At 48.7% G+C, this 70,265-nt stretch overlaps 3 protein-coding genes and 1 pseudogene across 8 annotated transcripts in view; 2 read left to right on the forward strand and 2 right to left on the reverse strand.

Moving 5' to 3' along the window:
- Positions 1 to 13,283: 13,283 nt before the first annotated feature.
- On the reverse strand, positions 13,284 to 13,665 carry LOC112632655 (annotated as a pseudogene).
- Positions 13,666 to 24,858: 11,193 nt separating this feature from the next.
- AHCY (adenosylhomocysteinase) lies at positions 24,859 to 56,073 on the forward strand. 6 transcript variants are annotated; one of them, XM_025398456.1, is made up of 11 exons: positions 33,612 to 33,820; positions 40,726 to 40,916; positions 42,162 to 42,237; positions 44,193 to 44,342; positions 45,177 to 45,289; positions 45,772 to 45,979; positions 46,072 to 46,159; positions 46,258 to 46,375; positions 50,405 to 50,599; positions 55,201 to 55,339; positions 55,716 to 56,073. In XM_025398456.1, the coding sequence occupies exons 1-10, from the start codon at positions 33,793 to 33,795 to the stop codon at positions 55,330 to 55,332; spliced, it is 1,299 nt and encodes a 432-aa protein (XP_025254241.1). In that variant the 5' UTR covers positions 33,612 to 33,792; the 3' UTR covers positions 55,333 to 55,339; positions 55,716 to 56,073. The 6 variants fall into 6 exon arrangements, with proteins under 6 accessions (XP_025254245.1, XP_025254241.1, XP_025254240.1 ...); XM_025398458.1 differs by lacking the exon at positions 33,612 to 33,820 and adding exons at positions 35,271 to 35,298; positions 39,712 to 39,717 and having other exon boundaries at positions 55,201 to 56,073; XM_025398460.1 differs by lacking the exon at positions 33,612 to 33,820 and adding an exon at positions 24,859 to 25,178 and having other exon boundaries at positions 55,201 to 56,073.
- On the forward strand, positions 33,885 to 34,787 carry LOC112632653. The gene has a single exon (XM_025398475.1). It carries the CDS (start codon positions 34,032 to 34,034, stop codon positions 34,398 to 34,400), a length of 369 nt encoding a protein of 122 aa, XP_025254260.1. The 5' UTR covers positions 33,885 to 34,031; the 3' UTR covers positions 34,401 to 34,787.
- Positions 56,074 to 66,577: 10,504 nt separating the features above from the next.
- Positions 66,578 to 70,265, reverse strand: part of ASIP (agouti signaling protein) — an 80,788-nt gene continuing 77,100 nt past the window's right edge. Inside the window, exon 4 of the mRNA XM_025398473.1 lies at positions 66,578 to 66,933. Coding sequence (XP_025254258.1) covers positions 66,757 to 66,933 — 177 coding nt within the window. The 3' untranslated portion in view covers positions 66,578 to 66,756. The remainder of the gene's footprint in view (positions 66,934 to 70,265) is intronic.

Raw genomic sequence — 70,265 nt, forward strand, 5'->3', positions numbered from 1 at the left:
GTATTACAATGATGGATCTTAAATTTGATGAACTATGATAATTAGTTTCTGTTCTTAGATTCTAGGTTTCCGGATCTTGGACGGCCCCCTCCACCCCAACCCAGGCTTTTCCACCACTTACAGGCTTGTCTTTATCCTAGCGTCATTGTCTTATCCCTCTGTCTCCAATATAATCCTTTGCACTTTTTTTTTTTTTTTTTAACTCAAAAATCTTTTTACAGAAACTCTTACAAGTGAGGGGAGGCCCACTCTGGAGCTAGGGGCGCTGCTCAGCCATAGCCACGTTCAGTGTGGGCTGGGTATGGTGGCTGCTTCCCTGCACAGGGCATGATTTCCTTATTTACTTTTGACCTTTACATTGTTTTTTTGTTTGTTTGTTTGTTTTTTACAGCTTTTCCTCAGCATAAGACCCTGAAGGAATGGTGAGGGGAGACTCTCCCCAACTTCTGATCAAGACAGAGATTGTTATTATTATTTTGAGACAGAGTTTTGCTCTTTTTGCCCAGGCTGGAGTGCAATGGCGCGATCTTGGCTCACCGCAACCCCCGCCTCCTGGGTTCAAGCGATTCTTCTGCCTCAGCCTCCTGAATAGCTGGGATTACAGGCATGTGCCACCACCCTGGCTAATTTTGTATTGTTAGTAGAGACAGGGTTTCTCCATGTTGGTCAGGCTGGTCTTGAACTCCTGACCTCAGGTGATCCACCCGCCTCGGCCTCCCAAAGTGCTGGGATTACAGGTGTGAGCCACCGTGCCTGGCAAGACAGAGATTATTTGGTACCATGAAAAGTCACAGAAGACTGAAAAGAAATTTAATTCCAAAACTGTAGCAGGCACTACTATTCATGTTTTATGTAGGTTAATTCACTTAATCCTTACAACCATATATCAAGTAACTACGAGTGTGTTCCTGTTTTACAGATGGGGAGCCTGAGGCACAGGGTGCTACCATCTTCTCAAGATCACATAGCTGGTTAGTGGCCAGAGTCCAGGGGGAAAACAGCAACATTTCTCTTTTGGCTTTTCTGCCAATTCTTTTTTTTTTTTTAAGACTGGGTCTTGCTCTGTCACCCACGCTGGAGTGCAGTAGCCCAATCTTGGCTCACTGAAGCCTCAATTTACCAGGGCTCAAGCAATCCTCCCATCTCAGCCTCCCAAGCCTCCCAAGTAGCTGGGACTACAGCTGTGTGCCACCACACCTGGCTAATTTTGTTTATTTTTTTGTAGAGACGAGGTCTCACTATGTTGCCCAGGGGAGTCTCAAACTCCTGAGCTCAAGCAATCCTCCTGCCTCAGTCTGCCAGAGTGCTAGTATTACAGGTGTGAGCCACCACACCCAGCCCCTTTCTGCCAATCCTTGCCCCAGAGATAACAGGTCATAAATGTGGTTTATATCCTTCTGATGCAGGATTTTTCTCAGCCTTTTTTTTTTTTTTCCTGGACTCACAGCAGGGACGCCCTATCTACTTGGCCTGCGGCACTCAGCCCCTTACAGAAGGGAGCACGTGGGTGAGTGCGGACTCTGGCCAGCCACTCCAAGCACTGACACAGGAGCAAGCTCCATGCGGGACCTGTGGACACACCAGGTGTATTGCCTCAAAGGGAACATGGCGGCGCCCAGGCAAGGATGCCGCAACCCTGAAGCCCTAGAGGGGGTATTAATGTGCTATTTAGCTCTTTTAGTTCCACTGTTCACAGCTCCCTGGATGGTCGGGGTGTTAGCAGCTCAGTCGGCCCGTGGCCCTGTCACGTGGGTTAGCTGCCCTCCTAGAAGGGCAGAGGGCCAGTGTGACAGCCTTTCTGGGTACTCGCACTTGGTTGGCCCTGAGCTCTTGTCCAGCGTTCAAGAAGAATGAGGTCGCGTGGAGGACTGAAGGGTGATGAGGGCAGAGAATTTTACGGAGCGACAGAACAGCTCACAGGGGAGAGGGGATGCGGGGGTGGGGGTGGTTTCTCTCTCCTTGTGGCTGGGTCTGGGGCTTTTTATGGACTCAGAATGGGGACTACATGCTGATTGTGAGTATGCAAAAAAGCTTAAAGCGAAGACATCACTCAAAGGTGGGCATGGACAGTGTAAAAAACCAATTAGGAAAGGGTAAGTAAATGTAAACTAGGTGAAGGGTGGGGATCAATCAGAGGAAAGCGCACCAAATAGGAAGACAGGTTCTCAGTCTCATCGTGGATTTGACTTGTAGCTTGACTTTCAGGCTTCAAGCTGTCCTTGGCTTGGAGGTGAAGTTTCACTGGGACCTGCCCCTGTCTGCCTAGGCGTTTGTCTGCCTCCTGCCGCTATCACTTCCAAATCTTATTTTTATGGATTTGTGGCATAAACATGTAGAAATACATAATTTGGCTCTACATGGGGACCATGTTGTTCTGCAACTGGCTTTTTCTACTTAACCCCATGACTAAGAGATTTCTTTTTTCTCTCTCTTTCTCCTTTTTCTTATTTAATTAATTAATTAATTAATTAATTTTAAGAGACGGGGTCTCACTCTGTCACCCACACTGGAGTGCAGTGGCATGATCTTGGCTTGCTGCAGCCTAGAGCTCCTGGGCTCAAGTGATCCTCCTGCCTTAGCTACCCAGTAGCCGGGACTACTACAGGCGAGTGCCACCACACCCAGCTACTTTTTTTGTTTGGTATTTTTCTATAGAGATGGAATTTTGCCATGTTCCCCAAGCTGGTCTTGAACTCCTGAGCTCAGGCAATCCTCCCACCTCAGCCTCCCAAAGTGTTGGGATTACAGGCATGAGCCACCATGCCTGGCTTCCCTCTCTTTTTTCTTTTTTTTAAACAGAGACAGGGTCTTGTTATGTTTTAGCAGACTGGTCTCAAACTCCTGGCCTCAAGTGACCCTTCTTTTTTTTTTTTTTTTTTTTTTGAGATGGAGTCCCGCTGTGTCGCCCAGGGTGGAGTGCAGTGGCCGGATCTCAGCTCACTGCAAGCTCCGCCTCCCGGGTTTTTACGCCATTCTCCTGCCTCAGCCTCCCGAGTAGCTGGGACTACAGGCGCCCGCCACCTCGCCCGGCTAGTTTTCTGTATTTTTTAGTAGAGACGGGGTTTCACCGTGTTAGCCAGGATGGTCTCGAACTCCTGACCTCGTGATCCGCCCGTCTCGGCCTCCCAAAGTGCTGGGATTACAGGCTTGAGCCACCGCGCCCGGCTCAAGTGACCCTTCTACTTCCACCCCTCAAAGGGCTGGGATTACATATATGTGAGCCACTGTGCCTGGCTGAGGTTTCTTTTCTATGTAGATGCATATAGAGTTACTACTTTTTGTTTGTTTGTTTGTTTGTTTAGATGGAGTTTCGCTCTTTCGCTCAGGCTGGAGTGAAGTGGCGCAATCTCAGCTCGCTGCAACCTCTGCCCTCTGGATTCAAGCGATTCTCCTGCCTCAGCCTTTTAAGTAGTTGAGATTACAGGCGCATGTCACCACGCCTGGCTAATTGTTGTATTTTTAGTAGAGATGGAGTTTCACCAAGTTGACCAGGCTGGTCCTGAACTCTTGATCTCAGGTGATCCACCCGCATCAGCCTCCCAAAGTGCTAGGATTACAGATGTGAGATACTGTGCCCAGTCGAATTACTAGTTCTTTATAACATCTGCACAGTATTCCTTAGTATGTATATTATGAAGATACACTTAAGGAGGCTGGATGTAGTGGCTCACGCCTGTAAACCCAGCACTTTGGGAGGTTGCGGGGACGGGGGTGGATCATGAGGTCAGGAGTTCGAGACCAGCCTGGCCAACATAGTGAAACCCTGTCTCTACTAGAAATGCAAAAATTAGCCAGGCATGGTGGCACGTGCCTGTAGTCCCAGCTACTCGGGAGGCAGAGGCAGGAGAATCTCTTGAACCCAGGAGGTGGAGGTTGTAGTGAGCAAAGATTATGCCACTGCACTCCAGCCTGGACAACACAGCAAGACTCCGTCTCAAAAAAAAAAAAAAGAAATAAAGAAAAAAAGCATCATTATGTAGGCATGATTGATAAATCACTGGCCATTGGTGATTAACTTCACTTTGAGCCCCTCCCTGGAGGTTGGGGTTGGGGCTGAAACTTCCAACCCTCTGACCAAATGGTTGGATCCTCTGGAAGCCAGCCCCCCAGCCCTGTGGTTATCTTGGAACTTTCCCCAAATCTTCTCATTAACATAAACTCAAGTGTGTTTGAAAAGGGGTTGTTATAAATAACAATCTTTTTATCTTTCACCTTCGGGCACAGGAGGCGGAGATTGCAGTGAGCAGAGATCACGCCACTGCACTTCCGCCTGGGTGACAGAGCGAGACTCCGTCACAACAACAACAACAAAAAAAAAAAAAAAAGAAAAGAAAAGAAAATACAACCAAGAGCCTATGTGGTACCAGCCTCCATCCTCCATCCTCTGTGCTTCACATGTTGCATTTCCACCTTTCTGCTTCACAGTCTGTGCTCATAGCATTTTTCCTTTTTTTTTTTTTTTTTTGAGACAGGGTTTTTATCTGTCACCCAGACTGGAGTATAGTACAGTGGTAGGATCATAGATCACTGCAGTCCTGAACCCCCAAGCTCAAACGTCCCAAGTAGCTGAGACCACAGGTGTGTGACCACCACACTCCACTAATTTTTAAATTTTTTGTAGAGATGGGGTCTCCCTGGGAAACTAGTCTTGAACTCCTGGGCTCAAGCTATCCTCCCTCCTCAGCCTTCCAAAATGTGCTGGGATTACAGGCCTGAGCCATTGTGCTTGGCCCTATCTCTCTCTTTTTAGATTTAAAATTTCAATCTCCAGATTCTACCTTCTTGTCTTTCAAATAAGGATAATAATCTCAACTTCGTAGGGAATTGTGAGAATTAGAGGGAATGTTGTTAAGGTGCCTGGCATTCAGAAAGTGCTTAATAAACAGTGCTTAATAAATGATGCCAGTAAACAGTTCTGATTTCATTATGAGATATTAAACGGGAACACTCTTGGCACCTCACTCAGAGAGGCTGATCACATGTTACTCATGGAAGAATACATTCCTTGAGACCACAAACACTAGGAAAAGGCCAAGAGAATCACAGAAACACTGGCCGTAACACTGTTAAGCCAGTAAAATAGCCGGGCGCAGTGGCTCAAGCCTGTAATCCCAGCACTCTGGGAGGCCGAGATGGGCGGATCACGAGGTCAGGAGATCGAGACCATCCTGGCTAACACAGTGAAACCCCGTCTCTACTAAAAAATACAAAAAAAACTAGCCGGGCAAGGTGGCGGGCGCCTGTAGTCCCAGCTACTCGGGAGGCCGAGGCAGGAGAATGGCGTGAACCCAGGAGGCGGAGCTTGCAGTGAGCTGAGATCCAGCCACTGCACTCCAGCCTGGGCGACAGAGCGAGACTCCGCCTCAAAAAAAAACCCAAAAAACCAAAACACTGTTAAGCCAGTAAAATAACATGAGCAGCTCCTGGGCTGGAGTGCAGTGGCACCATCATCGCTCACTGCAGCCTCGACTTCCCTGGTCTCAGATGATCCTCCCATCTCAGCCTCCCAAGTGGCTGGGACTACAGGCATGTGCCCCCGTGCCCAGGTAATTTTTTTTTCGTGAAGGGCATGATAGTTTATTTTTAAAAATTGTACCACACTGATCATGATGACCACATACACATGATAATGGCTTTTCTCTTGGGTTTAGCATTGCAGTATTTTTGCATACTGCAATGTTTCAATAGGACTAAGAATGTTAGAGGATAAAGATCTTAGATGAAAATGAACACTAATAATTCTAGTGTTCTCCCGCATAGAATTAATGTAAACCCCTTATGAATCAGTGGCGTTATAATGTTATATGGTTATGATGAATGAAAGTTCTCAGGAGGCTGAGGCAGGAGAATGGCGTAAACCCAGGAGTCGGAGCTTGCAGTGAGCTGAGATCCGGCCACTGCACTCCAGCCTGGGCAACAGAGCGAGACTCTGCCTCAAAAAAAAAAAAAAAAAAAAAAAAGTTCTCTTAGAAGTAGGCAGCATGAATTTATACCTGCATAATTTATACTTATACTTCCTTATACTTTCATCTTTAGTTTTTATAATTTAAGCTATGTCCACCCTGGCTAAAGTACAATCATACAATACACCTCAGATAATTTCCATGCTACCATTGCACAAGTTTAGTTATTTTACTATTAAAAAAAATCAATTTTTTTTTTTGAGACAGTCTTCCACTGTCGCCCAGGCTGGAGTGCAGTGGTATGATCTTGGCTTACTGCAAGCTCCGCCTCCCAGGTTCATGCCATTCTCCTCCCTTAGCCTCCCGACTAGCTGGGATTATCAGCCTCCTAACTAGCTGGGATTATAGGCGCCCACCACCACGCCCGGCTACTTTTTTGTATTTTTAGTAGAGATGGGGTTTCACCGTGTTAACCAGGATGGTCTCGATCTCCTGACCTCATGATCCACCCACCTCGGCCTCCCAAAGTGCTGGGATTACAGGCGTGAGCCACCACTCCTGGCTTTTTTTTTTTGAGACGGAATCTTGCTCTGTCACCCAGGCTGGAGGGCAGTGGTATGATCTTAGCTTCACTGCAGCCTCTGCCTCCTGGGTTCAAGCGATTCTCCCATCTCAGCCTCCTGAGTAGCTAGGATCACAGGTACATGCCACCAAGCCCAGCCAATTTTTTTTAAAAATTATACTGTAAGTTCTAGGGTACATGCGCACAATGTGCAGGTTTGATATGTAGGTATATGTGTGCCATGTTTGGTTTGCTGCACCCATCAACTCATCATTTTCATTAGGTATTTCTCCTAATGCTATCCCTCCCCCAGCCCCCCAACCCCCAACAGGCCCTGGTGTGTGATGTTCCCCACCCTGTGTCCAAGTGATCTCATTGTTCAATTCCCACAGATGTGTGACCACATGCGGTGTATGGTTTTCTGTCGTTGTGATATTTTGCTGAGAATGATGGTTTCCAGCTTCATCCATGTCCCTGCAAAGGACATGAACTCATCTTTTTTTATGGCTGCATAGTATTCCATGGTGTATATGTGCCACATTTTCTTAATCCTGCCTATCATTGATGGACATTTGGATTGGTTCCAAGTCTTTGCTATTGTGAATAGTGCCGCAACAAACATACATATGCACGTGTCTTTATAGTAGCATGATTTATAATCCTTTGGGTATATACCCAATAATGGGATTGCTGGGTCAAATGGTAATTCTAGTTCTAGATCCTTGAGGAATCGCCACACTGTCTTCCACAATGGTTGAACTAATTTACACTCCCACCAACAGTGTAAAAGTGTTCCTATTTCTCCACACCCTCTCCAGCATCTGTTGTTTCCTAACTTTTTAATGATTGTCATTCTAACTGTCATGAGATGGTATCTCATTGTGATTTTGATTGGCATTTCTCTGATGACTAGTGATGATGAGCATTTTTTCATGTGTCTGTTGGCTGTATGAGTGTCTTCTTTTGAGAAGTGTCTGTTCATATCCTTTGCCCACTTTTTGATGGTTTTTTTTTTTTTTCTAGTACATTTGTTTGGGTTCTTTGTAGATTCTGGATATTAGCCCTTTGTCAGATGGGTAGATTGCAAAAATTTTCTCCTATTCTGTAGGTTGCCTGTTCACTCTGATGGTAGTTTCTTTTGCCATGCAGAAGCTCTTTAGTTTAATTAGATCCCATTTGTCTATTTTGGCTTTTGTTGCCATTGTTTTTGGTGTTTTAGTCATGAAGTCCTTGCCCATGCCTATGTCCTGAATGGTATTGCCTAGGTTTTCTTCTAGGGTTCTTATGGTTTTAGGTCTAACATTGAAGTCTTTAATCCATCTTGAATTAATTGTTGTATAAGGTGTAAGTTAGGGATCCAGTTTCAGCTTTCTACATATGGCTAGCCAGTTTTCCCAGCACTGTTTATTAAATAGGGAATCCTTTTCCTGTTTCTTGTTTTTGTCAGGTTTGTCAAAGATCAGATGGTTGTAGATGTGTGGTGTTATTTCTGAGGCCTCTGTACTGTTTCATTGGTCTATATATCTGTTTTGGTAGCAGTACCATGCTGTTTTGGTTACTGTAGCCTTGTAGTATAGTTTGAAGTCAGGTAGCGTGATGCTTCCAGCTTTGTTATTTTTGCTTAGGATTATCTTGGCAATGTGACACCCAGCCAATTTTTATATTTTTAGTAGAGATGAGGTTTCACCATGTTGGCCAGGCTGGTCTCAAAAGCCTGACCTCTAGCCGTGGTCTCCCAAAGTGCTGGGATTACAGGTGTGAGCCACTGCTCCTGGCCCCTGGCCCCTGGCTAATGTTTTGGGATTTTTTGTAGAAACAGGGTTTCACCACATTGCCCAGGCTGGTCCTGAAGTCCTGGGCTCAAGTGATCCTCTGGCCTCTGCATCCCAAAGTGCTTGATTATAGGGGTGAGCCACCATGCCTGGCCTAAGCTTCTGGATTTTTGATGAAACCATGAAGCTGCCATACCAGTCCTGGACAGCCTATCCCCAGGCCAACCTCCAACTGCTTTGTCCATGACAAATGTTTCTTTTTTTTTTTTTTGTTGAGATGGAGTCTTGCTCTGTTGCCCAGGCTGGAGTGCAGTGGCACGGTCTCGGCTCACTGAAACCTCCGCCTCCAAGTTCAAGTGATCCTCCTGCCTCAGCCCCCTAGTAGCTGGGATTACAGGCACGCGCCACCATGCCCGGCTAATTTTTGCATTTTTAGTAGAGACGGGGTTTCACCATGTTGGCTAGGCTGGTCTCGAACTCCTAACCTCAGGTGATCCACCTGCCTCGGCCTCCCAAAATGCTGGGATTACAGGCATGAACCATTGCACCCAGCGCCGTTTCTTTTTTGATACACTTTTATTTTTTCCTTTCTGTTTTATGCAGCTGAATCTAATATTTGTTGACACGACATTTAGTTTAGGCAAGGTTAGGCGATGCAATTCTGGTCACTAGGGAAGTTTATTGACCAGTGGTGGGAGTAGGAGGAGAAGGAGAGCATATCTGGAAAAGTTTTCCCATCTTCTGCCTCTGGCCATTTTTATAAAGGGATGATATTTGCGTCTGGAGTAGCCATCTTGTGAACATGTGGGGAGCCAGTTTGATGACACAGTCAGTACCTGAGGGCAGGAGAATAGAATGACAGCAAGAACCTGGGACCTTGATGAAGTCCACAGAGCTGTCACTGAATTAATACACCTTGAGCCACCTAGCCTCCAGATTCTTATTACGTGGGATAATAGCATCCCCTCTGTTGTTAAACCCACTTTGAGTTGGGTTTATGTTATTTGTAGCCAAAATTCTGATTAGAGCCAGCAGTATGATATGGTCCAAGGTATGGCCATTGCAGTGGGTGGCAGAGACAAAGCGGAGGCCAGGGCCAAAGTGTATGATGGGTCAACCTCATGGGATGTGAAATCTTCAGAGGAGATGGCAGGCTTGGGAGGAAAGGAAGAGTTTGGGGCAGGGGCTGAAGTCCTCAGCAAACAGAGAGCGGGAGGATGGCAGGAACTGCTTTTGTCTCTCTTGACTGGAGCAGGGGAAGAAAAAAAAAAAACTGGGCGGGTACAGTGGCTCATGCCTGTAATCCCAGCACTTTGGGAGGCCAAGGCAGGTGCATCATTTGAGGTCAGGAGTTCAAGACCAGCCTGGCCAACATGGTGAAACCCTGTCTCTATTAAAAATACAAAAATTAGCCAGTCATGGTGGCACCTGTAGTCCCAGCTACTCAGGAGGCCAAGGCAAGGGAATTGCTTGAATCCGGGAGGTGGAGGTTGCAGTGAGCCCTGATCGCACCACTGAACTCCAACCTGGGTGACAGAGCAAGATTCTGTCTCAAAAAAAAACAACAAAAAAAAAACAAAAAATAAAACTGCTTTTCTTCTTCTTCTTTTTTTTTTTTTTTGTGGGTTTTCTTGAGACAGGGTCTCACTCTGTCTCCCATACTGGAGTGCAGTGGCACCATCAGGGCTCACTGCAGGCTCTACCTCCCAGGCTCAAGCAATCCTTGCACCTCCTTTGGAGTAGCTGGCACTATAGGCGCCTGCCACCACACCTGCCTAATGTTTTACTTTTATTGTAGAGTGAGGGTCTCTCGCCCTGTCACAAGAGCAGAGGTTTTGATGTGAAGAGGAAGAATGTGTCAAGCAAGATCGAATTGATTGTAAGAAACAGAGAATAATCCTGCCCCCTAGAGATCCTAGTTCGTGAAAAGACTGTTCAAGTCATCTGCCCAGTCTTTCTTCCTTTCTTCTTTTAATGGGATTTGTCTTTTTCTCATTGACATATGGGGATCCTGGTGTGAAGAAGGAAAAGGAAAGGAAGGGGCGTCATCCTCCCTGCATGAGCTCACAGACCTCTGTCCCCTGGCAGCTTCATGACCTAATTTCCTGCCCTCTTCCCTCAGCTCCCTTCACTGCTGGTTCAGCAACCTCCTTGCTACTCCTGGAATGTGCCAGACACATTCTCACCTAAAAGTCTTTGTCCTTGCTGTTTCCTTTGCATAAAATGTCTTTCTCCAAACACTTACTTTGACTCTCAGTTCTCTGCCCTGCAGAGAGGCCTCCCAACACCCTTCCCCACAGTGTCTCCCACCTTCTGGTCACTCCCATCTCTTTTAGTTTTCTTCATAGCACTCACTGCCACTTGACATTACATGGTTCATTATATATTTAGTTTTTTGTTTTTTTAGAGACAATGTTTCACTCTGTCACCCAGGCTGGAGTGCAGTAGCACAATCGTAGCTCACTGTAACCTTGAACTCCTGGGCTCAAGCTATCCTCCCACATCAGCCTTCCAAGTAGGTAGAAGTACAGGCGTGCACCACCATGCCCGGCTAGTTTTTACAATTTTTTGTAGAGACAAATCTTGCTGTGTTCCCAGGCTGGTTTTGAACCCCTGGCCTCAAGCGATCCTCCCACCTTGGCCTCCCAAAGTGCTGGGATTACAGGCATGAGCCACTGAGTTCCACCATATTTGTGTATGAATATACACAAATATGTATATCTTTATGTGTGTGTAGATAGATATGTTTTTATACATATTTATTATATATGTAATGTTTATACATGTGTAGTATAACTATGTAATGTTTATATATGTGTAGCATAACTATGTAATGTTCATTTTTATATATATATATATGTATATATATATATATATATATATATATATATATATCTCCCCCCTCTAGGACATTAGCTTCTCAAGGACAGGGCTTCACTCACTGCTGTAGCACAGTGCCTGGCCCAGCTAAGAAAAACTAGCTGAATTAAATGTAAAAGAGTTTAACTGAGTGAAGAATGGGCAGCCTCCCAAGCCAGTGTAGGCTCAGAGACTCCCATGCAGCTGTCACTGGGAAGGGGTCCTGATCTAGACTCCAAGGGAGGGTTCTTGGACCTCACGCAAGAAAGAATTCAGGGCAAGTCCGTAAAGTGAAAACAAATTTATTAAGAAAGTAAAGGAATAGGGCCGGGCGTGGTGGCTCACACCTGTAATCCCAGCACTTTGGGAGGCTGAGGCAGGCGGATCAAGAGGTCAGAAGATCGAGACCATCCTGGCTAACACAGGGAAAGCCTATCTCTACTAAAAATACAAAAAATTAGCCGGGCGTGGTGGCGGGCGCCTGTAATCCCAGTTACTCGGGAGGTTGAGGCAGGAGAATTGCTTGAACCTGGGAGGCGGAGGTTGCGGTGAGCCGAGATCACGCCACTGCACTCCAGCCTGGGTGACAGAGTGAGACTCTGTCTCAAAAAAAAAAAAAAAAAAAGAAAGTAAAGGAATAAAAGAGTGGCTACTCCATAGGCAGAGCAGCAGCATGGGCTGCTCAACTGATTATACTTCTCATTATTTCTTGACCATATGCTAAACAAAGGGTGGATTATTCATGAGTTTCCTGGGAAAGGGTTGGGCAATTCCTGGAAGTGAAGCTTCCTTCCCTTCTAGGGTAACTTCCAGCTGTTGCCATGCATCTGTAAACTGTCATGGCACTGGCGAGAGTGTTTCTTAGCATACTAATGCATTATAATTAGGATATAATGAGCAGTGAGGGTGACCAGAGGTCATTTGCATCATCATATTGGTTTTGGTAGGCTTTGGCTGGTTTCTTTACTGCATCCTGTTTTATCAGCAAGGTCTGTGTAACCTGTATTTTGTGCTGACCTCCTATCTCATCCTGTGACTTAGAATGCCTAAATTCCTGGAATGCAGCCCAGCAGGGTCTCAGCCTTATTTTACCCAGCCCCTATTCAAGATGGTGTTACTGTGCCTTGACCTATGACTGTAGCCTATGGCACAGCCACGTGGTGGAAGATTTATGAACAGAAAAAGGAAAGTGATGTACGGAAACAACCAGATTGGTTATAGCTTGGCGTTTTTGCCTTATTTCAACACGGTTTGAATGGCTGGCCACATCTGATTGGCCAAAACTCGGTGATTGGCACAAGAGTAGGCTACAGTCTGTTTACAATTCCATTTAGGTTATAGTTCACAATGTACAGAGTAACCTTTAGGCTGAACTTCAAAATATGTAAGGAGGCAGGTTTAGGCTAAACTTCACTTAAAAGTTGGTACTGAGTAAATGTTTGTTGTATGAATGAACAAATTAACCACTAATAATGATTGGGATGAGGAGGAAGAAGGCCCAGATGTGCAGCTGTCATCTAAAGAGGCAACTGTGTGTAGGAGGCACTTGACCCTAATAGGGTCCCTGGCTCCTTGCCCGAGTGAGATTAGAAACTTCAGAAAAGCCTTTCTCCACACCCCTCCACCTGGCTCACCTCATCTTCCCACGTGGTCACAGTCCCCAGAGGTTCATTTGCTTCAAACATCTCTGCAAAGCTCTGAAAGTGTTCTTTGTTTCGACATTTTCTCATTTTTTGCAAGTGTCAGGCATGGACAAGCACCATCTGGAAAACACATAACACTCATGCACACATACACACTCAATCTAACACACATGCTTGGCCATATCTCATACTCTTGTAACCCTCACCAGCTAACTTACCCACACACAGTCCTAATTATTCACACATGCTTACACTTGACCTTAAGACGGTCTCACTCCTCTATCCCACACACCCACAAACATCCATAGTGTTACAGGAAAGGGGTCCCGATCCAAACCCCAAAAGAGGGTTCTTTGATCTCACACGAGAAAGAATTCAGGGCAAACCCGTAAAGTGAAAACAAGTTTATTAGGAAAGTAAAGGAATAAAAGAATGACTACTCCATAGGCAGAGCAGCCCCAATGGCTGCTGGTTGCCCATTTTTATGGTTATTTCTTTTTTTTTCTATTTTATGACTTTATTTGATGTATTTGACCATCAACAATTAGTTCTCATCCACATTGACTGTCTGTAGATTTTTGAAAGTGGTAACAGGTACATAGGTAACCAAAGTATTAGAGCTTATTTGGTGAATCTTCATCCTCATTACGTTTTCTGGACAGCCGCACATGGATCCGGTATGGGACATTCCTTGTTCCTTTGGCCCAGACAGCTTTGTTGAGCCTGGTATCAATGCGCACATCTGGAGTTCCCATCTCCTTCATGGCAAATTTCCGAATCTCTTTGAGTGCCTGAGGGGCACGCTTCTTGAAGCCCACTCCATGGATGCGCTTGTCAATGTTGATGGTGTATTCTCGGGTCACCACCTCATTGATGGCAGAACGGTCCTTTTTCTTCTCGCCACCCTTCTTTGCGGGAGCCATTCTGCCGGGTCCAAGTTGGAAAGCGGTTATTTCTTGATTATATGCTAAAGGAGGGGTGGATTATTCATCCCCTCCCTTTTAGACCTTGTAGGATAACCTCCTAACATTGCAAAGGCATTTGTAAACTGTCATGGCTCTGGTGGGAATGTAGCAGTGAGGATGACCAGAGGTCACTCTCGTGGCCTTGATGGCTTTGGTGGGTTTTGGTCGGCTTCCTTACTGCAATCTGTTTTGTCAACAAGATATTTATGACCTGTATTTTGTGCCGATCTCCTATCTTATCCTGTGATTTAGAATGCCTTAAACCTGCCAGGCATGGTGGCTCACACCTGTAATCCCAGCACTTTGGGAGGCCAAAGCAGGCGGATCATCTGAGGTCAGGAGTTCGAGACCAGGCTGGCCAACATGGTGAGACCCCTGTCTCTACTAAAAGTACAAAAAATTAGCCAAGCGTGATGGTGCACGCCTGTAATTGCAGCTACTTGGGAGGCTGAGGCAGAAGAATTGCTTGAACCTGGGAGGTGGAGGTTGTAGTAAGCCGAGATCACGCCATTGCAGTCCAGCCTGGGTGACAAAAGCAAAACTCCACCTCAAAAAAAAAAAAAAAAAAAAAGAGAGAATGCCTTAAACCATCTGGGAATGCAGCCCAGTAGGTCTCAGCCTCTCATTTTACCTATCTCCTCTTTAAGATGGAGTCCCTCTGGTTCACACGTCTCTGACAATCTGACAATAGCACTGCATGTGCCTTCATGTATGCAAACCCCTGCCCAAGTTTCCACTTATACACCCACTCACAATGACAAACACACACACATTCATTCCCTCAAGCTCAGCTCCTATGGCATGTGCACATGGACCCATTCTAACACTTGTCTTTGAACACCTCTCCAGCTTTCATCACACACATGCAAACAGGCAATGGTCTGGGGCAGTGAACCACACTGGTCAGAGCTGAGTATGATGACCGGTTCCAACAACAGTGATACCCACTGAACATCAGTCATGGGCTAGATATCCTGTACTTTGGATCTTTATCTTATTCTTTTTTTTTTTTTTTTTGAGATGGAGTCTTGCTCTGTCGCCCAGGCTGGAGTGCAGTGGCACAATCTCGGCTCACTGCAAGCTCTGCCTCCCGGGTTCACACCATTCTCCTGCCTCAGCCTCCCGAGTAGCTGGGACTACAGGTGCCCGCCACTGCGCCCTGCTAATTTTTTCTATTTTTAGTAGAGACGGGGTTTCACCATGGTCTCGATCTCCTGACCTTGTGATCCGCCCGCCTCGGCCTCCCAAAGTGCTGGGATTACAGGCGTGAGCCACCGCGCCCGGCCATGGATCTTTATCTTATTCAATTCTCACAATAATCCCCTGAAAGCAGTGCTACTATCAGTCCCATTTCATAGATGAGGAAACGGAGACTCATAGGCATTAAATGGCAAAGCTAGGATTCTAATCCAAGCATCTGACTCCAGAGCTCACCCCCTTATCTGGTGCGGGAAAGTATATTTTTCAAAAATGGTCACAACATCTCCCATCCCTCATGCTCTTTGTGAAAGCAAAATCTTGGGACCCCAGACTCACTAAACCAAAGGGAAAAGTCACGCTTGAGAACTGGGTCATGCAAACCCATCTCCCATCTCCCATTTGGTTCCTAAATCAGAAAGCTACTAAGATAAAAGCGACATACCTCTCTCACAATTTGCCCATCTTTACCCTAAAACAGTTCTGTTGAATTTCACTGTGGCAATGTAAATTGATCATTATATTCACAGGCTTTGGACAAAGGACAGACAGAACTCAAAGTCAGCCCTCTGCCCACCTGAGACAAACGCATATCTGATTGCTTCCTCTGTCCTGCTGTTTACATTATCTTATGTAAAAATGCAGATTCATTGAGCCAGACAGAGACATAAGTTACTATTTCTCAACCCCCCTCTCACATGTAAATTGTGTATTCAGTGAAAGGCTGATCAAAGACTAAAAAAGATATAACAATTTGTCTCTTATCTAGCCACATCTTTAAAAAATTTCTTCTTCTCCCCCAGCATCCACCCCTTCCCCTATAAATATTGAAGTCCTCAAAATCATCTTTGGAGAAAGGCATGAACCTGCCTCCTTGGTACACATCCTTAACTTTGGCAAAGAAACCTCCTAAAACGATTGAGACTTGGCTTGGTTATTTTCATTGATTTACTTTTTTTTTTTTTAGACGGAGTCTCACTCTGTCACCCAGGCTGGAGTGCAGTGACACAATCTCAGCTGACTGCAACCTCTGCCTCAAGTTCAAGTGATTCTCCTGCCTCAGCCTCCCGAGTAGCTGGGATTACAGGCACTCGCCACCACACCCAGCTAATTTTTGTATTTTTAGTAGAGATGGGCTTTCACCATGTTGGCCAGACTTGTCTCGAACTCCCGACCTCAGGTGATCCACCCACCTCAACCTCCCAAAGTGTTGGTATTACAGGCGTCAGCCACTGCATCTTTTTTTTTTTTTTTTTTTGAGATAGGGTCTTATTCTGTCTCCCAGGCTGGAGTTCAGTGGCATGATCACAGCTCACTGCAACCTTGACCTCCTGGGCTCAGGTGATCCTCCTACTTCAAATATCTTTTTTTTTTTTTTTTTTTTTTTGAGACGGAGTCTCGCTCTGTCGCGCCCAGGCTGGAATGCAGTGGCCAGATCTCAGCTCACTGTAAGCTCCGCCTCCTGGGTTTACGCCATTCTCCTGCCTCAGCCTCCCGAGTAGCTGGGACTACAGGCGCCCGCCACCTCGCCCGGCTATTTTTTTGTATTTTTTTTTTTTTAGTAGAGACGGGGTTTTACCATGTTAGCCAGGATGGTCTCGATCTCCTGACCTCGTGATCCGCCCGTCTCGGCCTCCCAAAGTGCTGGGATTACAGGCTTGAGCCACCGCGCCCAGCTCAATTATCTTTATAGTGGGTAAAGATTATCTTTACAGGTGAGTGCCACCATGCTTAGATAATTTTTGCAAAGATGAGTTTTACCATGTTTCCCAGTCTGGTCTCGAACTCCCAGGTTCAAGCAATCTGCCAGCCTGGACCTCCTAAAGTGTTGGGATTACAGGCATGAGCCACTGCTCCCAACCTTTTATTGATTTACATCTTCTAGCACCTTGTCACTCCCGCATCAAGAGGTAGTTGCTGCACTTTGTATGTCTGTCTTCTCAAACTTTAAGTTGAAATTTGATCTCTAGTGTTAGAGGTGGGGCCTGATGGGAGGTATTTGGGTCATGGGGGTGGATCCCTCATGAATGGCATGTTGCCATTCTTGTGTTAATGAGGAAGATCTCGCCCTATTAATTTCCACAAGAGCTGAATTTTTTTTTTTTTTTTTGAGATGGAGTCTTGCTCTGTTGCCCAGGCTGGAGTGCAGTGGTGTGATCTCGGCTCACTGCAAGCTCTGCCTCCTGGGTTCAAGCCATTCTTCTGCCTCAGCCTCCCGAGTATTTGGGACTACAGGTGCCCACCACCGCTCCTGGCTAATTTTTTGTATTTTTAGTAGAGACGGGGTTTCACTGTGTTAGCCAGGATGGTCTTGATCACCTGACCTTGTGATCTGCCCGCCTCAGCCTCCCAAAGTGCTGGGATTACAGGTGTAAGCCACCACGCCCGGCCAAGAGCTGACTGTCAAAAAGAACCTGGCATCCCATTACTGGGGATATACCCAAAGGATTATAAGTCATGCTGCTATAAAGACACATACACATGTATGTTTATTGCGGCACTATTCACAATAGCAAAGACTTGGAATCAACCCAAATGTCCATCAGTGTCAGAATGGATTAAGAAAATGTGGCACATATACACCATGGAATACTATGCAGCCATAAAAAAGGATGAGTTCGTGTCCTTTGTAGGGACATGGACGCAGCTGGAAACCATCATTCTCAGCAAACTATCGCAAGAACAGAAAACCAAATACCGCATGTTCTCACTCATAGGTAGGAATTGAACAAGGAGATCACTGGGACACAGGAAGGGGATCATCACACACCGGGTCCTATTGTGGGGAGTGGGGGAGGGGAGGGATAGCATTAGGAGATATACCTAATGTAAATGACGAGTTAATGGGTGCAGCACACCAACATGGCACATGTATACATATGTAACAAACTTGCACGTTGTGCACATGTACCCTAGAACTTAAAGTATAATAAAAACAAAAAGCAAAAAACAAAAGAAAAAACAGACCTGGCGCCTTCCCCCTCTCTCTTGCTTCCATTCTCTCACCATGTGATGTCTGCACACGATGGCTCCCTTTTGCCTTCTGCTATGAGTGGAGCAGCCTGAAGCCCTCACTAGAAGCAGATGCAGGCACCATGCTTTTTGTACAGTCTACAGAATCATGAGCCAATAAACTGATACAGCAGGTAGAAAGAAATTATTTAGGCAGATAGTGACGGCAACAGAGTCCTCCACAGAGCATCCCTTTTAACAAAAAGCAGCCCAAGAAATTATTTTTTTCTAACAAAGAGCTGAAAAATTGAGCTGCAAACATAGATAAGCAAGCTGGAAGCTTGCATGGGGAAATGCTGGCAGCTGTGCCAATAAAATTCGGCTACCTGGCCACCAGGCATATCCAACAGGGAGGCTCCATCTTCCCTTTCTTTGTTATCCCATGTACAGTAAAGGAATGGGCAACATGGGTACAGGTCAGGCAGAGAATCTACCTGCATAATGAAAGATTAGGGTGGGGACTACCAGAAATGCATGCCCTATGCAAATGGCATACCTGGTCCAACCAATCTTTCACACCCTATCAGATACTGCCTCCTCACCAGGCATCTATAAACTCCCCTGTATTTCACCATGGATCTGGCAACCCATTTCTCTGGGACCCCTCTCTCCAGCAGAGAGCTATTCTCTTTCTTTTGCCTATTAAACTTCCGCACTTAACCTCACTCTTTGTGTGTCCGTGTCCTTTATTTCCTCGGCTGTGAGACAACAAACCTCAGGTATCACCCCCCAGACAACAAGGCAGCTTCAAAACCCCTTTTCCTGATAAGTTACCAAGCCTTAGCTATTCGTTTATAGCAACATAAATGAACTAAGACGATAGTGTATGGCCCCTTTCCTTGAACTTGGGTGGGTCTTTGTGACTACCTCAACTAAATATGATGGAAGTGATGACTTCAAAGTCTAGGTCATAAATGGTAATACAACTTGTGCCTGGTTCTCTCTCTTAGGATGCTTATCCTTGGAACCCTTGGAACCCAGCTACCATGCTGTGTGGAAGCTGAGGCCACATATCATACCCTTGCTGGAAGCCCCAACTGAGGTCCCAGGTAGCCAGCATCAACTGGCTATCTTCAACTAGGAAATCTAGGAAAGCTTCAAGCTGACTCCAGCTCAGCCACCACCTGACTGCAACCATATGACAGACCTTGAGCAAGAATGGCATAGCTGAGCCCTATCAATGCTCCCTCCCTGTGAAACAAAAGAAATGAATAACAAATGATTGTTGTGGCCGGGCATGGTGGCTCATGCCTGTAATCCCAACACTTTGCGAGGCCAGGGCAGGTGGATCACGAGGTCAGGAGTTTAAGACCAGCCTAGCCAAGATGGTGAAACCCCATCTCTACTAAAATTACAAAAATTAGGTGCCTGTAATCCCAGCTACTCAGGAGGCTGAGGCAGAGAATCACTTAAACCCGGGAGGTAGAGGTTGCAGTGAGCTGAGATCGCACCACTGCACTCTAGCCTGGGTGACAGAGTGAGATTCCGTCTCAAAAAAGAATAATAATAAATACATAAATGATTGTTGTTTTATGCCAATAAATATGGGTGGTTTGTTATGCAGCAATGAATCACTGAGGCCAGGGCAGAGAATTACCCACCATCAGCCTCAGGCCACTATGGGGAGGTGATGCCAATCTTTGTCCCTTTCTGGACCCTCTGCTTCTACCCCCAGGGTCCAGGATCTCAGACCACAACCCCCCATCATTGACTCCTTCATAGCAAGTGAATACCAGCACAGCAATCTCCCTATATGGGCATGAGTTCTCCAGGCCCCAGGCTCTCATCCACAGTGGACTCTGTGGTACTTTAGGCAGGTGCTCATCCCTCAGTTTCCTCTTCTGTAAAATGCACCGTCTATTGATCCCAGCCCTGCCCACGCACACAGAGGCTATGAGGAGCCATCCTTGAAGCCGAAGTTTAAGGGGTTATTGTCAATGTTTGCATTTTAAGATCCAGGTTGGCAACCAGAACCATACAATGTCCTAAAAAGACCTTTCAGCACTATCGTATGCAGCATTCCATATATTATAGAAGGGGAAACTGAAATATTAATTGTGAACACCGTCCTGGCATCGAATAAATGCTTATGAATATGAGGGAGTATGAGAAGGGAGAAAACAGGCAGGACTGGATGAAGAATCTACTCTTATTTCTTGAGAAGCCTCACTCCTGCCCTCCTCCTTCTCTCTGCTCCTATGGTTCCCTGCCCATCTCCCCTTCCCCTTCTGGGTTGCCCCTCTGCCCAGGCCTGGAATGGGCACCTGGTGTGAACTCCTGAACTTGGGATGCCAGCCCTGGCTGATTTGCCTCCCTAAAGGCCCACTCTACCACCCTCCCAAGAGCTGTTCCCTTAGAACACTTCCTCCACATGCTTACAATAAAAGGCATTTGAGTAGAAACCCATGGCTCTCCAGGATGACTCATTTCCTGGGAGGCTTTGGAGCCCTGGGGTGCTGGTTGGGATGACCACTCTTGCTGTTGCCCTTAGTACCTCAGCCTTCCCCATATTCTCCACCTCCAAGGCAGGACAAGGGAAACTGAGTCACCAGAGTCACAGGATCAGGCTTCCACCCCACCTATCTCCCCCATCTTCTCTTCCCCTTTCCATCTGTATTGGACTCCTAGAGCTGCCATCACAAAGTACCACACATTTGGTGGCTTACAACAACAGAAATTTATTCTCTCACAGTTCTGGAAGCCAGAAGTCCAAAATCAAGGCACTGTCAGGGTGGGTTCCTTCTGGAGGCTCTGAGGAGAGTCTGTTCCCTGCTTCTCTCCTGGTTTCTGGTGACTGCTGGCAATCCCAGGTTTCCTTGGCTTGTAGATGTGTCACTCCATTCTGCTTCTATCTTTGCCATATGGTCTTCTCTATGTCTGTCTTCTTCCCTTTACTTGTCCTGTAGGGACTTTTGACTTCGGATTTAGGGGCCACCCTAATCCAGAATTGTCTCAACTCAAAATCCTTAACTTAATTACATCCACAAAAACGCTTCTTCCAAATAAGGTCACATTCACGGATTCTAGGTGAACATATCTTTTGGGAGGAGGGCCATCATTTAACTCAGAACACCTCTTTTCCCCATATTTCTGGAATAAGGTAGAAACCCCTCCTACTTCCTCGAAACTGGCAATCAACAGTGTTAGTGGTTCCTGGAGTAGTCCCTTCCTGTGGATCCTATCCCTGTTTTTGGCTGGATGGGTTCAACTCCATTAGGAAGAGAGCAGAGTATGTGAGGTTGGTCTATTTACATCAGCAAGAGGAAGAAGACAAAAGGAGGAGATAGGTAAATCATAAGCAACACAAGAATCCTGCAACATGAGGACATTGAGTATAGAGGAAAATGACTCAGTTGGTGCTATGCAAATGAGAACCAAGGTTATTTAATGACAACCCATGCTCATTGGGATGATCCTGGGCCACTGAGAAAACTTCAAGTCAGGGATCAACAACTGATATGGGCCAGGGATGGGGACATATGTTGGCTTGGATAACTTATGCACCATTCAAAGACGGCAGCTAACATTTAGCTCACCCGCCCATTGCTATGACAACATAAGTCCAGTTGCTAAATAATTTTCTCAAGAGAAGCTGGAAATATGGGGTTCCATGCAAACTCCCCCAGTTTTTATATTTATTTATTTATTTATTTATTTGAGACAGAGTCTCACTCTGTCTTCCAGGCTGGAGTGCAATAGCATGATCTCTGCTCACTGAAACCTCTGCCTCCCCGGTACAAGTGATTCTCCTGCCTCAGCCTCCCAAGTATCTGGGATTACAGGCGCCTGCCACCGTGCTTGGCTAATTTTCATATTTTTAGTAGAGATGGGGTTTCACCATGTTGGCCAGGCTGGTCTTGAACTCCTGACCTCAGGTGATCCTCCTGCCTCAGCCTCCCAAAGTGCTGGGATTACAGGTGTGAGCATCTGTGCCCATTTATTTTGTCTGTACTTTCTTACTCTGTCATGGCTTTGCAAATATGATCCCCACACGTGCACGGTTCTCTCTCTACCCGACTCATTCTGAAGACTTTGGTGGATGCCTCTTCCTCTGAGAGGTTCCCACAGGCCCTAGGCTTAGTGATTCACCCTCTCCCTCCACTTTGGACTCTCTGCTCTGACCTGCCCTGGCATCCATGATCTGTGTGGTGAACACTGGTGAGTCTTTTTTCCCCACTGGCTAGGAAATTCCTTGAGAACAGGGCCCAGGTCTGAGTCATCTGTGTTGCCTGGCCTGAGTGGGCAGTTAACAATGTTTGTGGGATGAATGGAAGGGAAGAGGAAGGGAGGGGTGTCACAAACAGCTCCCGGATTACTGGCTGAATCTTGGGCTCCAGGTATCTGGCAGTTAAAGCACTGGTCAGTGTTATAGGGCTGATCTTGGTCAGATGCGGTGGCTCATGCCTGTAACGCCAGCACTTTGGGAGGCCAAGGTGGGAGGATCACTTAAGCCCAGGAGTTTGAGATCAGTATTGGCAACATAGTAAGACCCTTACTCTACAAAAATAAAAAATAAAAATAAAAGAGCTGATTTTTGTATAACCTAACAGAGTGTGTGCAAAGGTGAGGGTCTGAATATGTGTGAGTACTTGAGAATGTGTGAATGTATGTATGAAGTGTATGAGTGTGAATATACGTGTGTGTGTGTGTGTGTTTGAGACAGAGTCTCGCTGTGTTGCCCAGGCTAGAGTGCAGTGGTGTGATCTTGGCTCACGGCAACCTCTTCTGCTGGGGTCAAGCTATTCTCCTGCCTCAGCCTTCCATGTAAGTAGCTGGGTCTACATGTGTGTACCAGCATGCCCCGCTAATTTTTGTATTTTTAGCAGAGACGGGTTTCACCATATTGGCCAGGCTGGTCTTGAACTCCTGACCTTCAGTGATCCACCTGCCTCGGCCTCCCAAAGTGCTGGGATTACAGGCACGAGCCACCGCACCGGGCCTTATTTCTGCAGTATGTATGTACATAGGTGCATGAGCGTGAGTATTGGTGTGTGATGGTGGGATGTGTGAAAGAGTATGTGTTTGAAGGTTTGTATGGATGTATCTGTAGGTGTAAACATGTTCGCAGAATGGAACTCCAGGGGAGCAGAGACTTTGTCTTGTCCTGTTTTTTTGTCCTTGCCTCTAGCACACTCAAATGAACATGTCTGGCATGGGGGTTGCAGCGGGGAGCATGATTGCAGGAAGGGTAGCCCAGTGGTTACCAGCAGCAACTCTGGAGTCAGACAGCATTGGTGCCTCCTAACTGTGGGCGAATCAACCACTAGGAGCCTCAGTTTTTCCATGTGTAAAATGGGTACCTACCTTATAGGGTATCATCTATAAATAGGGCAACATCTACCTTACAGGTAAGTTCAAAGAGCTTAGAATTGTGTGTGGAGCACAGGACATAATAAATTTGGACTAGTATCGTTATACTGGGTGTCACTATCAACCAGCAGTCCCAACAATGTGGCTCATGCCTGTAGTCCCAGCACTTGGAGGCTGCAGTAGAAGGACTGCTTGAGCCCAGGAGTTTGAGACCAGCCTGGGCAACATATTGAGACTTTGTCTCAAAAAAAAAAAAAAAAAAATTAGCTGGATGTGGTGATGTGTGCCTGTAGTACCAGCTACTGGGGAGGCTGAAGCGGGGGATTGCTTGAGCTCAGGAGTTTGAGGCTACAGTGATCTCTGATGGTGCCACAGCACTCTGGCCTGGACAAGAGTGACACCCTGGCTCAACAGAACAGAACAAAAACATCCTGATAGATGCTTCCAAGGACTAAAGCCCCTTCAAAACAAGTCCAAAGACCACTTACTAGCAACATCCATTATTCTTCTCTGAACCTCAGTTTCTTCTTCTATGGGAGGGAGCGATAAGCTGTATTTTGCCTTCTCCCAGGGCAGGTGGGAGGTTATCAACACAGCGCTCCAAATCCCGCCCCTCGAGGGAAGGGTTTGCACTGGCGCAGTCTGAAGCCAAAGCTGGGAGCAGGGTGCCCTCTCCTGGCACAGTGGAGTTAAGGGCGACTCCAGTTGCAGGGCACAGGCTGACCTCGGAGGCCCAGGGTGCTATCCGCAAAGGAAAGTGGGCAAAGGGAGCGGGCTGGGGAGGGCACCTTACAGCTCCCCACTCTTGCAGCGTGGAGCTGCGTGCTTCCTTTCTGTCGACTGAGCTCCTCCAAGATCTCGCTCCAAGGACGTCTCCCACCCTGCCCCCGCCCCGTCAGACTGGACCAACTCCCCACTCCTCCCCATTACAAGTTCTCAGAGTGTTCCTTTTGCTTTTCTGTCATCTGAGAAATGAAGGGCAGGGGTAGAACCCCCGGCTATGTGACTCCTAAGGTCCCTGGACGAGGCTCTTAGCAAATATTAGCATAAAAGGGGCGTGGAAGCTCAGACAAGGCTGGGAAGTGAACCCAGAGGTCATCCAGCCCCACTGGGGAACGATCCAGCCTCAACGGGGGACATCAGAGACCTGGATTAGAGGACTCCCTGGCTCCACCCTGAGGAGAGCCAGGACTGTAGGCTGAAGCCAAGGGGCACCACGGAGTGAGTTCCCGGGCAGACATCCGGGAACATTCATTCATTCCCAAATATCGTGTGCAGTCTCCCTCCTGGAAACAGTGAGACGGGCACATAATCAGATGATTTCGATATAATAATATAGAACCACACCACCTCACATCCCCCTTTTGGGGTGCCTCTTAAAGCCTGTCGCTTAGAGATGACCCGCAGCTAGGGAGGGGCGGTCTCTTGTATTCTACGAGCCTGGAGGGCTCCCCCAACCGGAGAAACCCGGGGATAGGTGGGCCGGCAGCTCCTGGGACGCCGGACTCACAGCAGAGCCGCCTGGTTTGAGGAGGATTGAGTGAGAGAGGGGGGTCCTGTCCCAGGGTCTCTAAGAAGTCCCCCACCTCTGTACTCCCCAGCCCAGCGATGACTTCGAGGCGGGCCCAGGTGGGCCTGGAGGGAGGGGCGTGAATAGAGCGGGAAAGGAGAGACCCCTATAGGGGTAGACAAGAAGGGAGGGACTCCCCAGAACTGCATAATCCGGCTCCATCGCCATCAACGGGGTTTCTCAGCGCCTACACCCCTCTGTATCCCATCTCGAAGCCTCCAATTAATCCAGAGTGAGACGCAGGACCGCCGGGAGGCGAGCGGGGATGCTGGAGCCAGGTCAGGCTGAAGCCCCACGGCCAATGGGCAGGCTCCTGCGCCCTCCGCCCCATCTCCGCCCCTCCGCGCCAGGAACCTAATTGTTTGCAAAAGCAAACACGTAAAAAGCAGGTACAAAGGTCGAGAGGAGGGACCGGGACCTGCTTCTGCCTGGGATTTCGACCTTCCCACGCCCTGCCAGAAGCTCCACTGGAGCCTGGACCTGGAGAAGGGACATCAACAGTTAAGGTCCAGGGCAACTTTCAGCGGCGTGGGCGGGGACCCCCAGGGAAGCACTGTTAGCAGTTTCTTGTACATCCAGCCTGGTATATTTTCGGCATGTATAGGCAAATACCTGTTTGTGTGTTCTTTTTTTTTTTTTACATAAATAATCGCATACTAGGCACACCGTTCTGCACTTTGCTTTTTGTTCTTCATCTTCATCATGTTTTGTTGTTGTTTTGTTTTTTAGACAGAGTGTCACTCTGTTGCCCAGGCTAGAGTGCAGTGGCACAATCTCGGCTCACTGCAACCTACTGGGTTCAAGAGATTCTCCTGCCTCAGCCTACTGAGTAGCTGGAATTATAGGCGTGTGCCACCGTGCCCGGCTAATTTTTGTATTTTTAGTATGGGATTTCGCCATGTTGGCCAGGCTGATCTCCAACTCCTGACCTCAGGTGATCCTCCCCCCCACCCCCTGCCTCAGCCTTCCAAAGTGCTGGGATTACAGACGTAAGCCACCACACCCGACTGTCGTTTTTTAAAAATAGAGACAGGGTCTGGCTTTGTCGCCCAAGCAGAGTGCAGTGGAGCTTAGGCCTCGGGCTTGGGCCACCGCATCGGGCCACTATATCTGGAAGATCATTCCATATTATTAGATAAACAGCTCCTTTAAACAAAAAAATGGCAGTCTGGGTATTCCACCATGTGGATTGTACCAGTATTTATTTAACAAGTCTTCCATGGAAGGACAATCTTTTGTTCTTTTTTTTTTTTTTTTTTTTTTTTTTTTGAGACGGAGTTTCGCTCTATCGCCCAGGCTGGAGTGCAGTGGCCAGATCTCAGCTCACTACAAGCTCTGCCTCCCGGGTTCACGCCATTCTCCTGCCTCAGCCTCCCAAGTAGCTGGGACTACAGGCGCCCGCCACCTTGCCCGGCTAGTTTTTTTTTTGTACTTTTTAGTAGAGACGGGGTTTCACCATATTAACCAGGATGGTCTCGATCTCCTGACCTCGTGATCCGCCCGTCTCGGCCTCTCAAAGTGCTGGGATTACAGGCTTGAGCCACTGCGCCCAGCCAATCTTTTGTTCTTAACGTCATTTTGCTCCCATGTGCATACATCTTTGGAAGAAATTCCTAGAAGTGGAACTGCTTGGTCAAAGGGCATGTGAGTTTGTAATCTTGTTAGTTATTACCAGAGTGTTGTTCATTAAAGTTGTGCCAATGTACAATCCCAAAAGCAAAGTATGAGGAAGCCTGTTTCCTCACACTCTTACCAATAATGTGTTAATAAACAGTAAACTTTTTATCCATGTGATAGTAAACTTAAAAATAAACTTAATCAGCCGGGCACGGTGGCTCACGCCTGTAATCCCAGTATTTTGGGAGGCCGAGGTGGGTGGATCACGAGGTCAGGTGTTCAAGACCAGCCTGGCCAACATAGTGAAACCCTGTCTCTACTAAAAATAAAAATAATTATCTGAGCATGGCTGTGGGCACCTGTAATCCCAGCTACTTGGGAGGCTGAGGCAGGAGAATTGCTTGAACCTGGGAAGCGGAGGTTGCAGTGAGCCGAGATCGCGCCTCTGCACTCCAGCCTGGGAAACAGTGTGAGACTCCATCTCAAAAATAAATAAATAAATAAATAAAATTAATCATTCCAAGCCACATAGGGAGCCTGGACTTTCACCCTCAAACTGGCACTAAGAAGGCACCCCTCCCCCTCCATGCTTCTTTTATTGTTTCCTTCTTTCCCTTCCCTCCCTCCCTCCTTCCCTCTCTCCCTCCCTCCCTTCCTCCCTCCTTCCCTCCCTACCTCCTTTCCTCCCTCCCTCCTTCTCCCCTGCTCCTCCTCTCTCTTTTCTTTTCTTTTTTTTTTTTTTTGAGATGGAGTCTCATTGTGTTGCCCAGGCTGGAGTGCAGTGGTGTGATCTGGGCTCACTGCAAGCTCCGCCTCCTGGGTTCACGCCATTCTCCTGCCTCAGCCTCCTGAGTACGCACACCACCATGCCCAGCTAATTTTTTGTATTTTTAATAGAGATGGGGTTTCACCGTGTTAGCCAGGATGGTCTTGATCTCCTGACCTCGTGATCCGCCCACCTCAGCCTCCCAAAGTGCTGGTATTACAGGTGTGAGCCACCGCGCCCGGCCTCTCCTTCTTTTCTTCCTTCCTTCCTTCTTTCCTTCCTTCCTTCCTTCCCTCCTCTCTCTCTCTCTCTCCCTCCTTCCCTCCCTCCCTCCCTCCCTCCCTCCCTCCCTTCCTTCCTTCCTTCCTTCCCTCCTTCCCTCCTTTCATTTATTTATTTTGAGACGAAGTCTTGCTCTTGTAGCCCAGGCTGGAGTGCAATGGCATGATCTCGGATCTCAGCTCACTGCAGCCTCCCCTTCCCAGGTTGAAGCGATTCTCCTGCCTGAGACTCCCATCTTTGGAAACATGTGCCTGCCACCACACCCGGCTAATTTTTGTATTTTTAGTAGAGATGGGGGTTTCGTCTTGAAATCCTGACCTCGTGATCCACCAGCCATGGCTTCCTAAAGTGCTGGGATCACAGGCATGAGCCACCATGCCTGGCCTAATTTTTTATTTTAAGAGAGGAGGTCTTGCTGTTAATATATTGCTCGGCTGGCCTTGAATTCTTGGGCTCCAGCGATCCTTCCAACTCAGCCTCACAAGTAGCTGAAGTTACAGGGCACACGAAAACTCCTGGCTCATTTTCATTATTAATAATAAAAGGTCAATCCACTAAGAAAACAGCACTGCGAAGTGTGTATGTATGGAACAGCAGAGCCGCAAAATATGTGAAGCAAAAACTAATAGAAATAGATAAATTTCGCCAGGTGTGGTGGCTCATGCCTGTAATCCCAGCACTTTGGGAGGCCGAGGCAGGTGGATCTTTTGAGGTCAGGGGTTCGAGACCAGCTTGGCCAACATGGTGAAACCCCATCTCTACTAAAAATACAAAAATTAGCCGGGTGTGGTGGCACACGCCTATAATCCCATTTATTTGGGAGACAGAGGCAGCAGAATCGCTTGAACCCAGGAGGTGGAGGTGGCAGTGAGCTGAGATCATGCCATTGCACCCTAGCTAGAGCAGCACAGGGAGACTCCATCTCAAAAAAAAAAAAAAAAAAAAAAAAAAAAATTGGCCAGGTGCGGTGGCTCACGCCTGTAATCCCAGCACTTTTGGAGGCCAAGACAGGCGGATCACCTGAGCTCAGGAGTTCGAGACCGGCCTGGCCAACATGGTGAAACCCCGTCTCTACTAAAAATATAAAAATTAGCTGGGCATTGTGGTGGGTGCTTGTAATCCCAGTTACTCAGGAGGCTGAGACAGGACAATCACTTGAACCAGGGAGGCAGAGGTTGCAGTGAGCAGAGATCGCACCACTGCACCCCAGCCTGGGTGACAGCAAGTCTCTGTGTCAAAAAAAAAAAAAAAAAAAAATTGTCAAATTAATTACCCTTCAGAAATTTGGTTCCTAATCTTGATACTCTCCAAAATTGGGTATAATTATGGATTTCAAATCTTTAAAAAAAATTTTTTTTTTCTTGAGACAGAGTCTCTGTCACCAAGTCTGGAGTGCAGTGGCACAATCTCGGCTCACTGCAACCTCCACCTCCCAGATACCCATTAATGGTAGACTGGATAAAGAAAATGTGGTACATATACACCATGGAATACTATGCACGCATAAAAAAGAACAAGATCATGTCCTCTGCAGGAACATAGATGGAACTGGAGGCCATTATCCTTAACAAACTGAGGCAGGAACAGAAAACCAAATACAGCATGTTCTCACTTATAAGTGGAAGCTAAATAATGAAAACGCATGAAAAGAAAGAGGGTAACAATGGACATGGGGCCTACTTGAGGGATGAGGGTGAGAAAAGGGAGAGGTTTAGGAAAAAAAAAAACCTGTTGGGTACTGTGCTTAGTGCCCACGTGATGACATAATCTGTACACCAAACTCCCAAGTTACCAGTTTACCTATGTACCAAACTGGCACATGTACCCCTGAACTAAAATAAAAGTTACATTTTTTTTAAATTTAATGGGCGACAAAACTTTGCCATACACTCACCAACAATGAACATTATCATTTTTAATTAAACCTTTTATTTTGAGATACTTGTAGATTCACATGCAGTTGTAAGAAAACACAGAGGGCCAGGCGTGGTGTCTCACGCCTGTAATCCCAATACTTTGGGAAGCCAAGGCAGGTGGATCACCTGAGGTCAGGAGTTCGAGACCAGCCGGACCAACATAGAGAAATCCCATCTCTACTAAAAATAGAAAATTAGGTGGGCGTGGTGGCACGTGCTTGTAATCCCAGCTACTCAGGAGGCTGAGGCATGAGAATTGCTTGAACTCTGGAGGAGGAGGTTGCGGTGAGCCAAGATTTTGCCATTGCATTCCAGCCTGGGCAACAAGAGTGAAACTCCGTCAAAAAAAAAAAAAAAAAAAAATCTCAGCACTCTGGGAGGCCGAAGCGGGTGGATCATTTGAGGTCAGCAGTTCAAGACCAGCCTGGCCAACATGGCGAAATCCCATCTCTACTAAAAATACAAATATTAGCCGAGTGGTAGTGACACGCACCTGTAATCCCAGCTACTCAGGAGGCTGAGGCAGGAGAATGGCTTGAGCCTGGGAGAGGTGGAGGTTGTGATGAGCCTAGATTGCACCACTGCACTCCAGTCTGGGCGACAGAGTGAGACCCTGTCTCAAAAAAAAAAAAAAAGAAAGAAAGAAAGAAAACACAGAGAAATCCCAATTCCCTTTACTCACTTTCTCCCAATGGTGACATCTTGCAAAACCATAGTAAACATCTCAACTAGGATATTGACAATGATAAAGCAATATCCAGAACATTCTATCACCACAAAGTTTCCTCATGTTGCCCTTTTACAGCCACACTCACCTCTCTCTTGCTCCTGTCCCCTACTTAATACCTGGCAACCACCAATCTGTGGTTCATTTCTATAATTTGGTCATTTCAAGAATGTTATAGAAATGAAATGATATACTATGTAATATATTGGAATTGGTTTTTGTCACTCAGCATAATTCACTAAGGATTCATCCAGGTTGCTGCATTTATCAATAGTTCATTCCTTTTTATTGCTGAGTATTATTTCATGGTATGGCTGTACAAATTTGTTTAACTGTTCATCCATTAAAAGAATCTGGCTGGGCATGGTGGCTCATGCCTATAATCCCAGCACTTTGGGAGGCCAAGGCGGGAGGATCACTTGATGTCAGAAGTTCAAGACCAGTCTGGTCAACATGGTGAAATCCCGTCTCTATTAAAAATACAAAAATTATCCAGGTGTGGGAGTGTGTGCCTGTAGTACCAGCTACTTGGGAGGCTGAGGTACGAGAATCACTTTGAACCCAGGAGGCAGAGGTTGCAGCGAGCTGAGATCACGCCATTGCACTCCAGCCTTGGCAACAGAGCGAGACTCTGTCTCAAAAACAAACAAACAAAAAAAGAAGCTGAAACAATAGGAAATTGGCTATATCAATTGTGATATATCCATAGGCTAGAATATTCTGTTGCCAGAGAGGTTGCATAAGGGCAGACTAAGGTGCTTGGACCTTCTCCTGAGACCAGCAGTCTCCAAAGTTTTGTTCATATGAACTTAACAGTACAAATATTAGCAAATATTTCATTAGCTGATATCTCAAAGCACAATATACAGTTAGGATGAGAGTCATCACTAATTAATGAGAGGGCATGTAAATTCATATTTCTTTTCTTTTTTTTTTTGAGACAGAGTCTTGTTCTGTCGCCCAGGCTGGAGTGCGGTGGTGCAATCGTGGCTCACTGCAACCTCCACTTCCTGGGTTCAAACGATTCTTGTGCCTCAGCCTCCTGAGTAGCTGAGTTTACGGACGTGCGCCACCATGTCTGGCTAATTTTTGTATTTTTAGTAGATACAGGGTTTCACTATGTTGGCCAGGCTGGTCTGGATCTCCTGACCTCAAGCGATCCACTCGCTCCGGCTTCCAAAGTGCTAGGATTACAGGTGTGAGCCACTGCGCCTGGCCCGTAAATTCATATTTCAAAGTGCCTTTTTGATCATTGTTTTCTCAAATTTTATTACATTCCTTACAACATGGCTGACAAAGACCAGCATTCATACTAGAAAGAGGTGACCTGTCAGCTGTGTCCTTTTCTACTTGTTTGCTCTGCTGGTAATTTTCACAGTATCTGGAACTTGCCATTTCTTTGCAGGAATATTTTGAAGCCATTTGTCTGTTTCATAGGACAACCTAGTAACATGATCCTACATTTAGTTAGACTGACACGACTCATTACACACTGCAATGCACTGCAGAATGCTGAAAGGGATGTGTGAGGACCCTGCTGCCCACCCCCCAGGCGTGGACCCTCATTCACTCAGGAAGTCTCTGCTTGACATCTGCCCTCATGACATTGGCTCTCAGACGGAGGTCAGATGTACAGATCAAGTGAGGCCAAAACATTTACTATGTCATACAAGAGCTTAATTTTTATTTTATGTATTTTTTTCGAGACGGAGTCTCTCTCTGTCGCCCAGGCTGGAGTGCAGTGGCCCGATCTCTGCTCACTGCAAGCTCCGCCTCCCGGGTTCATGCCTTTCTCCTGCCTCAGCCTTCTGAGTAGCTGGGACTATAGGCGCCCGCCCCCACCCCGGCTAATTTTTTTTCTATTTTTAGTAGAGATGGGGTTTCACCGTGTTAGCCAGCATGGTCTCGATCTCCTGACCTGGTGATCCGCCTGCCTCCGCCTCCCAAAGTGCTGGGATTACAGGCGTGAGCCACGCGCCCGACCAGAAGACCTTCTTTTCTCATTTTTAGGTTAAAAAATGAATAGAGGCCAGACGTGGTGGCTAACGCCTGTAATCCCAGCACTTTGGGAGGTGGAGGCTGGCGGGTCACCTGAGGTCAGGAGTTCGAGACCAGCCTGACCGACATGGTGAAACCCCGTCTCTACTAAAAATACAAAATTAGACAGGTGTGGTGGCACATGCCTGTAATCCCAGCTACTCGGGAGGCTGAGGCAGGAGAATCGCTTGAATCCGGGAGGCGGAGGTTGGAGTGAACTGAGATCATGCCACTGCACTCTAGCCTGGGCAACAAGAGTAAAACTCTGTCTCAAAAAAGGAAAAACAAAATTAGCCGGGTGTGGTGGTGCGTGCCTGTAATCCTAGTTACTCGGGAGGCTGAGATAGGAGAATTACTTGAACCGGGGAGGCAGAGGTTGCAGCCAGACTAGATGGTGCCACTGCACTCCAGCATGGGCAACAGAGCGAGACTCCATTAAAAAAAAAAAATTCAGGGGAAAAAAGCAATTAAAAAAACCATAACTATAAAAATAATACAAATTACAAAACAACTATTTGCATGAACATTTACATTTTATTAGTTATAAGTAATGTAGATATGATTAAACTGTGTGGGCGAATGTGCGTAGGTTATATGCCAATACTACCTCATTTTATACGAGGGATTTGAGCATAGAAGGATTTTGGAGTCCACAGGGGTCCTGAAACCAATCCCCTCTTCCCATGCCTAGGGATGACTGAATTATACAGCAGCAAAAATGAATATACTCAAGCTATATGCATGAGTCTCACAAATACAATGCTCACAGAAAAAAGTAAGTTGCAGAAGGGTAAATACGGTTGATACATAAAGGTTTTAAACACAGAAAGAACTGTTTAATGACATACGGATGCAGTAAAAGTATAAGAAATGTATGCAAACTTATTTAAATTCAGGGTGGTGGTTACATGGAGTAAGGCGAATGTTTGGGATGTCAGTAGGTACCTGACAAATGACAACTTTACTTTTTTTTTTTTTTTTTTGAGATAGGGTCTTGCTCTTTCGCCCAGACTGGAGTGCTGTAGTGGGATGATAGCTCACGCAGCCTCGATCTCCAGGCTCAAGCGATCCTCCCTCCCGCCTCAGCGTCCCAAGTAGCTGGGACTACAAGCGCGCACCACCACGCCCGGCTAATTAAAAAAATTTTTTTTGTAGAGATGAGGTCTCACTATATTGCCCAGGCTGGTCTTGAACTCCTGGGCTCAAGCGATCCTCCCGCCTTGGCCTCCCAAAGTGCTGGCTGGGATCACAGGCGTGAGCGACCGCCCCTGGCCTGCAACTTTACTTATAATAATCTATGTGGTAGGTGTCATTTGGCCCATTTTACCGGAAATTGAGGCTCAGGGAAATGAACTGGCGTAATTTCAGTTCCGCTGGGTTTTAACACTGAATTAACTGGCTGAACCTGCGAGAGGACGGCCGGGCTGGCTCTCAGGCCTCTCCCAGCGCTCCCTTCCGGACCGGGGAGTGAGACTCCTGCCCCGCCCTGCGCGTTGGGCCCCGCCCCAGCGGCTCATGAATATGCAAGTCCGAGGAAGATATTTAAAGGCGCCGGCGCCACGCGTATATCCCTACCCGGCGCCGCCCGCCTAGTGCGTGTCCGTAGACTGAGGCCCAGCCCCCTTCGCCTGTTTCTATCACGAGCGCCTCCAGCATGTCTGACAAACTGCCCTACAAAGTCGGTGAGTTCCAGGACCTGCAGCCGGTTGCTGCCGCTCGGCACCCGCCCGGAGCTTGTTCGTGGCGGGGGCTGCAGGGCCGACTCGGGGCGCTCTGGACCCCTGGAATCGCAGGTTCGGCGCGTTTCTGGCCGCGCGCAGCCACCTGGAAGTTGGAGTTCTCGCGCGGCCGTGAGAGGGCCGTTACGGGTGGCCGCGGACTACAAGTCCCAGCATGCCCCGCGACGCCGGGGCTGCCGCGCGGGCTGAGAGCCGCAAACGGGCGGCGTGCTCCGTGGGAGAGCACACCTGGCCGCGGCCTGGGACGGCTGGCACCTGCCGGACCGTGCTCAGGGGGCCTACGCCCGGCCTCCTGGGCCTGGACCGGACCCTGTCCAGCTGGGCGGCCCCGACGAGGTTCCACCCCTCTCTGGGCCTCCTACAGGGACGACGAGGGCACTGGTGCCCCGGAAGGTGTATGAAAAGAGGCCTGGAAAGCGAGCCCCAGGCCGGCTCCGGTCCTTTCCCCTGGGACTTTGGGCCAGTTACCCAAACTGTGGGGTCCCCCACCCCGCCAGCAGGGGCAGCCTTGCAGAAATCTTGAAAATTTGGAGTGGTTAGAAAAATCCTGCTGTCCCACCGATTGAAGTGTGATACAGGGATAGTTAAACGTTTACTTAGCGTTTCCTGTGGGATCGGCCCTGCCTTCTAGGTTTATTTTAGTCTTATGGCTCTGTAGGGAAGCTGTTCTCGTTTTATAATGAGAATCCTGAGGCAGAGGTAACTTGCCCTCAGTCTTACAGCTGGTGGTGATGGAGCAAGATTGGAACGCAGGCCATCTAGACCTCTGAGCGTACCCTTTCACCACTGTGTGCAAGCGAATACACGCGGAACAATCCTAATGAATTTTCAGCAAAAACCAGTTCAGTCTGGCTAGTAGCTTTTCAAGTAACTTGGACACTATTAGACCGGGTGTGGTGGCTCACCCCTGTAATCCCCGCACTTTGGGAGGCCCAGGTGGGAGAATCACTTGAGGTCAAGAGTTTGAGACCAGCCTCGCCAACGTGGTGAAACGCTATCTCTACTAAAAACGCAAAAATTAGCCGGGCGTGGTGGCAGGCGCCTTCAATCCCAGCTACTTGGTAGGCTGAGGCAGGAGAATTGTTTGAACTGGGAAACGGAGGTTACAGTGAGCCGAGATTGCACCACCACACTCCAGCCTGGGCAACAGAGCAAGACCGTGTCTCAAAAAAAAAAAAAAAAGACACTATTAAGTCTGGAGAATGGCATCCACGTTTATGGGACACTTGCTGTATATCTGGTGATTTACATGTGTTTACAGAATAATCTTCATAGAGGTGGACATTATCCCCTGATAGAGCATGAAACTGAGGCCCTTGGGAAGTGACTTGCAAAGATTCAGTTAAAGTAGTTCATCAACTTGCTACCAGAGTAGACTGTCTCCATTGTGTGAATGCTGAAACTGAACCCAGAAAAGTTATGTCAATAGTAGAACTGGAATAGGGGCTTGTCATACTGTGGAGAGATTAGTGGGTCAGGATTGGGGCCATTGGGTTACGTGGGTGGAGATAAAGCTGGTTTTGGGAGAGGGGGAGCTTAGATGGGTGGGACTGGAGGAAGGAGGCCCTGCTGTATGCCAGATCTTGATCATATGGCATTTTCTTTACTTGGGGTGTATAGCAAGCTAGGGATGATTATCCTCACTTTACAGATGAAGAAACTGATGTTTAGAGGGGCTCTTGCTGTTCCTCTTGGGTTGTCCTGGGGACAGGTGTTCTTGTGACTTCTGCAAGTCCTTAGCTCCAGAGATTGGAGCATCTACCCTCTCCTGTGCCCTTGGAGTTGAGGGTCCCACAGAAAACCGTGGGGCTGGCACAGTGTCCTCGAGGGCACCGAAGGAGTTACTTTTAGCTGGAGGGACATGTAGTGGTGGAGGGGTGGAGCTTAGCAGCACAGAGCATAACCCATTGTCGTATACAGCCGGGCCCCTCCCAGGAGGGGCCTTGAGAGGGGCCTCTGCTGCAGCCCTGCCTGACTGCCAGTTCTGGTTCTGCTGTTAATTGGCTATGGAACCTGCAGCAAACTCCTCTCTGGGTTCTTTCCTCCTTAGTAAGTGCTGGGACTCAGGCTAGGTTCAGATTTGTGTTGTTTTTCTTTGCCACCCTTGTCATGTGCCAGCCCCTCTCATGGATCTTCTTTCATTCAGTTCTGATGACAGATATGGTCAGTAAACAGTTGCTGACCCCTTCTCTGAGCCAGGTCATGCTGAAGACACAAAGGTGACCCAAGGACAGGGGTGGCACAGATATGCCATTTTATGTGAGCAGATCTGCCACTTGTCTGTCTCCATGGTCACCACCCCAGTTCTGGTCTCTCTCCTTGCAGGTCTCCCGGGATCTCTTGCTCCACAGATCCACGCAGCAGCCAATGGGGTCTTTTCAAAAGATAAAGCTGGTCTTTGAATGCTGGCCCCCTGAAAACTGTAGACTCCCCACTTCACTGGGACTGAAGTCCCAACTCATCTTACCCCTCTATTTGAGTCACCCTGGTGCCCTCTTTGTTCCTCTAGCAGGGATATACTAAGTTATTTCCTGTTTCCAGGTTTTTTTCAGCACCTACTGTGTGCCAGGTACTGTATTAGGTGCTTGGGAGGAGACTTCCAGGCCGATAACTGCTTGGGTTAAAGCCCTGAGGTGGGAATGAGTGGAGCTTGCCTGAAGTCGGTCAGGAAACCTGTGTGTTGAGCAGCTAGTGAGCGGGGAAGTGGAGAGATGGAGGAGGGGCAGGCAGTCATGCAGATGGGGCCCGAAGATTGAGGGAAGCCATGGGAGAATTTGCTTGTTTTGTTTAGTTTTGTTTAGTAGAATAATGGAGGTGATGTAACTTACATTTTTAAAAGCCTCCCTCCTCTGGCTACTGTGGGGAGAATGGCATGTTAGAGCATGGGACCAGTGAAGAGGCTGTAGCAGTGTCCAACTGAGAAGTGGCAGTTTATTTCTTTCTTTCTTATTCTTTTTTTTTGGAGACAGAGTCTCCCTCTTTCACCCAGGCTGGAGTGCAGTGGTGCTATTTTGGCTCACTGCAACCTCTGCCTCCCGGGTTCAAGTGATTCTCCTGCCTCAGCCTCCTGAGTAGCTGGGATTATAAGTGCCCGCCACCACGCTCGACTAATTTTTGTATTTTTAGTAGAGATGGGGTTTCACCATGTTGGCCCAGTGGTCTGGAACTCCTGACCTCAAGTGATCCGCCTGCCTCGGCCTCCCAAAGTGCTGGGATTACAGGCTGTGAGCCACCGCGCCTGGCCTGAGAAGTGACACTTTAGATGAAGGTGGTGAGATGCGGTTGGATTGCTTATATATTTCGCTTGTTGAGCCAGAAACATGCGGATTGAGGTGAAAGGGGAAAAGAGGAATCAAATCTTAAGTTTTTGGGCAGAGTTGCTGGTTGAATGGTGGTTTCATTTCCTAAAATGGGAAGACTGGGAGAGTAACGGGTAGTGGGGGCAAGGAGCCACGAGGACTCCAACATGACACGTAATAGATCCGATTGGACATCCAAGTGGAGGTGCCGTGGAGGCGGTTGGATCACATTGAATCTTAAGTTCAGGGGAGTAGTTTCAGTTGGAGATAAATACGTGGGAGTCATCCCGGTAGAGAAGGTATGTAAAGCCATAAGACTGGATGAGCTTAATTGGTAAACATTAGAGAACTGGGAGATGATGAAGCCCTGAGGGCCCCCAAACGCTAAAGTCTTAGCTAAAGAGGAACCAGGAAGGTAGGTGGAAAAGCACAGGACAGAGTCGCAGAAGCCAAGTAAAGAAGGGGTTTCAGGAAGGAGGACAAGTAGTTTGTGCGATCTGCGCTGCTGGGAGAAACATGGTCATGGGTAATTTTGCATTAGGTGTGGAGGTCAGGCTGGTCTTGGGACAAAAGAGCAGTTTCAGTGGAGTATGGAAGTCCTTAAGAAGGAGAGGGGATGTGGAATCGGGCTCCATGGAGCAGGAATAGCTCATCTATTTTATTTTATTTTATTTTATTGACTGAGTCTCACTCTGTCACCCAGGCTGGAGTGCAGTGGCATGATCTTGGCTCATTGTAGCCTCTGCCTCCCAGATTCAAGTGATGCTCCTGCCAGCCTCCTGAGTAGCTGGGATTACAGTCACTCACCACCACACCTGGCTAATTTTTGTATTTTTAGTAGAGATGGTGTTTCACCATGTTGGTCAGGCTGTTCTTGAACTCCTGACCTCAAGTGATCTGCCCACATTGGCCTCCCAAAGTGCTGAGATGACAGGTGTGAGCCACCACGCCTGGCCAGCTCATCTTTGGTAACAGGAAAGAGTGCCTGGTCTGAAGCTGTAGATGACTGCTATAGGTGACTGGTGGATTCCATAGGGAAAAAGTGGCCTGGTTCTGAATTCATCTCAGTGAATTGGAAGGTGAGATTGTTATTCGATGGGGAAAGGTGTTGGAGGGTTGAGGAGAGTAGAAAATGGGAGTAAATTTACTAGGAAAATGTCATAAGATTGCTGCAATGTGCTATGTGTCTTTTATGGTCTTAACAAATGTGACGTGTTGGCCAGGTGTGGTGGCTCACACCTGTAATCCCAGCACATTGGGAGGCTGAGGCGGGTGGATCACGAGGTCAGGAGTTCAAGACCAGCCTGGCCAACATGGTGAAACCCCGTGTCCTCTAAAAATACAAAAATTAGCTGGGCCTAGTGACGCATTCCTGTAATCCTAACTATTGGGGAGGCTGAGGCAGGAGAATTGCTTGAACTGGGACCCTGGAGGTGGAGGTTGCAGTGAGCTGAGATCGTGCCACTGCACCCCAGCCTGGTCTACAGAGCCAGACTATGTCTCAAAAATAAATAAATAAATAATTAAATGTGATGTCTTGGTGTGGTTGTGATTGTCCTCCTGCTGGGTTCAGTGGCTCTGGCGCAGTGGAGGGTCGGGTTTAATTGGGCTGAGAGTTTTGCCAAGTGAGTTCTCAAAGGGAAAGGGGGCAGAAGGGACAGCAGAAATTGGTAGGATGAATTGAATAGAAGTTCTGACCTGACAGGCCACAGCCTTGTTGGAGCTCCCTCCAGAGAGGGAGAAACCCAGAAAGATGAGATGTGGTTAGAGTTGGGTGCTTGAAGTCCAGATTTCCAATGACAGCTATCATTGGTGATGGCCTACCGAGGTAGGAGGGCTGGGGTGGGTGGCTTGAGTTGAGGCACAGCCGGAGTGGTCTCTCATGCAGGAGGCATGTTTCATCTCTGAAATTGTTACAATGCACTGTAGGAAGCTGACTGACTTAGATAGTTTTATTATTAAATTCTTAGATTATTAAATTCTCTACAGCATTCTTTGCCTCCCACCGCCTACCTCTTTGGGTGATTGGCAGGATCTAACCTTCCCTAAAGATAAAAATCACCAGGAGTCTTAGGCCTGCTGAATCAGATTTTCCAGGAGAGATTTACAAGCATGCCAGAGGAGCATTCCTTATCGGGGAAGTCTGCAAACTTTGACCTAGGGACTGACCTAGGGTATGACCTTGGAAATGGACCAAGTGTGATAGGGGAGAGAGGAGGTTGAAATGGATCAGAGGGAAGAGTATTGAGATAGTGAGTTAGCTTGTAATAATATCCTTCTTTCCTGCCTGAGAATTTGAACAAATTCGAGACATTTTAGGTGGCAGATAGCACCTGAAATATACTTTTTATTACTAATAACCTTGAAGCCAGAGGATGTAGATTAGTATTTTAGGTGGCAGATAGCACCCGAAATACTACCTTTTATTACTAATAACCTGGAAGCCAGAGGATATAGATTAATATGAAATCCAAATGATCCTGCTGACTGAACCCTCAGATACAGCAGTTACCCAGTCAGTTGCAGGCAAGGTAGGCCAGGGTTGGTTGTTCTCTGGAAGAGCAGAGAACACCAGCTTCCTGCAAGTGGGCAGGTGAGTGCTTGCTTGCAGAAAGAAGGGAGAGCTAAGCTGAGCACACCATTTATTCCTGTCAGTTTTACTGGTCAGGCAAGCTCACCCCACCTCCCCTGGGGCAGAGAGGCCAAGAGCATTAGTTATACGGATGAGTTCCTCCAGCTGAAAAGAAAGAAACATCGCAGGGGGTGGGGGGAAGCATTTTCACGTCTAAAAGGAGATCAAGGAACTGTCATATCCAAAGTGTTAGATAGTGTTGATGAGCGCTGAATCACCAGCAGTGATGACTGAGAGAGGGCTATGGAGAACCAGAAGCTAACGTCTTTAGGGAGTGAGGAGTGACCTGGAGGTTGATAGGTGTCAGCAGAAAGGCAGGGTAGTGGGAAGTGTCATGTGAGCTATTTTCTTTTTTTTTTTTTTGAGACGGAGTCTCGCTCTGTAGCCCAGGCTGGAGTGCAGTGGCCGGATCTCAGCTCACTGCAAGCTCCGCCTCCCGGCCTCAGCCTCCCGAGTAGCTGGGACTACAGGCGCCCGCCACCTCGCCCGGCTAGTTTTTTTGTATTTCTTAGTAGAGACGGGGTTTCACCGTGTTAGCCAGGATGGTCTCGATCTCCTGACCTCGTGATCCTCCCGTCTCGGCCTCCCAAAGTGCTGGGATTACAGGCTTGAGCCACCGCGCCCGGCCCATGTGAGCTATTTTCAAAGGGGCACTTCTTTATGTTGTAATTTTTGTGTCCCTATGTGATTAAATGTGTTCTCCCACAAGTCAGAAAGGGGCAGGTAGGCAGGGACCATGTCTTTCTTGAGTACTCTGGCTTCATAAATACTTGTTGAACAAGTGAGAGAATGCGGTGACAGTGCTAAGCCCTGGTGTGTTGAGTCCACATGTGGATCGGGGTCCACACACAGTGACTGCCCCTCTGGGTTGGTGGGACAAAGGGGCTCACAGAACTCCCACCTATTTCTCCCCGTAGCTGACATCGGACTGGCTGCCTGGGGACGCAAGGCCCTGGACATTGCTGAGAACGAGATGCCGGGCCTGATGCGTATGCGGGAGCAGTACTCGGCCTCCAAGCCACTGAAGGGCGCTCGTATTGCTGGCTGCCTGCACATGACAGTGGAGACGGCCGTCCTCATTGAGACCCTCGTCGCCCTGGGTGCTGAGGTGAGGCCCACAGCTGTATCACCCCAGAGTCCTTGCCCTCCCTGGATTCAGCCAGGGAAGAAGACAGCTGTGCCGGGGTGGGGACCTTCCAGGTGTGGAGCCAACCCCGGGCCTGGAGGGGCTCCTCCCTCTCATTGGGTTTCCTCTCTGTTGCCCAGTGCTGCCACACTTTGTGGTGAGTGTTCTGCAGATTTTCTTCCTGGCTGGGAGGGTCACTGTTGGCTACCCTCAAGGCATCCTCCTGATGGATGCTCTGTCAGGAAAAACTCAATGCCCATGTCCTACTTAGTCCTGTAAGGGCCAGCTTGCCTTGGCCCTCCTGGGGTCACAGGCCTACCCTGGACCCATCATGGTTGGCCAGATGATGGCAGCTCTGATTGGTTCAGCCTGGGTCATGTGTGCCAATGAATGACAGCTCTCCTGAGGTCTGAGAGTCAAGAAGCAAGCTGGTTTTGCAAAGCAGGGTAGGACAGTGCAGCCAAAACCCACAGAGGGGCTCAGGGCTCAGTCCTTGGACCTCTTCTTTCTTTTCAGCATTCACTCTTGGCGGTCTGATTTTATAGCTTTAGCTACTATTTATCTGGTGATGACTCCCACATTTTTGTACTAGCCTGGACTTCTCCTGGAACTCCAGACTGGCATATCCAGGAGCGAGGGCATTGACGCTACCTGGAAGTCTAGTACTCATCTCAGGCAGAACACGTTCAAACAGACTCAGGATTTTCTGCCCACTCCTCTTCCCGAAGCCTTCCCCACCTGAGTAAATGGAACCTCCACTCCAGCCTTCTGGGTTCTCTCAGTTCAAGAATCTGGGAGTCATCTCCTCCCCATCCTTTCCTCCCCGCTCCCAACCCCTTTTACTCCAACAACTCATCCCTCAGCAAATCCTGTCAGTGCAGCCTTCAGAGTAGACCCAGGATGTGGCAACTTCTCATCACCTCCACTGCTGCTGTCATATTTCTTGTCTGGAGTCTTCTCCAACAGTTTCTTCAGTTGTCTCCTTGCTGCCGCCCTTTCCCTTCCACACAGCACCGGAGTGAGGTTTTAAAACCTGAGTTGGATCTCACCTCTGCTCTGGCTCCCATCTACGCACCCAGTGTCCCCAGGCTGTGATCCTAGAGCTTGCTGTGCCTAGATCCCAAGCCTGTCCCCACTACCCGAAGAGCTCTCCCTTTTCCTTGCCCAGCGTCCCTTGTGCTTTTGAGCCACTGGTGACCAACAGCCTTGTTTTGATGGCTCTTCTAGGTGCAGTGGTCTAGCTGCAATATCTTCTCCACCCAGGACCATGCGGCAGCTGCCATTGCCAAGGCTGGCATTCCGGGTGAGTCCTGCTTGCAGCTGGGACATGTGGAATTTGTGAAGGGCCTCTGCCTTCTTTGCTTCACTGACTGCTAGAGCAACAGACTTCCTTACATTACAGAAGGGGAGAGGAGTAACGGCCACAAAATCCTAGCCCAGCGACCCATAGGAAAGAGCTGCTTTGTCCCATCATCGTCTCAAATGCTGTGGAAGTTGTTTATTGACCCAAGTCAAGCCGTGTAACCAGGAAGAGCAAGATCTTATGATTGGGAACTAAATGATGAAGCGGAGGGGAAGTTCATTAAAGGAAGGATGTGGATCTCTTTCCAAAGAACTGGGGAGGGCTACGGGGCAGAAAAAGAGGTTCACTGCCTAGGGTATGGCGGTCTAAAGGACTGAGGAAGGACCAAGACTAACGAGAAAGGAGCTTTCACAGGCTGGGCACATGTCTGCTTGGACTTGGGGAGGGGAGTGGTTAGATCTGACGCAGTGATTAAATAGGACATTCACGATTCCTTCCAACCAACCATAGGTGGAGAGGAGGGAGTGGCACAATGCTCCTTCACAGACTGACCAGGGCTTAATGGGCATGGCACCCATTCCTCAGCCTTGACTGGGCACCATCCTTTCTTCTGGGAAAGGCCTTGTGGCCTTGTTTTCTTTCTTTTTTCTTTTTTTTTTTCTTTTCTCTCTCTTTTTTTGACGGAGTCTCACTGTCACCCAGGCTGGAGTGCGATCTGGGCTCACTGCAAGCTCCGCCTCCCGGGCTTACGCCATTCTCCTGCCTCAGCCTCCGGAGTAGCAGGGACTACAGGCGCCTGCCACCACGCCTGGCTAATTTTTTGTATGTTTAGTAGAGACGGGGTTTCACCATGTTAGTGAGGATGGTCTCGATCTCCTGACCTCGTGATCCACCCACCTTGGCCTCCCAAAGTGCTAGGATTCGCAGCGTGAGCCACCATGCCCGGCTTGTTTTCTCTTTTCTTTTCTCTGTTCTCTCTTTTCTCTCTTCTTTCTTCTCTTTTTCTCTGAGAACGGAGTCTTGCCCTGTTGCCCAGACTAGAGCGCAGTGGTGCGATCTACTGCAATTCTTAAGACCATTGTCCGCTCCAGTTGTGGGTAGGAGCAGCTGGCTCTGCTTGGCCAGCATCCTTTGCTCACAAGAGGCTCCTGGGAACCCCACACCTGTGCCCTAGTCATGCCACATGGGAGGAGTGTGGGCTGGTGGTCAGTAACCCTTAGTTCTGGTATCTATTCTGAATTTCATGTAGAGTGACCCAAGTGCATCTTAGCCCCTCTGTGGGCATCTGTAAGTAATGATAATGGTCATGGCTGCCTCACAGGGTTTCTATGAGGAAGAATGAGATAGGGTATGGAGGATTCAGAGTCATGTCTGGCAGAAAGCAAGTACCCCATACATGGTATCTGCTCGTAGTCATTTTTTGGCCAGACTTTGCCTGAGACTCTCCTGCACAGAGGCTGCTGGTGCTCCAGTCCTTTCAGTGCAGAGCAAACCCTGGATCCTGCCTTGTAGATCCTGCTGAGGGGGAGGCATTGTGGGGCATTGAGCTCTGGTCACTTAGAGTTGATGCCTTAGTCCTTGGGGCCCAGGCAGAAGGGGATGGGAAAGGAAATAATTATTTCCTGATATTTATATCTGCGGGGCTGTACATGGCTTCTGTCTCCCTTAGTCCATACTATTTATTGTGAGCCCTATTTACAGAGGAGAAGACTGAGGCTTAGAGGAGTGAAGTGATTTGCCCAAGGTCACACAGCTGGCAAGTGGCTGAGCCAGGATTTGAACCTAGATCTATGTGGCTCCAAGTTGTGTTCTTACCACTGCTGAGTCTTCAGAGGGGCTGGAGGTGGCTGGGGATGGAAATTGGGAAGGCGGTAGTTTTGGCTCTGCCAGGGTTATTCCCTGGAGCAAGTACTGGTTGGGGAAGTCCAGGCCCTGATGTGCCACTCACCCTCCAGTGTATGCCTGGAAGGGCGAAACGGACGAGGAGTACCTGTGGTGCATTGAGCAGACGCTGTACTTCAAGGATGGGCCCCTCAACATGATTCTGGATGACGGGGGCGACCTCACCAACCTCATCCACACCAAGTACCCGCAGCTCCTGTCAGGTTAGCAGGGCAGGGCAGGGGGGCTGGGTGTTGGCGGCCTGGGTGGGGCCTGCTCACCCACATGATGGCCGCAGGCCTGGCAGGACTCCCATCGCCTCAAGCAGCAGGATCTGGAAGATGGGAGGATGGCAGGCTCTGGCATTCATACCGGGGCCTCCTGACTTCTGAGGGTGTGAGGCTAGGGCAGCTGAGCCAATGACCCAAGGGCAGGCACAGGGCCATGGCTGGGAATAGCTGCGAGGGAGCCAGCTTTGTTCAAAGTAGGCACAGGGAGTGCGGAGAGTGCAGAGGCCCTGAGGCAGGAATGGCTGGAGTGTTCAGGAAACAGAAAAGAGGCCCACAGGATAGCAGTGAGCAAAGGGAGCCTTCGCTGGGGGGTATGGTGTGAACTTTGGTGAAGGCCAGATGTGTTAAGGCCTAATAGGCCAGTAGAAAAGTGTTTGACCTGATTCTCAGAGCAAGGGAAAATAACTGGAGGGCGTTGAGAAGATTTCTCTGAGAAGATACATGTTAGAAATGGCTGCTGCATGGAGGATGGGTTGTGGTAGGGAGACTGGCAAGAAGTGACAGGGTCAGGGACTAGGGCAGTGGCAGTGAGAAAAGAGAAGCTGGGAGTTGTTGGGAGGCAGAGTCACTAGGCCTGGTGGTGGCTTCCCGGTAGGAGGGCATCAGGGACTCCTCCCTCACGCTGGTCTGTGTGATTAGGGGGGCCTGTGGGATCAGTCACAGAGGTGGGAACCCAGAAAGAGGAATGGCTTTAGGGGGCAAAGATGAAGAATTTACATGAGCACAGGTGTGGCATCTCTGAGGCTTGTCTTGTCCTCTTTTGTTTAGGCATCCGAGGCATCTCTGAGGAGACAACGACTGGGGTCCACAACCTCTACAAGATGATGGCCAATGGGATCCTCAAGGTGCCTGCCATCAATGTCAATGACTCCGTCACCAAGGTGAGCTGAGGGGCAGTGACAGCTCCTGCTGCAGTGGCTGCAGCTCAGGGCGAGGCCTCTGAAGAAGAGTGCCCAGGAAGGCTGAGGCTGGGGACATGGAGCCCTCATTTGAGGGGGCAAAAGCGGTTATAGACCAAGGCTAATGAGTACATTTAAAAGGGGTCTCAGAGCTGGGCGTCAGGAACTTTATGGCTTTGGGAAGAAGAGCTTTCAAGTTAAGCAAGGTCTTTGACCGGGCAATCTCTCCTAGTAACTGATGCCTAGGAAGGCTCCACACCAGCAGGGAAAGATTAGACAGAAGCTCTTGGAGCCGATTGGGGTGAAGGGCGTGTGGAGGCATTGGCTGCTGGAGGGGTTCAGCCCAGGCTGGGATGCTTGGTGGGCCCACGACACCTGGGCTCTTCAGAATACTGTGAGGCCATGTGGTCCTGGCCCTAGGGCCTTGCCCGCCCCCATTGTCTCCTTACCCCCTCTCCTTTCAGAGCAAGTTTGACAACCTCTATGGCTGCCGGGAGTCCCTCATAGATGGCATCAAGCGGGCCACAGATGTGATGATTGCCGGCAAGGTAGCGGTGGTAGCAGGTTATGGCGATGTGGGCAAGGGCTGTGCCCAGGCCCTGCGGGGTTTCGGGGCCCGTGTCATCATCACTGAGATTGACCCCATCAATGCACTGCAGGCTGCCATGGAAGGTAGGATAGGGCAAGGATTGGTAGTCAGCCACTGGGGCCAGAGGGAGGGGCAAGGCCATCATAGATGACCCACAGCCACTGTCTCTGCATAGGCTATGAGGTGACCACCATGGATGAGGCCTGTCAGGAGGGCAACATCTTTGTCACCACCACAGGCTGTGTTGACATCATCCTTGGCCGGTAGGTGCTATGGGGGTCCTGGGAAGTGAGGGAGGAGGGCAGGGTTGGGACAGCTCTCTGTCCCTGACAATCTCCCATGGTCTTGGGCTGTCTGACAGGCACTTTGAGCAGATGAAGGATGATGCCATTGTGTGTAACATTGGACACTTTGACGTGGAGATCGATGTCAAGTGGCTCAATGAGAACGCCGTGGAGAAGGTGAACATCAAGCCGCAGGTGAGAAGCTCCCGCCCTGCCAGCAGGCTGGGCAGATGGGAGTGCAGAGGAGTGCTGGCTGCCAGGGAGGGGAGTTGAGGAGATGGTGGCAACCTGTGCAGGGGCATGGGGAGAAGAGGGCCTAGCATCCGAGCCAGCCGGAGATGGCCTTATCCTGAGGGCAGCCGGCATTCCTGAAGGTATCAGGCAGGTGAGCTGTATATGGCGAGCCTGTAGTTTTAGAAAGATCACTCTAGCTACTATGTGCAGAATAAAAGCAACCATGGCAGGTGGTGGGGAGGGAGGCTTTCAGAGGAGGCTCATAGAATCCCTGCAGGAGATGATGGCCGCCTCGGCTTGGGGAGTGCTGGGGATGGATGGACAGCATGTAGGGACAGGATGAAGGCAGAGTCACAAATGACACAGCTTTGGCCAGGCACGGTGGCTCACACCTATAATCCCAGCACTTTGGAAGGCCGAAATGGGCAGATTACCTGAGGCCAGGAGTTCGAGACTATCCTGACCAGCATGGTTGAAACTCCATCTCTACTAAAAATACAAAAAAATTAGCTGGGCTGGGCGTGGTGACTCACGCCTGTTATCCCAGCACTTTGGGAGGCTGAGGCGGTCAGATCACCTGAGGTCAGGAGTTTGAGACCAGCCTGACCAACATGATGAAACCCCATCTCTACTAAAAATACAAAAATTAGCAGGGTGTAGTGGCATGCGCCTGTAATCCCAGCTACTCAGGAGGCTGAAACAGGAGAATTGTTTGAACCCAGGAGGTGGAGGTTGCAATGAGCCGAGATTGCGCCATTGCACTCCAGCCTGGGCAATAAGAGTGAAACTCCATCTCGAAAAAAAAAAAAAGGTGGGGGCCGGGCATGGTGGCTCACGCCTGTAATCCCAGCACTTTGGGAGGCTGAGAGGGGCAAATCATGAGGACAGGAGTTTGAGACCAGTCTGGCCAACATAGTGAAACCCCGTCTCTACTAAAAATACAAAAAATTAGCCGGGTGTGGTGGTGTGTGCCTGTAATCCCAGCTACTTGGAAGGCTGAGGCAGGAGAATCATGTGAACCCGGGAGGCGGAGGTTGCAGTGAGCCGAGATCCTGCCATTGCACTCCAGCCTGGGTGATAGTGTGAGACTGTCTCAAAAAAAAAAAAAAAAAAAAATTAGCTGGGCATGGTGGTGGGTGCCTGTAATCCCAGCTACTTGGGAGGCTGAGACACGAGAATCGTTTAAACCTGGTAGGCGGAGGTTGCAGTGAGCCGAGATTGCGCCACTGCACTCTAGCCTGGGCAACAGAGCGAGACTCCATCTCAAAAAAACAGATAAAAACAACAAAAAGGGACACAGCTTGAACTGCTGTGTGAGGAGCAGGCCCATGCACTGAGCTGGGAAAGAACAGGTTTGCATTAAGCATTGGGGCACTGAAACTGGAAGATGAGTTCTTGTGGGGGGTGTGAAGTTTTACTTGAGTTGCAATTATTATGGGTTTATTTTTTATCTGATTATAAAAGTAGTATGTTTCTGAAAGACATTTTGGCTTTGGATCTCAAGAGCTTTAAAGTTAAGCAACCTCTTTGGGCAAGCTCTCCTGTAATTGGTCCTTAGGAGATAATTAAGTATGTGTATAGAGATGTTCATCTTTTTTTTTTTTTTTTTTTTTTTTTTTGAGATGGGCTTGCTCTGTTACTGAAGCTAGAGGGCAATGGCACGACCATGGCTCACTGCAGCCTTGACCTCCTGGGCTGAAGGAGCTGATCCTCCTGCCTCAGTCTCCCAAGTACCTGGGACTACACGTGTGCACTACTACACCTGGCCAATTTTTTGTAGAGATGAGGTCAGGCTGGTCTCAAACTCCTGAGCTTGTTACCTCCCAAAGTGCTGAGATGACAGGTGTGAGCTGCTGCACCAGGCCCATCACATTTTTTAAAGGGAGAAGAGCCCATTTAATGTGAGGTCTTTGAGTTGGTGCTGTGCCGTGTTTGAGATATGATACGGAAGATACAGACACAGAGTTGGCCAAAGCCCTGACACCCACCCAGTCATAGCCACACCAGAAGCCCAAGTCCCAGAGAGGCAGACAGGCAGCTCTGTGAACCCACATCCCCTGCACTGCTCCCCTTGGGTGCTCTGCTCCTGCGTGGGAGTTCTCCTCGGCTAGGTCCTGCGCTAGTCTAGGGTGTCAGTTCCCAGCTAGGCAGAGGGCACCTCCATCTCTGCCTAGAAGGCCTGGCACTCATCACAGTGTGGGAGTGGCCAGGGCATGCTTCTGTGGCAGCCACACCCCTGACAGCCAGCCAGACCTCCTTCTGCAAAGGCATCACAGGTGAAACCTGCTACACTGGGGTGATGGGCACCTTTCTGCCAAGCTGCCCTCCAAAGCTGGACTCTATGCCCATCCTCGACATCCTTGACAGTCTTGCCAGCCTTCTGCCCAACCTTATCTCTTGTCCATCCTCTCAAGGGCCTCTGTACTCAGGCCGTATTTGACCACTCCCTGAATACCCACTGCAGCTCCTACTTCTGCTCATCTGTCCAGACAGCTCTGTTTGTTTGGAACAGAACACATGCCCTTCTCCTTGTTCATCTTCTCAGCCCAGCTCAAGAGACCCCTTTCCGGTCAGGTGCGGTGGTTCACGCCTGTAATTCCAGCACTTTGGGAGGCCGAGGCAGGCGGATCACTTGAGGTCAGGAGTTTGAGACCAGCCTGGCCAACATGGTCAAACCCTGTCTCTACTAAAAATACAAAAAATTATGTGGGCATGGTGGGTGATGCCTGTAGTCCCAGCTAGTCTGGAGGCTGAGGCAGGAGAATCACTTGAATCCAGGAGGTAGAGGTTGCAGTGAGCTGAGATCATGCCACTGTACTCCAGCCTGGATGACAGAGTGAGACTCCATCTCAGAAAAAAAAAAAAAAAAAAAAATTATAAAAAAGAGACCCCCTTCCTGGCCAGCTCCTCAGGCAGAGGCAGTGCCCACACTCTTAGTACAGACCCCTAGTGCAGCATCCATCACTGGCTTTGGTCTCTGACCCCACTGTTGTACCAGGAGTGTAGAGTCCAGGTTGATGTGTCCCTGCAAGGGACTTAGATGAGTATCAGTGAGTGCTTGTTGATTGAAGCATCCATCAATGCTTGATGGGCATCAGAGACCTTTCCTTGGACCAGCACTAGGCCTCTGGAGCAGCTGGGAAACCTGGGCTTTGGGGAAATGTTTGGGAGGCCACCTGAGGGTGGAGGGATGGCAAGGGAAGAGCTGAGAGTGGGGAAAAAGCAAGTTTGTGTGTTCAGACAGCTGGGACAGACAGAGGACTGGGGCACTGAGGCTGGGGATTTCCATGTCACATTCACTCACAAAACCAGGAGTTCTCAACCTTGGCAGTCACCTGGGAGCCACACTATGGGCCACACGAATAGGAGTCTCTGGGAATGAGGCCAGGGTATCTTCATTTTTTAAAGCTTCTGAGGTGATTCCGATGTGAGTGCCATGGCATTCAGCTTTTAGTAAGCTGCATTCAAAACTATTTCATGGTTATTGAGAACATGGGATCTGTCCTCAGACCATCCAGACTCAAATTGCAGCCTCCTCTTAGTGTGTGGCTCTGGACAAGTGACCTAACCCTTGTAAACTTCAGTTTCTAAATCTGAAATGGGGATGACAACAGTACTGAAATTGCAGGGTTGTTTCTGGGATGAAATGTGATAGTTTCCTAAAGGACTTAGGACAGGGCACATGACAGTGATCATAACAATAACATTAGCAGCTGCTTACTGAGTGCCTTGTATGCGCCAAGCAAGTGTGAGCATATGAAATTCTCACAGCAGAACTGTGCGGTCTGCAGCTTAGCATTTCTTCATAAATATCGGCTAATATTTTTGTGCCAGGCCATGTGCTGGAGGTTGTTTTGGGGCAGTTCGGGAATGCCTCATGGGCACTGTTGGAGGCAGGGAGGCCTGCCAGACCAGAGGGTGGGCTGTGGCAGGGGTGGGCCGTGGGAGCGGGGCTCTGCGTGCCCTCACTGTTGCCCTGCCTGTGTGTAGGTGGACCGGTACCGGCTGAAGAATGGGCGCCGCATCATCCTGCTGGCTGAGGGTCGGCTGGTCAACCTGGGTTGTGCCATGGGCCACCCCAGCTTCGTGATGAGTAACTCCTTCACCAACCAGGTGATGGCACAGATCGAGCTGTGGACCCATCCAGACAAGTACCCCGTTGGGGTTCACTTCCTGCCCAAGAAGGTGGGTTTGTTCTTCTATCTGAAGCCAAGGGTCACGTGTCTAATCCCGGGATCCCCACACAGGGCTTGCCAGAGTTTATAAAGTGCTTGTCTGTCTGCCCTCTTAGAGGCCCTCATGGGGTCCTCTACAGTGCAGAAGTCATTCTCCCCATTGACAGAAGAAATTGAGGCCCACAGTGGGGAGTGACTCCCTGGAGCACAGCAGAGCAGCAGGAGCAGGTGGTGAGAAGAGCCTGGGCCTTGGAGCAGGACACACCCCAGTTTGAATCTTAGCCCCACCACTTAGAGGCTGTGTAATCTAGGCAAATTCTTTCATTTCTCTGTGTCTTCGTTTTCTCATCTGTGAAATGAAGGTAATAGCACCCCCCTTCAGGATTGTGAGGATTTCCTGAGATCAGGGTCATGAATCCACACACCCACAGGGACTGGGCAGGTGAATGAGTGACGCTGGCTGAACAAGGACTGGAAGAGCTGAAGGGGTAAAGGGCTGGTTGCCACCAAGGAACCCAGGTCCATCTGATCCGGGCTTTTGACCTTTCAGGAGAGCCAGAGATACCAAGATCTCTATATGAAATGATTTTCAAATACAGGCAACTCATTATAATTTTATTTTTATTTTTTTGAGATAGAGTCTCACTCTGTTGCCCAGGCTAGAGTGCAGTGACGTGATCTTGGCTTACTGCAACCTCCACCTGCCAGGTTCAAGCAATCCTCCCACCTCAGCCTCTCGTAGCTAGGATTATAGGCACATGCTACCACACCTGGCTAATTTTTTTGTATTTTTATTAGAGATGGGGTTTTGCCATATTGGCCAGGCTGGTCTTGAACTCCTGACTTCAAGTAATCCACCCACCTCAGCCACTGCACCTGGCCTCATTATAATTTAAAAAATAACTGGGCGGGTTAACTTGGATGTGTGTATAAACTGAGTGCAGTCTGTAGGCTGCATGTCTGTGGCCTTGTAATAAGATGATACATCCCTGGCTGGGCGCGGTGGCTCACACCTGTAATCCCAGCACTTTGGGAGGCCGAGGTGGGCAGATCATTTGAGGTCAGGAGTTGGAAACTGGCCTGGCCAACATGGTGAAACGATGTCTCTATTAAAAATAAAAAAAAATGAGCCTGGCGTGGTGGTGCACGCCTGTAATCCCAGCTATTCGGGAGACTGAGGCAAGAGAATCGTTTGAACCCAGGAGGTGGAGGTTGCAGTGAGACAAGATCATGCCACTGCACTCCAGCCTGGCGACAGAGTGAGACCCTGTCTCAAAAAAAAAAAAAAAAACAATACATCCCTAAACATGGCATCTCACTATGGCTCTGTGTTCTGCGTAACCATGATGATGAAGTCCTCTGACATGAAATCCAGTGCTCACCCTAACACCCCACGCAGTCTTCCTTTCCCTGGAGTCAGGACAGATGTTTTAGTCCTGGCTCTTCTTGGCAGTATTACAGGTGAACTTTGCTTTGTCCCTTACCCTGTCCGATCCTCGGTCTCTGTATGAGCTAAACGGTAAGAGTAGCTCTTGCTCTTCCAGCCTTTGGCTGCTGGAGAAGCTGTGATGGGGTCTATATACCATCCCTTCCTCCTTTGAAAGGCTGGTTTTGTCAACTGAGGAAGATGCAGGAAGAGGCCTGGGGCATCTGCCTCCAGGGCCAGCCAACAACTAATCTCCCTGGACCAATGTCTTGCTGGACCAAACTTTTTACCCACAAGGACCTCAAGGCATACCTTGTTCTGTGCAGCTGGTTGTGGGGTTGAAAGATTCTCACTTGGGCCGGGCGCGGTGGCTCAAGCCTGTAATCCCAGCACTTTGGGAGGCCGAGACGGGCGGATCACGAGGTCAGGAGATCGAGACCATCCTGGCTAACACGGTGAAACCCCGTCTCTACTAAAAAAGTACAAAAAAAAAAACTAGCCGGGCGAGGTGGCGGGCGCCTGTAGTCCCAGCTACTCGGGAGGCTGAGGCAGGAGAATGGTGTAAACCCGGGAGGCGGAGCTTGCAGTGAGCTGAGATCTGGCCACTGCACTCCAGCCTGGGCGACAGAGCGAGACTCTGTCTGAAAAAAAAAGAAAAAAAAAAGAAAGATTCTCATTTTATCCCTATCTGATCCCACCTGGGAGAAATATGGCTGTGAGTTTGGTGAGGAATTGGTCAGGCCTTTCAAATGAGGCCAGGGTTGGAAGTGAGAAAGGCAAAGCTCTCACCTCCTGCCTCAGCACCTGGCCCTGTGCTTACCACTTTTCTTCATCATTGCTAACATGTGGCTTGGGGACAGGACACTCTTGGCATCATGCCTCACATGCTGTATGTAGGCAAGGGACTAGGTACCTTGGCCAACAAATGACAGAGAAGGCAGCCACCATTTATTAAGTCACCTACTTGCACTAATGACTCTGAGTAGCACTGATCTTTGTAACAGCCTTGAGAGATGAGTGATCCATCCTGTGAATGGGGAAAGTAAGGTGTAGAGATTGACTTGCTCTCACAGATGTTAAGTATTGGGCCAGGAATAGAACCTAGCTCTGTCTGTCCAAGGTGTTGACCTTATGACATGACACATACCTTCTGGTTCAGGGTGCTGGGAGAAGGAAAAGTTCTGGGCTAGTCCAGGCTGAGCAGAAGGTTGATTTCAATGTGTACTATGGGGGTTGGAGGCCGTCATTCTACCTCTGGAACTGATGTGGACTCAGTTCTAGGCTGGGCCCTGGTCCTAATGTTGTCTGCCTCTCAACTGAGCATATCACCTGCAGGCTTGTTGCTTCATCTGAAGATACAAGGATAAACCCCACCCATCCTACTTCTTAAGGGTGTTTGGGAGGCTCTAATGAAACAGTAGATGTGAAACCACTTGGGAATGTAAAAGCTATGGGCTGAGCTGTGGTCAAAGACTGCCATGCCATCATGGGACAGGACAGGGTCCCTCAGCGGTAGGGAGAGGCCTCCCTCATGAGAGAGTTAGAGGCTTGCTTGTATTTAACTCTTGCCTCTGTCCTCAGTTTCTGCATAATCTCTTCAGAGCTGCTCTGGAGGCCATAAGCTGGGATGCTTGAGACACATTTTGGGGCTTTGAAGCCAGATAGACCTGGGTTCAAATCCTAGCTCTGTCATTCACTAGCTTGGTGACTGTGGACAAGTCATTTCACCTTTCTGAACCTTGATTTCCTCATTTTATAAAAGGAGGATGGCAGTGGATTAGAATCCTTTTGGTCACAAGTGATAGAAACACTGTTCAAACCAGTGTATCAGTTATCTATTGCTGCATAACAATCTAACCCCCAGACTTACTGGCTTCAAATAATAAATATTTATTATCTCAGTTTCTGTGGGTCAAGAATTTGAGATCAGCTTAGCTGGCTGCTTCTGACTCAGGCTCTTTCATGAGGTTGCAGTCCAGATTTTCTGCCAGGGCTGCAATCATCTGAAGGTTTGACTGGGTCTGGAAGTTCCTCTTCACATCGCTGTTGACAGGAGGTCTCAATTCCTCATGCATGGGCCTCTCCAGAGGGCTGCTTTTGCATCCTCAGGACATGGCATCTGGCTTCCTCCAGAGTAAGTCATCCAGAGGAGAGGAAGGACGAAGCCACAGGGTCTCTATGAACTTGTATCCAAAGTCACACACCATCACTTCTGCTTTCTTCTATTCATTAGAAATGAATCACTCGGTGGGGTGGGGGGAGGTGGTGGGGATTAGGCTCTAACTCTTAAAGAAGTACCAAAGAATTTATAGATGTATTTTAATCAAAAAAGGAACCAGTTTAATCCAAAAAAGAACTTTATTCTCGGATCTGCCGGGCACGGTGGCTCACACTTGTAATCCCAGCACTTTGGGAGGCTGAGGCGGGCAGATCACCTGAGGTCAGGAGTTCGAGAACGGCCTGATCAACATGGTAAAACCCCATCTCTACTGAAAACAGAAAATTAGCTAGGCGTGGTGGTGCATGCCTATAATCCCAGCTCCTCGGGAGGCTAAGGCAGGAGAATCAGTTGAACCTGGGATGTGGAAGTTGCAGTGAGCCGAGATTGTGCCACTGCACTTTCGGCCTGGGCATCCGAATGAGACTCTGTCTCAAAAAAAAAAAAAAAAAAGAACTTTATTCTCAGATCCAAACACTGGAAACCTAGGATTCAGTGTCATCATAGCTCTGTCTTTCTGTCTCTCAGATCTGTCTTCATTTCACTTGTAAAACAGACTTGCAGCTGGTGAGCTGAGACTGATAGATACCCTTCCCTGTTTAGGAATCCCAGTGGGACTGGAGCACCTTATCTCTGCCTATCATGGAAAATATGTCCTGTGCATAGATCAATTCCAGAGAAGTGTTTTGGTTAGCTGCTTGAGTTGAAGAATGAGGAAGGGGATGTGATTGATGGTCCTGTCAGGGCTACATGGAGGGGACGGTGTGTCATGGTTCCCTTTTGAGGGGGGCTAGGCAGCCAAAACAACACATTAACTGAGGCTGGATGTGAGGATAGAAAGAGTTAACATGAGTGCCACACATGGCAGATACCCCAACAGAACACTTCTGCCTCTATTGGCAGCCAGATACATGTAGGGATCCCAGAGCATGGCACTGATTGCCAGTCTTTCTTTGTTTCTCCCCAGCTGGATGAGGCAGTGGCTGAAGCCCACCTGGGCAAGCTGAATGTGAAGTTGACCAAGCTGACTGAGAAGCAAGCCCAGTACCTGGGCATGTCTCGTGATGGCCCCTTCAAGCCGGATCACTACCGCTACTGAGAGCCAGGTCTGCGCTTCACCCTCCAGCTGCTGTCCTTGCCCAGGCCCCGCCTCTCCTCCCTAAGAGCTAATGGCACCAACTTTGTGATTGGTTTGTCAGTGTCCCCCATCGACTCTCTGGGGCCGATCGCTCAGTTTTTGGCCTCTGCTGCAGCCGTCATACTGTTCCAAATGTGGCAGCGGGAACAGAGGCCTCTCCTCAAGCCCCAGTCATGATGGAGGTCCCAGCCACAGGGAACTATGAACTCAGTGGTCTTGGAACAGCGCACTAAGTCAGTCCTTCCTTAACCTCGAAGTCAGTAGTGGAGTCACAAAACCCATGTGTTTTGCCATCTAGGCCTTCACCTGGTCTGTGGACTTATACCTGTGTGCTTGGTTTACAGATCCAGTGGTTCCTCAGCCCACGACAGATGAGAAGGGGGTATATTGAAGGGCAAAGAGGAACTGTTGTTTGAATTTTCCTGAGAGTCTGGCTTAGTGCTGGGTCTTAAACCTCATAACAATGAGGTTAGTACTTTTAGTCCCTGTTTTACAGGGGTTAGAATAGACTGGTAAGGGGCAACTGAGAAAGAATAGAGAAGTGACAGCCAGAGGTTGAGAGGGGCCAGAAAAACATGAATGAATGCAGGCAGATTTCTATAACTAGATGGTTCCTATCACAACCCTGGGTCAAAAAGAGAATAATTTGACCTATAATGTTAAAAGAAAGAGGAAGGTGGGTAAATAAAAATCTTGGTGTCTAAAAGAATTTTGAGCCTTTATTTTATAGACAATCCTCTGCCAACAACGTATGCCATGAATAGGGGATTATAGTCATGCTGATGAAGCATTCATGGGGTTGTCTGCGGTGGAATGACTGCCTGTGGTCCTTAGGCTTGAAAGAATGGGTAAAGTGAAGAGGGTATTCTTGTTTTTGCTTTTTGTTTTTCTTGAGACGGAGTCTGGCTCTGTCACCCAGGCTGGAGTGCAGTGGTGCAATCTTGGCTCAATGCAACCTTTGCCTCCTGGCTTCAAGTGATCCTCCTGCCTCAGCCTCCCGAATAGCTGAGATCACACCCAGCTAATTTTTTTTTTTTTTTGTATTTTTAGTAGAGATGGGGTTTTACCGTGTTGACCAGGCTGATCTTGAACTCCTGACCTCAAGTGATCTGCCTGCCTGAGCCTCCCAAAGTGTTGGGATTACGGGGGTGAGCCACTGTGCCCAGCTGTTTGCAGTATTTTTAAAAGTGCACTAAGTGGGGACTCACATTAAGTTCTAAAGATATGATGTCAAGTAAAACCCTTAAGTCACACTCAGTGGCCCATGATCAGCAAGGCATGAGGGGCTGAAAACTGCTCACTCTGGCTTAGATACTCATCAGTATGTCCTGCCTGACAATTCTTACCTTTTCTTTTTCCCTGAGTGCACACAGTTTAAGTTGCATAAGTTACTTGTGTATGTGATGTTACTCTGCTGTAAATAGTGTACAGACTTTGGTACTTCAACTAATATTAGTACCAAATGACAGGGTACCCACTTCCCAACTGATCACAACACGAGTGGTCAGAATAGGCTGAGATCTTGCACACTTGGGTGACAGGCATTGTGCAAGCATCTTTTAGAGTTTTTTTGTTTTTGTTTTTGTTTTTTTTTGAGACGGAGTCTCGCTCTGTTGCCTAGGCTGGAGTGCAGTGGCACAATCTCGGCTCACTGCAACCTCTGCCTTCCGGATTCACGCCATTCTCCTGCCTCAGCCTCCTGAGTAGCTGGGACTACAGGCACCCGCCACTATGCCTGGCTAAGTTTTTTTGTATTTTTTTTTAGTAGAGATGGGGTTTCACCATGTTAGCCAGGATGATCTCAATCTCCTGACCTCGTGATCCGCCTGCCTCAGCCTCCCAGAGTACTGGGATTACAGACGTGAGCCACTGTGCCTAAACTTTTTTTTTTTTTTTGAGATGGAGTCTCACTCTTGTCACCCAGGCTGGAGTGCAGTGGCACTATCTCGGCTCACTGCAACCTCTGCCTCCCGAGTTCAACCTATTCTCCTGCCTCAGCCTCCCAAGTAGCTAGGATTACAGATGCTTATCACCACACCTGGCTAATTTTTGTATTTTAGTACAGACAGGGTTTCACCATGTTGGCCTGGCTGGTCTCGAACTCCTAACCTCGGGTGATCCGCTCACCTCGGCCTCCCAAAGTGCTGGGATTACAGGCATGAGCCACCATGCCCGGCCTTAGGTCTTACTTATTCCTCATAGAGACTTGAATTCCCACGTCTGAGGCTCTGAGAGGACCCACGAGCGTGAGCTGACTTTTGTACATAGTAGGACTTAGACCAAAATCCAAGCCCTTCCCGCACCAGCAAGGTCAGGTTTAGGAAGGGAGCCTGGTTTCAGATTTCCCGACACTAGATCAGGAACTCTGGAACTGTAACCCAGAGGGCTGCCCAGAGCCCTGCCTCAGTTCTACTGGGGTGGCTGCTGGGACGATGACTTCACAGTGGGAAAAAGGAGAGGCTGCTGTTCATCTCAGCCAGAGAGGTTGAATGCCTTCTGCTGCACAGCTGCTGCCTGTGTGTGCGCATGCTGCCTTCCCTCTAGCGTGTCTCCTCCTGGATATGGGAAATGCTGTCAGAATGCTTCCTCCTGCCACATCCCATGTAGCCCCCCACCTCCCTTCCAGGAGTTCTGGTTTCTGTCATCCCAGCCTCTTCCTTTCCTGTTCAGAGGTGTCCTGTCTGTTCCCAGAACCTTTTCTTCTGTTTGAGAAAACACAGCCCCTCTTTTCACATCTGGTCTCAGACTTACCTCTGATTTCAGGTCTGCTAATCTGTCACATGTGTGACACTGACCGGGTACCCACAATGAAAGATGATGTGTCTCCTGCTCCACCCCCAATACTCCCACTCCTGATACCCCTGGGCTGTCTCGATCAAAGCTTCATGGGGAAAGAAGGAATTGGCCAAGGGTCCTGCAGTATCCAGGCCTAGCCCTGGCTGGATTTTTTTCCAGGAAAGAGATGGGAAGATGAGGCCTATGGCGGGTGGAAAGTGGCTGTTTATGGAGCAGTGGCCTGAACTTTGGAAAGAGGAGCGCTGGGTCTGCTGCTGACTCACTGTGTTCCCTGCAGGGACAGAAACACCTACTTCAGATGGCTGTCTTGAGGCTCAAATGATAGAACATTAGTGAGGAGTTTTATGCTGAGTTTTAAGGGCCGTGTCAGACACCAGGTGGTGAGAGGGAGCTGTTTTGAGAGCAGGGAATTTAGGATACTTAGGAAATTAGAAAATTAGAGAAGTCATAGAATCTTGGAACTAAGGGAGAACCTTAAGAGTCCTATAGAGCAGAACCCAGCATTTGTATGTGGAGAAACGGAGGCCCACAGAAGTTGTGACTTATCCGGGTCACTCTGCAGGTCTGGGCGTCCCGCCTGAGTCAATTTCAGGGTTCTTTCCCACACGCCAAGCCCCATGCCCACCTCTGTGTAACTGGCTGTGGTGGGAGGGGCCTCCTAGGCTAGAGGTGCTGGGATCCCTTTTGAGTCCAGAAGTAATGAGCTTAGAGGGCCTGGAAGTAGCGCGGACTAAAACCCAGGAAAGATCATGGGGACTGTTGATGCCAGTGAGAACTCCAGGAAGCCGATGTCGGGACAGCTCTGCTTTGGGAGTCTAAGGTTCCAGGAAACCCCAGGAATCCAGATTCTCATCCCTGAGACCTACTCAGGAGTAATCCAGGGGACCGAGCTAGGAAACCTGCTTGAGATGGTACAGGCAGCCAGGGGTGCGCAGTGATTCGGGCAGGCTTCGATCAGTTCCACGTTGATTGCTTCTCCAAACTGGCTCCAAGACAGGCAGGTGGCTCAAGCTGGTCTGGACTCAATCCCGGGACTTTAGGACTTTTGCTAGAAATCTGGTGTGCAAGAGCGACTCCAGAATTCACTCTGTGGGCTGCTTGGACTTAGACCCCCGCCCAGGACTAGAGGCTGCTTCTCCCTGGTGGGAGGAGTTACAACCTTCCGAGGGTTCTAAAGACCCCCAGGTGCTGGGTGCTGGGCTTTTCCTGACAACTTCCATAAGTTATTGGTACCTAAATTCACACTGCCTAGCATCGTAATAGTCTGATCAACCCTGCTAAGTGTTCTCATACTTGCCTTATTACCAGGGAGAGAAACAGAGAGGTGGGTGCCTCCCTAGAGTATTCACCCACACTATGTTCTGAATGCCCCTCCTCTGCCTGTCTTTCGTGGGGTCCTGAGCCTGCTTTTCCTACTAACTGCTGACTTGTATTTATTCCCCTAAAGCCTGTTCCGTAACCCAGTGTGGTTCTTAGACTTGAGCAAGCCTCAGAACCACCTGGTGGGCTTATCCCCAGTCCTGATTCTGTAGGTCTGGGGTGAGGCCTTATAATGTACATTTTAACAACTTCCCCAGTGTTGCCCAATGCTGCTGGTGCACACCAAGTATAGAATTTGCCTCTGTGCCTGTTGCACAGTAGGTGGAGGTGGCAACTGTAAAAGAGACCCAGCTATCCTAAAAATGGAGAAAAGGTACTTTCTTCAGTGGGGCTGCCAGGATTGGAAGGAATGTGAGCCTGTAGCTGCTCCTTTGCCCCCACGAAGGCCAGCTTGCCTTAGGATGAAGCCAACACAGGCTGGGTGAGGCAGCTCACACCTGTAATCCCAGCACTTTGGGAGGCCAAGGTGGGCAGATCACCCGAGGTCAGGAGTTTGAGACCAGCCTGACCAACATAATGAAACCTTGTCTCTACTAAAAAAAAAAAAAAAAATTAGCCAGGCATGGTGGTGCATGCCTGTAATCCCAGCTACTCGGAAGGCTGAGACAGGAAAATCACTTGAACTGGGAGGTGGCAGTTGCAGTGAGCTGAGATCACACACTGCACTCTAGTCTGGGGGACAGAACGAGGCCTCATCTCAAAAAAATGGATGAAGCCAACACAATTGAGAGAGACTGACACATTCCAGAGAATATTGGAGTAGCTGAATCTAGACATGTTTTACACTAACTGGATCTAACCCCTCCCTTTTTAGTGAAATGAGCCCCCCAGAAAGTTACCTTCTTTCCCTAAACCCATCTCAATAGGTTGCTGTCTGACAATTCTGAGTCTTGCTGTAGTGGAGAAGACTTTGAAGACATCATGTTGTAGAAAAACAACAGAGAAAAGAAAATAGAGGGCCTGGTGCAGTGGCTCACGCCTGTAATCCCAGGACTTTGGGAGGCCGAGGCAGGCGAATCACCTGAGGTCAGGAGTTTGAGACCAGCCTGGCCAACATGGTGAAACCCCGTCTCTACTAAAAATACAAAATTAGCCTGGCGTGGTGGCGCATGCCTGTAATCCCAGCTACTTGGGAGGCTGAGGTAGGAGAATCACTTGAACCTGTGAGGCGGAGGTTGCAGTGAGCCAAGATCAAGCCACTGCACTCCAGTCTGGGTGACAGCGAGACTCCGTCTCAAAAAAAAAAAAAAAGAAAAGAAAATAGAAAACTTGGGCCAAGTCCCCTCCCAGCTGCACCATGAAGGGACTGGATTCGCCCCTAAGACTCTGCCTTGTCCAAGGTCATACAGCAAGCGAGGGGCAGTGCTGGAACAGGAATTTGGACCATCTGACTCTACAAAGTCTCATTTTCTCATCCAGGCTGGAGTACAGTGCCACGTTCATGGCTCACTGCAGCCTTGAACTCTCGGGCTCAAGCGATCTCCCGCCTCAGCCTCCCAAATAGCTGAGACTACAGGCGCGTGCCACCACGCCTGGCTAATTTAAAAAATTTTTTGTAGAGGTAGGGGCTCACCATGTTTCCCAGGCTGGTCTCAAACTCCTGGACTCAAGCAATCCTCCTGCCTCGGCCTCCCAAAGTGCTGGAATTATAGGAGTGAGCCACCGTACCCCAGCCCCTCTTGATTCTTTATCAGTGCCCTCTCCTGTACCTCCCAAGGCCTCTTGAGTAAGTACTGACCCAAGAAAAGAAGATGCAGCTGCATGTCTCCAGAAGCTCCACTAGTGAGACTACTCCCTGGGGTGGTGTTGACAAGGTCTCATTAGAGAGCTGGGGAGTCACATGGGGAGTCTGTTGGGTACACCTCTTGGGCTAAGTCTCCTGCAAGGTATTGGCTCTACGCAGGCAGAGTCCCCTCTGCCTGGCTTTCAATGGCCTGGTGCTTAAGGGCCTAGGCTCTGGAATGACATGGGCTGGATCTGAATCACCATGCTGAGGTGCGAGGTCTATCTAGACACATTTCTTAACCTCTTTGAACCCCAGTTCTCTTATTTACAGTGATACTTAGGTCAAGATGTTAATATGGTAGTCTTGGTGTCATGCCTGGCATGAAGTAGCTGCTCCATAAATAATCACTGTTAGTATGGCATGATGATAACTGCAGACCACACAGGCCTCGAGCAGTGAGCAGCAGCCCAATATTTACTATTGCTCTGGTAGCCTATACAGCCAAAGAGTCCACAAATTCCAAAGAGAAGCTCTGGAAAGTGTGAAAAGCCTCTGGACTCCAACGAAGCTATTTGCTGGGCTCCCTGGGCAACAAGAAGGCATAATAATTGTCAGCATCATCATTCTTACCATTAGAAGGTGCCATCTCCCAGACTCTACAACTCATACATCCAGCTGGGAGAGCTACTGTTTCTCTGCAGGCAATCGATTAATAGAAACCTCATTTCTGTAGTGAACCAGAAAGCATTTGGCAATTTTAAAGGATTACTGATTAAACAAAAGTCATTCCTTTTCCTCCTTCCTGAATCCAATCCTCCCTCCCAACACACACACCCTCTACTCTTGGTACATGGAAGAAGAAAGAGTAACACATCTACTCTAGACTCATCTTAAATTGACTACAGATGGTTTGGCTAATTCAGTTCAAAGTACATTCTTTTCTTGCCTATTCTGTTCACTTCACAAATGGGAAGTGGCCCTTGGAGTTAAATTTCTTTCTAAAGTTCCTATTGTATGACTGGGGGTAATTTCTCAACAATGGGTGGTGATGCTAAGATCTGTGGTTGCTCAAAAAGATGGAGGGGCTGGGCTGTGGTGGCTCATGCCTGCTATCCCAGCATTTTGGGAAGCCGAGGCGGGTGGATCATTTGATCACTGTTCTGGGATTACAGGCTATGAGCCACCACACCCAGCCTGAACAAGTCACTTTTGATGCTACCATTTCCACGTTTACAAAGTGAGAAGTAAATCAGTCAGAGTATTTTAGGTGCAAGCAACAGAAACAACTCTAGCTAGCCTGAGAGAAAAAAAAGGTAGAGGGTTAGTCTCCTGGAGAGATTTGGGGACCTCAAAGGAAAGATTATACAACGTGCCTCCAAAAAAGAAAGGGTCACCACAAGGGCAAATGCATGATTAGGGGTTGGGACTTTCATCCCCATCCCCCAACCTCTGGGGAGGACAGAGGGGCTGAAGGTCAAGTTGATCACCAATGGCCAGTGGTTTAATCAATCATGCCTACGTAATGAAGCCTCCATTAAAAACCCAAGAGGACAGGCTTCAGAGAGCTTCCTGATAGCCAGACGCGCTGGGGTTCCTAGAAGGTGGCAGGCCCAGGGAGGACACAGAAGCTCTGCACCCCTTCCCATACCTCACCCTATGCATCTCTTCATCTGCAGCCTTTGTAATAGCCTTTATAATAAACCGGTGTGTTTCCCTGAATTCTTTTTGGTTTTTTATTTTTTGAGACACAGCCTGGAATGCAGTGGTATGATCATGACTCACTGCAGCCTTGACCTCCCAGGTTCAAGTGATCCTCCTGCCTCAGCCTCTTGAGTAGCTGGGACTAGAGGCTTGTGCCACCATGCCTGGCTAATTTTATTTTTTATAGAGATGGGGTCTCACTGTTGACCAAGCTAGTCTTGAACTCCTGGGCTTAAGCGATCCTCCCACCTTGGCTTCCCAAAGTACTGGGATTATAGGTGTGAGCCACTGCACCTGGCCTTGCTTCCCTGCATTCTGTGAGCCCCTCCAGCAAATTAGTTGAGCCCAAAGAGGGTTATGGAAACCCCAACTTAAAGCCAGTTGTCAGAAGTTCTAGAGGCTCAGACTTTTGACTGGTGTCTGAAATGAGGGCAGTCTTGGGGACTGAGCCCTCAGACTGTGGGATCTGATGCCATCTCCAAGTAGATAGTGTTGGAATTGAATTGGAGGACACCCAGCTGGTGTCCACTGCAGAACTGATTGTTTGCTTGCTGGTGGGGGTAAATCCCCTCATATTTTGGGGTCACACAAGTCTGTTGGGTGTTGATGACTGTTGTGGTGGTGTGAAAGCAGAGGAAAACATGGTTTGAGAATTTTTTCCTGAACAATGGGACTGTCAGTCAAGGTGGACCACCCTTTCTTGGCCCCACATCAGGTGAATCAGCCTCTCCTGGGAATTATTTTGAATGGTCTAGTGCAAGGACTGAAGAGGTTGGAGCTGACATCCCTGTTGCCGTGCTTGCAAGACATTGTCCACTTGGCTCCTCTAGCACCCCTCAGGGGCTTTTTTTTTTTTTTTTTTGGAGGCATGTTGTGTAATCTTTCTTTTGAGGTCCCCAAATCTCTCCAGGAGACTAACCCTCTACCTTTTTTTTCTCTCAGGCTAGCTAGAGTTGTTTCTGTTGCTTGCACCTAAAATACTCTGACTGATTTACTTCTCACTTTGTAAACGTGGAAATGGTAGCATCAAAAGTGACTTGTTCAGGCTGGGTGTGGTGCCTCGTGGCTCATATCCTGTAATCCCAGAACTTTGGGAAGCTGAGGTGGGCAGATCATTTGAGGTCAGGATTTTGAGACCAGCCTGGCCAACATAGTGAAACCCTGTCTCTACTAAAAATACAAAAATTAGCCGGTGTGGTGGCACATGCCTGTAATCCCAGCTACTCGGGAGGCTGAGGCAGGAGAATCACCTGAACCTGGGAGGCAGAGGCTGTGGTGAACCCAGATTGCGCCACTACACTACAGCCTGGGTGACAGAGCAAGACTCTGTCTCAAAAAAAAAAAAAAAAGACTTGTTCAAGGCCACACTATGAGAACTTTGGGCACAAGTTTAAGGCTACGTCCTTCAGGAAGAAATGATCCTCAATCAATGGCCACAAAGGTAGGGTAAATCTTCCTAGGTTAAGTTCACCCCGTGTGTGTGAGACAGAAATAGAATGAATAATGGTGTTGGAGATGGCGGTCCCAGATGCTCCTAACAGTCAAACCGTAACTCTGAGTCACAAATGTGAGTTTCAATTCTGGTCATTAGACCAGCAGAGTTTTGAGAGGCCCAGGACCATGCTCGTAGCACTTTAGGCTTGAGGAGGAATTCTGAAAAGGAGAAGGAGGTGGGGCGTGGTGGCTCATACCTGTAATCCCAGCACTTTGGGAGGCTGAGATGGGTGGATCACTTGAGGCCAAGAGTTCAAGAATGGCAAAACCCTGTCTCTACTAAAAATATAAAAATTAGCCGGTTGTGGTGGTGCACGCCTGTAATCCCAGGTACTCACACACGAGTATCTCTTGCATTCTGAAGTCCCAGCTTGAGTCCTGAAGTCCCAGCTACTTGGGAGGCTGAAGTTGGAGGATAGCTTGAGCCTGCGAAGTGGAGGCTCCAGTGAGACAAGATTGTATCACTGCACTCCCACCTGAGTGACAGAGCGAGACTCTGTCTCAAAACAAACAAACAAAGCAAAAACCAGCTGGGCACAGTGGCTCATGTCTGTAATCCCAGCACTCTGGGAGGTTGAGGCAGGAGGATTGCTTGAGGCCAGGAGTTTGAGACCAGCTTGGGCAACATAGCAAGACCCCATCTCTAAAGAAAAACCAAAACTGATAGTCTGAGGGAATGGACCACATATGCTAATAATGGTTCTAACCTCTAACAAGGGACAATAGCCATGGGCCACCGGACCATAAGGAGAGGATCCATATTGGACTTCTTCACCACTATGTCCATAGCACTTGGCACACAGTAGGTGCCCAATACACATTTGCTGAATGAATGAATGGGTTGGTCTTCTATGTGGTTTTCTGGACCCAGCAGCCAAATGGCTTTGTTACTAAGGGACTGAGTCTTTAGCTTTGCATCCTGGCCTCACCCTTGGGGACCAAATGGTGCCTGCTTGCTTAGTGAACAATGTCTGGAAAACAGGAGGAGTGACTGCAATATCTTCCCAATATGACATTTACTCAGCAGCAGCTGTGGTGCAAGGAACAAAAGGTTCTTGCCCTGTAGGACTGCAGCCTAAATGATAGAAAACAAAACAAGCGTCTGGCAGCTTTCCTGTGTGTGGGGGTGTTGTGTGTTTGTTTCTTGTGTTAAGGAACAGAGAGGGAACAGGACACTCACTATCTTGGATTTATAACAAGAATGGGAATGATTCTTTCCTTTTTTTTCTCTCTCTCTCAAACACACGGTTTCACTCTGTTGCCAAGTCTGGAGTGCAGTGGTGTGATCATAGCTCACTGCAGTCTCCAACTCCAGGGCTCATGTGATTCTCCTGTCTTAGCTGCCTGAGTAGGTGGGACTACTGGCGCATGCCACCACACCCAGTTAATTTTTAAAATTTTTTGTACATATGAGCGGCGTGGCAGGGAGTCTCACTATGTTGCCCAGGCTGGTCTTGAACTTCTGGCCTCAAGTGATCCTCCAGCCTCGGCTTTCTTTCTTTCTTTTTAGACAGAGTTCCGCTCTTGTTGCCCAGGCTGGAGTGCAATGGCGTGATCTTGGCTCACTGCAGCCTCTGCTTCCCGGGTTCAAGCGATTCTCCTGCCTCAGCCTCTCGAGTAGCTGAGCTTTAAGGCATGCGCCACTACACTCGGCTAATTTTGTATTTTTAGTAGAGACGGGTTTCCCCATGTTGGTCAGGATGGTCTCGATCTCCAGACCTCAGGTGATCCGCCCGCCTCGGCCTCCCAAAGTGCTGGGATTACAGGCGTGGCCTTTCTTTCTTTCTTTCTTTCCGTTTCTTCCCCTGGGGAGAGGGGAGCACCTAGGAGGAAATGTGTTAAGACCTAAAGGCGGTTCCTTTCTGCCTGGCTGGTCTGAATTCCCTGGTTTTGGAGGCAGCCTCGGGTGTTCCTCGGTTTAATGGCAGGGGCGGTAACCTCGTTCCCAACCCCCAGGGCGGGAGCAGCGTTGACTGGGAGTGCAGCTGTGGGGCTGGGACGCCCGGTGTCCTGAGCCCCTGGAGAGCAGCGCGTGCGCAGTCCGCTTGACTCCGTGGCGAAGGCATCGAGAACTTTCGGGACCTTTACAGAAACAGCCGCACACCTTCGAGCAGCCTATATATATATTGTATTTCGAGTTTAGCCCAAGCCAGGTCTCCCTGAACTCCCACCTCCTGCAACCTCCGCCCGCCCCCAGTCCTGGGAAGCCGCCCTGTTAGAGATCACCCGCCCGAAAAGCGCCCCGCGTCCCCAAAGCCCTGCCCGCCCGCGGCCGGGAGAGGGCGCGCTCAGCAGTTGAGGCTGAGCACGCGGCAGGAGCAGGCACTGCGGAAGAAGCGGCACTGGCAGGAGGCGCACGGGTCGCAACAGGCGGGTGCAGGCGGCTTGCAGCTGTCGCGGGTGGCCACGCAGGGCGCAGAGAGGGGGGTCCGGGGCCGCGCCACTTTCTTCATCGAAGCCTCCTTCTGCGTGGGAAACGCCGGGGCTTTATGAGCCGGCCACGCCAGCCCCTCGCGTCCTCACCTGTGCCTGGGAGCTCCTCGGGCTAGGGAGGTCCCGGACCAGAGGTTTCCCCGCCCGATTGCCCACCGCCCACCGCCCGCTCCCCCAGTCTGATTCCTTCACCTCCATCCCCATCCAGACTGACCTGGCTCTTGGCTGGCCCTGGCCCTCTTCTCCCTACTTTTTGTTTTGTTTTGTTTTTTAGACAGAGTTTCACTCTGTCACCCAGGCTGGACTGCAGTGGCGCGATCTCGGCTCACTGTTCCTGGGTTCAGGCGATGCTGCCACTTCAGCCTCCCAAGTAGCTGGGACCACATGTGTGCGCCACCACGCTTGGCTAATTTTATTTTTATTTTCATTTTCTATTTTTTATAGACAGGTCTCACTTATTGTCCAGGTTGGTCTCAAACTCCTGGGCTCAAGGGATCTGCCTGCCTCGGCCTCCCAAAGTGCTGGGATTACATTACAGGCGTGAGCCACCGTGCCCGGTCTAAGTGGTCTCTCTTTTAACTTAAAAGGAAACAAGAACTTTCTTTTGGCCTTTGAGATTTGGCCCTTGCCTGCCTCTCCAACCCGTGTTAACTTTGCTGCCCCACTGTGCATGGAGTGCAGCAGGTGAGTTCCTGCTGCGGGAACCCAGCAGGAGCTGTCTTGGACACTGCTGTCAGAGCTTGCTGCTTCCTTTCCTGGGAAGGAAATAGCCGTTGGGTTTTGTACCTTCGATACAGGTAGCCAGTGGTCATATGTGGCTACTGAGTACGTGAAATGTGTTTAGTGCGACCTAGAAACTGAATTTTCAAATTTAATTTTAATTAATTGAAATGTAAAATGTAAAACTGAAGCAATATAAAAATATTTTTCCCCTTAAACACAACTTTTTAGTTAGAGCTACATTTCATGCTTGTCAAAACTGAGCATTGGGATGAGATGTGCTGTACTGTAAACTATGCATCAGATTTCAAAGATTTAGTACAATGAAAAGAATAAATTATTTCAATAGCGTTTTAAATTAATCACATATTGAAATGTTGACATTTTGAGTGTACTGGGTGAAATAAAATATTACAATTAATTGCAGCTGTTTTTTTTTTTTTCTTTTTCTTTTTAAAAATGTGGTTATCAACTCGGTGTGGTGGCTCATGCCTGTAATCCCAGCACTTTGGGAGACCGAAGCGAATGGATCACCTGAGGTCGGGAGTTCGGGACCAGCCTGACCGACATGGAGAAACCCATCTCTACTAAAAATACAAAAATTAGCCTGGCGTGGTGGCACATGCCTGTAATCCCAGCTACTCGGGAGGCTGAGGCAGGAGAATTGCTGGAACCCGGGAGGCGGAGGCTGCAGTGAGCCAAGATTGTGCCATTGCACTCCAGCCTGGGCAACAAGAGCAAAACTCCGTCTCAAAAAAAAAAAAAAGTGGCTATAAGCAAATTTAAAATTATTATGTAGCTCACATCACAGTTCTTTGCTTTTTTTTTTCTTTTTTTTGAGAGGGAGTCTTGCTCTGTCGCCCAGGCTGGAGTATAGTGGCGCCATCTCGGCTCACTGCAAGTTCCGCCTCCCGGGTTCACGCCATTCTCCTGCCTCAGCCTCCTGAGTAGCCTTTGTTTTTTTGAGAGCCAGTTTCATTCTTGTCACCCAGGCTGGAGTACAATGGTGCGATCTTGGCTCACCACAACCTCCGCCTCCTGGGTTCAAGTGATTCTCCTGCCTCAGCCTCCTGAGTAGCTGGGATTACAGGTATGCGCCACTACGCCCGGCTAATTTTTGTATTTTTAGTAGAGACGGGGCTTCACCATGTTGGCCAGGGTGGTCTCGAACTCCTGACCTCAGGTGATCTGCCCGCCTCGGCCTCCCAAAGTGCTGGTATTATAGCCGTGAGCCACTGCGCCCGGCCTCACATTGTATTTCTATTGGACGCTGCTGCTCTAGGTTACTGAATTTTTCAGTCTATTTAAATACTGCTTCCTCAGAGAGGCCTTCCCAGACCACTCTTCCCTTCACTCTCATTACCGTGCTGTAATTTCTTCGCACTCTTTATCATCTGAATTTATTTACCTATTTATTGATTTACTTGCTGTTCACCTGTTTTGTCCACAAGAATGTAAACTCCATGAGAGCAGGGATAGGATATATCTTTCTTTTTCACTGCTATGTTCCCAGTGCTTAGCATATAAATATATTTGTCAGTTATATATTTTTATCTGTCAATAATCGCATCTTGCTTGTTCACTTTACAGCCAACAAAATAGGCCTAGAGAAGAGCAGGGACTTCCAAGATCACACAGTACCAGATCCTGCCTCCTGATACCTAATCCAGTGCTCCTCGCTCTGGTTACAGTTGATATGATAAACTGAGGCACACTAAGACAGGAATAAGGTGTGCATTTCAGCAATGCCTCAGTCCAGTGTTTCCCAAAGTGGGAACCTGTGTTAACGGTGGTATGATTTTAGGTGGAACGTTAATGTTAAACGACCCTGAATTATACAATGAGAAAGCATTCTTTTTTCAATCTTTTTCAACTTGAAAGGGCTAATTTGGTGCTAACATGTCCTTAGTGCCGTTCTAACACTTTCTAATCTGCCTTTTTTTTTTTTTTTTTTTTGAGATGGAGTCTTGCTCTGTCACCCAGGCTGGAGTGTAGTGGTGTCATCTCGGCTCACTGCAACCTTTACCTCCCTGGTTCCAGTGATTCTCCTGCCTCAGCCTTCTGGGCAGCTGGGATTACAGGTGTGCACCACCACGCCCGGCTGATTTTTGTATTTTTAGTAGAGACAGGGTTTCATCATGTTGGCCAGGCTGGTCTGCAACTCTTAACCTCAGGTGATCTGCCTGCCTCAGCCTCCCAAAGTGCTGGGATTACAGGTGTGAGCCACCGTGCCTGGCCTAATCTGCCTTTTAACACAGAGATTTAGGCCTCAAATTTAGAGCCCTTGGTAGGCAATACCATCCATTCATCCAGAATTCACTAACAATGTTTAACTTTCCCCCCCTTTTTTTTTTCCTTTTTTTTTCTTCGTTTTTCTTTTTTTTTTTTTTTTTGAGATGGAGTCTCGCTCTGTCGCCCAGGCTGGAGTGCAGTGGTGCGATCTTGGCTCACTACAACCTCCGCCTCCCAGGTTCAAGTGATTCTCCTGCCTCAGCCTCCTGAGTAACTGGAATTACAGGCGTGTACCACCATGCCCAACTAATTTTTGTATTTTTAGTGGAGATGGGATTTCACCATGTTGGTCAGACTGGTCTTAAATTCCTGACCTGAGGTGATCCACCCTCCTTGGCCTCCCAAAGTGCTG

Source organism: Theropithecus gelada, chromosome 10 (genome assembly GCF_003255815.1).
Source record: "Theropithecus gelada isolate Dixy chromosome 10, Tgel_1.0, whole genome shotgun sequence".
In the NCBI taxonomy this organism is placed as follows: Eukaryota; Metazoa; Chordata; class Mammalia; order Primates; family Cercopithecidae; genus Theropithecus; species Theropithecus gelada.

Coding starts and splice junctions, on each gene's coding strand:
- LOC112632653 (XM_025398475.1), top strand. CDS start 34,032: ATGCCCCGCGACGCCGGGGCTGCCGCGCGGGCTGAGAGCCGCAAACGG.
- AHCY (XM_025398458.1), top strand. CDS start 35,271: ATGCTGAAACTGAACCCAGAAAAGTTAT. Junction 46,160..46,257: donor GTTGACATCATCCTTGGCCG/GTAGGTGCTATG, acceptor GCTGTCTGACAG/GCACTTTGAGCAGATGAAGG. Junction 46,376..50,404: donor AGGTGAACATCAAGCCGCAG/GTGAGAAGCTCC, acceptor GCCTGTGTGTAG/GTGGACCGGTACCGGCTGAA.